The sequence below is a fragment of the Schistocerca gregaria genome, chromosome 11 (assembly GCF_023897955.1).
Source record: "Schistocerca gregaria isolate iqSchGreg1 chromosome 11, iqSchGreg1.2, whole genome shotgun sequence".
NCBI lineage: Eukaryota > Metazoa > Arthropoda > Insecta > Orthoptera > Acrididae > Schistocerca > Schistocerca gregaria.
This window is the reverse complement of record NC_064930.1, coordinates 29,218,374-29,290,462: the sequence shown is the minus strand read 5'-3', so window position 1 is coordinate 29,290,462 and position 72,089 is coordinate 29,218,374.

Sequence of the window (72,089 nt, the reverse complement as noted above, 5' to 3'; positions counted from 1 at the left end):
GGACCATACACTCCACGCGAGAGAAGCAGCAGGCGTTAGGGTAGTGTTTCAACATTTCCGCCCCTTCCCTCATCTCGCGTTTCACCATCCCCAGCTGCTTTTGTTCCCTTACCGAAGTCTATCTGATTCTGCGCCACTGCTGACTGTTAAGCTACCAAAGTCGGATGTGGGCTCCACTTCGCGTATGTGGATTGTTACTTGCCTGCCAGTTTTTTCTATGTAGTCTTCTCTACACTCACATTCCTCCTGATACAAGCCCGCAGCGTGCCTGGCCTAGGAAACTTTGGATCTTGAGTCTGCTGCAGAACGTGGTCAATATACAGAGGCACTTATAAAAGACTGATTGCGCAGCGTATCGGTCACAGTGCACGACTCACGTGCAAGAGCTCCTGCATTCATATCTTGACAGGTGCTCAGGTTGAATTTATTTTTTGTGTCTATTCCCTTGTCACATTATTTTAGTCAATACTTTTTTTCAGATTTCTCTCATTTTTTTATGTTTCTATATCTCGCGAAGAGACCATGAGGATAAAATCAGAGAGATTAGAGCCCACACAGAAGCATACCGACAATCCTTCTTTCCACGTACAATACGAGACTGGAATAGAAGGGAGAACCGATAGAGGTACTCAGGGTACCCTCCGCCACACACCGTCAGGTGGCTTGCGGAGTACGGATGTAGATGTAGATGTAGATATGCTTTCTCCACTTGAAATCTCTGTTCATGTCGTTTTAATTATTGATATGCAGTTCTAAACATTCATGGTTGTGTCTGTTTGTTCTATATCGTGTCTCCCTACCACTTTCGCGCAAAGACGCTCTGAACGTGTATTTTAGGGAATTTACTAGTTTGAACCTGGGACCTGTTGTTGGTAAGGAGACGCCAGACCACACATTACATGTAGAATTCAGAAGAGTTCAGTGAGACTAGCGATGATACAACCAAATACTAAATGATCTCAGCGTCAGATCCACTGCACTTCCTGTAAAAGAATCTTAATACTAACTAAATTTAGTGGAAGGGGTTCAAGGCTTTCCTATTTTTAGTTAGCTGGTAAAATAACGTCGAAAAAGCAGTTAAATTTACCACTGGAAATTTTATTCTACTCACAAAACATTGTTTATAAATTGCACTACTGATAAAGGGAAATGTTTCAATACAGGATGGTAAAAACCAACTGAGTTCAACAAAAATGTGAACGAATATTCCCTGAGTGGGTTTCCAAGTTCTACAATGGATCGAAGGATGACCTATGCGATATCACATCTATAATCTAGGTTTAAATTAAGTTTCACAAGAGAGAAAACTATCAAAATGGTCTACAGTGACCCTCAATTATCTTTAATTACTTATCTAACTTGTCGTAAATGACAGTGGCTGATGTGGCTTCTCAATAACTATATAAAAGAAAAATCATCGCGTTTCAGATCTGTTCTTCAAGTGGCAAATGTGAACACCATGAATTTTAATTAACGATCGACACTAGTATTACGCAAAAAAGGGGGTGTAACAGATGAGACTTCTGCAGTTCTGAGTGAAGCCTTATGCGCTCAAAAATGCGGCATCGCGTGCATTCATTACCTTGTCGGTGTTTAGGCAGCGTCAGGGCAGCGGCGGGCAGCACAGCTCCGCTCACCTCGTCATCTCGGAAGCAACTCTCCACTAACTTCTCCTTACTACAATTTACCGAAGTTGGTTTAAAAAAACTGTCTGACTGTGTTTTCATCTGATCAATCCGGGTCTCAATGTTAACCTTAAGCTCCGCCTACAAAAATTCTGTCTATCCAATGAGAAACGTTATAGTTTTCGTGGTGGGGCAATGTTTTTAAAGTTTGCAACGTTACAGAGACGCGAAAAAGCCTCACGCTAAAACCTGCAGCTGGTGTGGGCCTTTTAGCGTTATCGTAAGATCTATACTGTTATTCTGGAGGGCTCTGTATTTTAACATGGGCTGGGGGGTGGTCCTAATGTAACAGACGCGCAAAAAAGTCTCACGCTAAAACTTGCGGGTGGTAGTGGCCCTTTTTGTGTTATGGTAAGTTCTATATTGTTTTTCTGGAGGGCTGTAGCTTTTAACATGGGCTGGGGGGGTGGTCCTTGAGGTAACAGAGACGCGAAGAAGTCTCACGCTAAAACGTGCGGTTGGTAGTCTTAGAGGTAGGCTGGCGACGTGGGTGTCCAGTCCGTCCCTTATCGTAGGGCCTTCTAGCTTAAAACGGTTCTGCTCTCGGCTTCTGTTCTCGTTTCTTCCCTCGGAACTGCCTCGGTCTCATGGTGGGAAGGTACGACATGCATTTAGGCATTCTTGTATTAGTCCGTGGTATTCCATTTGCTCCCTCGTTACTCGTATTACTTTGGTTAATTTAATGTCACGATTTATTTGTAGCTATGTGACATATTGCTGGATTTGCTTATCATGGCCGGGTTTTCGTGGAAGGTGTTGGATTTGCCTGACACCTTACAAGTAACTTCGAATTAATTTCTTCCTTTTTACCATCCTATATTTTTGTCCATGCTATTGCATTCCTTATTTCTGTTCCTCATTTTACTAAAATTTCGTTTTATTTTTTGTTGAAATCTTCATGTGCTGTATTCTGTCCATCGTCCAATATTTACTGTATTGTATGTTTTATGACGTTAACCATCCAAAAAATATATAAGAAACTAAACTCCACCCAGACAGGCTAGGAATACTCAACGGTGCCGACCGCCCGCCATGTCATTCTCGGCCCACTGGCGTCACTGGATGCGGATATGGAGGAGCATGTGGTCAGCACACCGCTCTCCTGGCCGTATGTCAGTTTAGGGAACGGGAGCCGCTATTTCTCGATCAAGTAGCTGCTCAGTTTTGCTCACAAGGGATGAGTGCGCCTCACTTGCAAACAGCGCTAGGCAGACCGGATGGTCACCCATCCAAGTTGTAGCCTAACCCGACAGCGCTCAAGGTCGGCAAAGGGTGCTGCCTCGGCGGCAGGGTCATTGACAAAAAATGTACATCTTAAAACGAAAAATACGTTTCTAACGCTACTGCACAATCAAAGTAAACAGAGTATTTGGTCTTTGTGTTTTACCGAATACATCGTCAGTTTTCAAATGTTTAAATATTATGATATATAAATAAAAATAATTGAATTGACAGGCACAAAGATCTCATGTGGAAAAAGCATGAAACAATGAGACGATTTTAAAAAGTTAACGTGTTGATTTAAATGCTGTGATAAAGGAACAGAAATAAAGAAATATATGTAACCCAGTTAATTGAATAAAAATGATTTAATCATTTCGATAAAGAACGAAAAATGAAAATTTTTCGTTGTCCAACAACATTCGACCGCATAGCCTTTGGCACACAAGGCCTGTACCTTAACTGTTACGCTGCTAAACCAGTCTATTATGTGTACCTTTTTTCAAAAGCTAAAGAATTTCACGCGAAATTCCGAACCTTTATCTTCGATTACCGGCGAACGGGAGCCCATCAGGGTAAATGGCTGCAGAGATTGATATGTGGGATCTTAACCTACATCGCCGTATTGATCTACATCTACATCTACATAGATACTCTGCAAGTTACAGTACGGTGCGTGGTGGAGGGTACCCTGCACCAATACTTGTCATTTCTTTTCCTGTTCCACTCGCAAAGAGTGCGAGGGAAAAACGACTGTCTATATGCCCCTATGAGCCCTAATTTCTCGTATCTTATCTTAGTGGTCCTTATGCACAATGTATGTTGCCAGTAGTAGAATCGTTCGGTAGTCAGCCTCAAATGCCGGTTCACTAAACTTTCTAAACAGTGTTTCTCGAAAAGAAAGTCGCATTCCCTTCAGGAATTCCCATTTGAGTTGCCGAAGCGTCTCAGTGACACATATGTGTTGCTCGAACCTACCAGTAACTGATCTAGCAGCCCGCCTCTGAATTGCTTCGATGTCTTCCTTCAGAGTGACCTGGTACCGACCACAAACACTCAAGCAGCACTCAAGGATAGGTCGCACCAGGATCCTATATGCGGTTCCTTTATAGCTGAACCACTCTTTCCTAAAATTGTTCTAATCCAATAAACCGAAGTCGACCATTCGCCTTCCCTGTCACAGTTCTCACATGCTCCATCCCCCTCATTGCTTTACAACGTTACACGCAGATGTTTAAATGAATTGACTGTGACAAGCAGGGTACTGGTAATACTGTATCTGGACACTACAGGTTTGAGCTTCCTACCCACTATTCCATATTTAGGTCTAGCTGCCATTCATCCTACCTGCTGGAAATTTTGTCCAAGTCCTCTTGTACCTTCCTACCGTGACTCAACTTAGACACCTTATCGTATGCCACGGCATCTTCAGCAAACAACCACAGACTTCTGCCCCCTCTGTCATCCAAGTGATTTATGTATACAGAGAGCAACAGCGGTCCTATCACACTTCCCATGAACGCGCACCATCGAGAACATCATACTGGGCTCTATTACTTAAGAAGTCTCCGAGCCCCACCTTATTTGTAAACTTATTCCACATGCTCGCACCTTCATTAACAACCTGCAATGGGGCAGCATGACAAATGCTTTCCGAAAATCTAGAAATATCGAAAGCACCTGTTACCCTTCATCCATAGTTCTCAGTGTACCATGTAAGAAAGGGGCAAGCTGAGACTCGTAAGAGTGATGCTTCCTAAAACCATGCTGATTCATGAACATAAGCTGCTCGGTCTCAAGAATGTTTATTATATTCCTACTGTGAAAATACTCAAGGATTCTACAGCGAAGAGAAGATAGGGATATTAGTCTGTAGTTTTGCTGGTCCGTTCTTTTACCCTTACACACCAGAGTCACCTGCTGTTTTATCCACTCGCTTGCTACTTTGCGCTGGGCTAGACATTCACGATAAACGCAAGCTAGGTAAGGGACTCATCCGTAGAGTAGTCTTTGTAAAGCCGAAATGCGATTCCATCCGGACCTTGTGATTTATTTGCTTTCATGTCTTTCAGTTGCTTCTGTACGCCAGCTATGCTTATTACTATGTCGCCCATATGCGAGCCTGTTCGATGGTCAATCGATGGTACGTTTGTACGATTCTCCTGTGTCAACTATTTCTGGAAGATGAAATTTAAAACTTCGGCTTTCGTTTTGCTATCTGCAGTTGCGACACGAGTTTGGTCAACAACGGACTAAATGAAAGCCTTATACACGCTTAGTAATTTCATATACGCGCAGAATTTTGTCGGGTTCTCGGTCAGATCAGGTATGACGTTGGTAGTTGTTGTATGCTTCGCGCATAGATCTTTCCAGAAACCCACGAATCTCTACTGACCTTCGCTTGTCGTCATTGATGACTCCAAAAAATCGATTACAGCGTTGGGGATCTCTCTTCGTAAGTGAAAGTTTTTGACAGTATTGACCTGCAATACGCTGTAAAGTGCTGAGGACAGCAGGGGTGAAATAAGTAGGCGGAGAGGCCGTTTACAACTTGTACAAAGGTCAGGCGGCAGTTTCAGGGGTCGAGGGGCTGTGGTTGTGAAGCGAGAGAGACAGGGTTGCTGACTACACCTGCCTCCACATCAGTACCCTGCAAACCAGTGCAAAGTGCACGGCGGAGGGTCGGTCCTTTACTACCAGTTAATAGGGCTTTTTCCCGTCCATAGACTGCTGCAATATATTCCTAGGTTAAATACATAAAATTAGTTCCAGAAATTTACTAATACGTTTCCATGGTGTAGTATGCATCCTTCTTGAAGCGCCTCCCAGTGCAGTTCTTCCACCACCTTCGTGACTCTCTCGCATGCATCGAACAAACAGGTGATGATTCGTGCGCCCTTTCTTTTATCCGTTCACTGTCTCCTGCCCCACAGACTTTATTAATATTTTAGGATGTATCGAGCAGGTGCCTCCATTGTAGACTGTTCGCACTTATCTGTAATTTTACGCATGAAAAATGTCTGCCACCTACCTACTTTACGTACAACTGAAACTTTGCGGTCGTTTCATTTCATTTCCCTACAACTTATCAGACCCCACTATTTCGTAATTTACCTAGTTAAGAACCGGACTACTAACTTACGTAGTAAACTAGGACATGATTTGTTCATATTATGACTTAATATATAAATGTTGATGACCCAGTAATCAATTTTGTAACATAATCATATGTCTGAATTAAGAAAAAGAAGTAATCACAGTATAACGCAGTTACAACAGACCATACATCTGCTAAATGGCGAGCACAGGTGTTACGACTAAACGTCAAACAGTGTGAAAAATCAGTCACAAAAAACTTTTCAAATTTCAGAGTGCAGAAGTGGTCAACTTGTAGCCACAGACGGTGCAGAGGGATGAATCCCTCTGAATGTAATAACAGAACCTTAATCTGAAAATGTTTCGTTATAGGTAACACCTCACCAAGGCAAATGACTAGTGATGGAGGCTGATGGACAAGACCTGCGTGTGCTATTGCGGAAACTGGACGCTATTTTGAGGGTACTTGAAAACATACACTATAAAAATCTGTCACAGATGTTCTGCATTCTATATCCAACATCTAAAATTACTTTTCACAACATAAAAATTATGAATGCAGAATTAAATTACAAAGAAAAGTAGGGAAACTGCACACAACTGAGCTAATTCATTATCTATACTGTTTCAGTCTGCTGAATCGACAAAGAAGAGGTCATCAACGTGTGTGCTTGAGATGGTATCATATAAAGTGTGGGACACAATTAGGTATGAAAATTAAGTACATGAGTTAGCAGAGTAGAAATGAGTAACAGTGGTACTGATCCGTTACCATGCAGTACTTTCAAATTCATCAAAGAGTGAACATAAGCCTCGTGGGAATCTCCAATACACATCAAATCATTCACAGAAACACAAATCTTTTATACATGTCTTTCAATAAGGCAGTGGGTAAAGGAAACTGCTTCAATTATTCTGCCTTGACACCCAGAGCAGAGTACGATTTTAAACTTGCTCAGCTGCAAGACGCAACTTTACTTCCCACTGCTCTGATTGACCGAAAGCGTGTTAAACTCGCCAGAGGTGAAACATGCCACCAGAGCAGTGCTTCACAGAGAGGCGACTCAAAGACTTTAAACACCAGCTACCTATTCTAGTCACAGAATGTGTTCACGAGAAATTTGCAAAGACTTTTTCGTGGCTTAAGGAAAACAAAAGTTTGGCTAAACTGAAAGTGCCATTTAACATTCATATGTCATCATCTTCTCGTCTTCAGCTGAATGAAATTTGCAATGTGCTCTGGAGGGAAATAGCAGAGGGTATTGCAGTCTAGTGTGGAAAACATTCTGCTGTATTATATGAACGTGTGATGTATGTTGTTTCAAAAGAATGAACACCACGTGTTCACAAAACTGATTCGCCTCGATGGGTCATGAACCCACCACCTTCAGTGGACACGCACAATTTCATTCGACCTCCCACTGTAGCGAGTATGGACGATGACTGCCGATCGGTGGCGCTGGCTGGGAATGTGGGCTGGCCCGGAGGGGTTTCGGGATAATCCGAACAAGTTCGATGAACACTATGTCTGGAAGACGCAGTGGTTAACGCAAATGCCTCGTATGCAGGAGATTTCAGGTTCGAATCCCAGTCTGGCACCCATTTTCACTCATCTCCAATGATTGCACATATAGTCCCTTTCTTTTCTTCCACCTCCACTTTTACTATACACAGTCCTACTACTACTATACTTTTGAAGAGAAGTGTTGAACAATGAGAATTTCAGCGTAAGTATTATTCTTTGGAACTAAATACAAACACCGGTAATTTTATTGTAAAGTTCATATTATAACAATAGGAAGAGTACATATAAACAAATACATTTAGTTATGGTACAGATCATCCCCGATGGCAGTTTCTGATGCTAGGGATGATTTACACAGACGATAGTTTAGCAAGCTATTTAAAGCAGTGGCACTGACAGGAACTGCTCGAATGCTCAATCGTTGGCCTGTGAGGGCAAAGTACAACATCACATCACAGACTGTCGTCTCCATTTGAAGGTGCCTGGCACATCCACAACGGTATCCGTAGTGACAGCAGTCCTAGTGACGAGGTCTTTTTCTGTTTCCACAACGGTTTTCCAGCACCAGGTGCTTCCTGTGTCCACACAGGAAGGAATCGAGACACGTGAGCTCAGCTGACCTGGGAGGCCGGGCCACAGGACCTCCTGAGTCAATCGATGGATTCTCGAAAGTGGATCTCAGACAATTCCTCACAGGGATGCGGAAATGGGCTGACACGTCTTTAATCTAACATTCAGAGGTACATCCTCCAAGCAATTCTGGCCACATGTTTTTCACGAAAATGAGATATCTCCATCCGTTCAGGTGAAATGGGACAATGTATGGTTCGATCAACATATCACCAATAATGCAGGTCAACGTGACTGTACAAACTTTCAATGTCAGTAATGTGTGACTAGAGAGTGAAAGCAAAAAAAATCATCACCTAAACAACGGATCAATAAATGGAAAGTAGCAGTCCAAGCACACACGGCACGAAGGAAATCTCATCAAAATAAAAAGGGAGAAAAGTGTAGTGGATAACCTCGCCTAAGCGACATTGATTACATGAAAAACATGTAGAGTATTATTTACTGGCTTTCCTTGAACCGCTGCCGTCACAAAATAATGATCGAAATCCATTCTCGTCAATGGTGTCGCTGGAATCGCTAGCATAAAAATCAAAAACAACTTCTATTTCGTCTGTTAATTATTCATGCTCAGTACCGTTCTTTCCGACATCTTCCACATAATTCCAAACTGCTTGCCATTTTAGGTCACTCACAGAGGAAAATTTTTCCTCAGCCGTCTTCCATTGATCCTCGAGATTAAAACTAACGTTCTTGACAGCCATTCAGTTCTTTACTTGTGTCCATAAAATTTCTGTTGCACTTGCCCCTACAAAGATAGGTGCGGGGCTTATTTTATACCTACCTCTTGAACATATTATAATCTAGTCAGTTATTTTATATTTTACAGTACATAAAATTATTATTTATCGTTTTTAATGAATTCTTCTACCAAATTCCAATGCACCTTCAATTTGTCGGTTAAAATTAAACCAAAAATTTAAGTCTCTGTTTCAGATGTCACTTTTCCCACTGAATGTCATATTCAATATTTCCACATTCAGGATGTGACCTACACATCAACATTTCTTTAAAAAGTATGTTGAGAGCAAAAGTCAACACCAATGAGCTAAATTTGCCTTTTTAAACTATTTTTGTGGTCATGAAGCCGGTAGTACACATTATTGTAAGTGTGTTAATATTGCTATGAGTAGGCTAAAAGGCGTTTCCAGGCTCTAGAACATACTTGCTCATCAGTGATTCTTCAAAAAGTATGTTGTTAGCATAGTTCAACAACAATTAACAAATTTTGTTTTTTTACTTAATTTTTAATGAACCATGTACTTTGAGGTTGCTGGGGTGGATTATGTGCCTCATTGATACAGGTGGCAGTATCGTAGCTACAGCCACAATGGAGGGGTATCTGTTGAGAGACCAGATAAACTTGTGGTTCATGAAGAGGGGCAGTAGGCTTTTCAGTAGTTACAAGGAACGAGTCTGGACTATTGACTGATCTGGCCTTGTAACACCAACCAAACCTGCCTTGCTGTGCTGGATCTCAGAATGGCTGGCAGCAATGGGAAACTACAGTCATAAATTTTCCTGGGTGCATGGTTAATTAATGACGGAATCCTCTTGGGTAAAATATTACGGAGGTAAAATAGTACCCCATTCGGATCTCTGGGCGGTGACTACAGAGGTGCATGTCGTCATCAGGAGAAAAAACACTGGTATTCTATGGATCGGAGTGTCCAATGCTAGTGCCTTAGTAGGGCAGATAGGTTAGAAACTTTAAAAAGGTAAACGGATATGTTGAAGTTAGGTATAGTGGACTTTAGTGCCATTCAGTGGCAACAGAAACAGGACTGTTGGTCGGGCGAATACAAGGTTATAAATACAAACTCAGATGGAGATAATGCAAAAGTTGGTGCAATAATGAATAAGAAAATAGGAATGCGGGTAAGCTACTATGGCCAGCATAGTGAACGCAGTATCGTAGCCAAGATAGATACAGGGCCAAAGACTACCGCAGTAGGACAGGTTTATATATAGGCCCTCTCTTTTGAAGTAATTGAATAAATGAATGGTGAGGTAAAAGAAATTATTCAGATACTTACAGAAGACGAAATTTTAATTGTGATGGTGGACTGGAATTCGGTAGTAGGAAAAGGAAGAGAATGAAAAATAGTAGGTGAATAGAGACTGGGGGAAAGGAATGAAAGAGGAAGCCGCCTGGTAGAGTTTTGCACAGAGCATAATTTAATTGTAGCTAACACTTGGTTTAAGAATCATGAAAGAAGAATTTACGCATGGAAGAGACCTGGAGACACTGGAAGGTTTTGGATTGATTATATATTAGTAAGACAGAAATTTAAGAATCAGATTGTAAATTGTAAGACATTTCCAGGGGCAGATGTGGACTCTGACCACCATTTATAGGTTATGAACTGCCGATTGAAACTGAAGAAAGGTAGGAATTTAAGGGGATGGGACCTGGATAAGACGAAAAATCGGAGGCTGTTGAGAGCTTTTAGAGGGAACATCAGGCATCGATTGACTAGAACAGGGAAATTAATACAGTAGAAGATGAATGGGTAGCTTTAAGAGACGAAATAGTGAGGATAAAATAGAATAAAATACAAAGCCTAGTAGGATCTGTTGGATAATTCATAATATTAGTGCGTGAATTCGAGAAATGAAGTACCGATTTTTAGTATTAATTGTACAAGGGGCACAACGATCATCGTGTAATTCGAACTGTACTTTGCCATAGATGTCCACAAAGAAAAAATAGTGTGTGTCTTTAGCCTTGAAGAGTGTTCAACAGAAGCAGAAGCTTTCGCATTCATAACACTGATGTTACAATCTCTACCACGTGTTAAAATCTCCGCTACCTGAAAATCGAAAATTGGAGAACTACTAACCTCTGCCCTGCGCTCCGATCAGATGCAATTTAGGTTAGGTTAGGTTAGTGGTAGAAGTGACACAAGAAAGCAACGACATTTCGTGAAGTCGCGTTCTAGGGGCTTTCACGTTCAATTGCAGTACAACATGCACACTGTGCATCTAGCATGCGACAACTGCTAGGTCGATGAAGTAGGCAACAGTGAAAATCAACACATAATAGTAATGAAGTATGTAAATAACTGTCTGTCCAAGTCTGTAATATCAGCCTGTAACACTTATAACGATCAAGAGTAGGCTTATTTTATGTAACTGTGTATTTGTAGTTTGGTTCTTGTTGTGGTATTCAGTCCAGAGATTGGTCTGATGCAGCTCTCCTTGCAATTTATGAAGTGTGTATTCTGTGTTGTTTAAACTCCTACTTCTATGGCGAAAAAAAATAGGGTTTTGTAATGTATATACGAAAAATGCAAAAGAATGTGTTGAAATGATAAATTTTCATAATATGGATATGTTCATAAAAAGAAAATATTTGTTTGGCTGGCTCTGAGTACTATGGGCCTCAACTGCTGTGGTCATCAGTCCCCTAGAACTTAGAACTAATTGAACCTAGCTAACCTAAGGACATTACACACATCCATTCCCGAGGCAGGATTTGAACCTGCGACCGTAGCAGCAGCGCGGCTCCGGACTGGAGCGCCTAGAACCGCACGACCACTGCGGCCGGCAAAATATTTGTTTAAAGCAGGCCCATCCTTAGGACAATTGTATTTGCAACGTGTAAACGCTGTAGGGAAGTCCCTCCGCAAGGGTAGCGGCATGGCGCGATGTAAAAGGTTGGTTTGGCGGTCGAACTGAGCGGCTCCTTTGTGTGAACGACACGCACTGTGTGGCTAGCCTTAGTACGGTATACCTCCACGGTGGTAAGAGAGGCGCTTGGAAGCTGCATTATAGGGGATTTGCCTCAGATGTGGATCTGGCTATTATTTGGTATTCACAGCATAATGGAGTGCCTCTTATATGTTGAAAATCCGACGCCTAGAAGAGATTTTATAGAGCATTCGTACATCGAGAGCCATACAGTTCGTACAGTTAGCCGCCATGTCACCTGTCATCAATCTTCGCCACTGCTTCACAAACTTCATACATTCAGTTAAGTAATGTATATGGGAATGGACCAGTTAACCTGTGTGTCGTTTCAATAATAATCACATAAACCTAAATTCGTGTCTGGAACCATATTTTCAATGCTGATCACAAACCTTTGCAGGGTCCTCACCTAAGTGCTACTAAACCCGAGTATCTTGATTTATATGAACAATTCTTGCATTCAGGTGTTTAAAGTAAGTTTTTTTTAAAGTAAAAGGAGTAGTAAAAGTTAAAACTGAAACCACGAAAGTGAAGTTGGATAGGCTTTTGCTGAAGTATCCTTAATTTATTATAGAATATAGTTTTGTAGGATTACAGTGGAAGATTGCGTAAATATTATTCCAAAGAATATCTGCTTCACAGGTGATTACAGTTCAAGTACATATAAATCTTTAATGAACAGATTTACGATAGTATTTTTAGAAGAAAAATTATGCACAATTTTAGAGAAGGTGTAATTTTGGTACCCATCATGAAATGTTCCTAATTTGAAGTTAATTGAGCTCAGGATTATACTTTATTGTCTAGCAAAGTAATTTATGAATTACTCCAAGTGAAGTGAATGATTAGCCTTTAGAGTTAGTCTTTAATATTGTAATAATCAATTGAAATGACTAGTGAAACTACACTAGTTTCTGTGTCCCCACCATATTCTCCACCTATTAGGAACTTAAACTGTGTATTTATTATACTATTCATCTTTATTTGGCGGCCGCTGTATCCACGCAGTTTTAGGCGCTTCAATCTCGAACTGCGTGACCGCAACGGTCGCATGTTCGAATGCTGCCTCGGCATGGATGTGTGTTATGTCCTTAGGTTAGTTAGGTTTAAGTAGTTTTGAGTTCTAGGGGACTGATGACCTCATATGTTAAGTCCCATAGTGCTCAGAGCCATTTGAACCATTTCATCTTTATTTGTGTTTTTCATTTCAGTCAAGATAGAAGCCCCTCATGTCCAAATTTAGTTCTGCACCATGCAGTGACATATCAGTATTTGGTTAAGTGATGCTTTTGAGAGTGGTTGTCGTTAATATGAGCTTGGTGCACCTTTGCTCCTTATAATTTACTGGTGTGTGTGTTATTGGTAACTGCTGCTACACACAGTACAGAGTTCCCCATGTCAGTTCGCATCCTGGTTGCTATTCAAAGGGAAACCTCAACAAAAGCAACTTCAATAACCAATATTCAGTTTTCTCAAATATACACTGTGTGAGCAAAAGTATCCGGAAACTGGGCTGAAAATGGCTTACAAGTTCGTAGCGCCCTCCATTGTTAATGTTGGAATTCAGTACGGTGTTGGCCCACTCTTTGTCTTGACGACAGCTTCCACTCTCGCACACATACGTTCAATCAAGTGCTGGAACGTTTCTTGGGGAATGGCAGCCCATTCCTCACGGAGTACTGTAATGAGGAGAGGTATCGATGTCGGTCGGTGAGGCTCTTCGCTCCCTGTATTTTCCCCAGCCACATTCAGAATTTGAAAGAGAGTATTCCAGTCAACATTGTCAAAAGCTTTCTCTAAGTCCACAAATGCTAGAAAAGTAGGTTTGCCTTTCCTTAATCTATCTTCTAAGATAAGTCGTAGGGTCAGGATTGCCTCACGTGTTCCAACACTTATACGGAATCCAAACTGATCTTCCCCGAGGTCGGCTTCTACCAGTTCATGGTATGGATATATGCCTAAATTATACATTACGTCCCTCTTCAACTGTCGGCGGTCTCTATCAGTCAACAGACGAGGTCGGTCTGTATCCTTTTGTGCTGTTCGTATCCCTTCACGTTACCACTTTCCTATCACATCGGAAACAGTGGACCTAGGGATGTTTAGGAGAGTGGAAATCTCTCGTACAGACGTATGACACATGTGAAACTCAACCACCTGACTACGAATTCCGTGAGTTCCGCGGAGCGCCCCATTCCGCTCTCTCACTATGCCTGACTACTGACGTCGCTGATATGGAGTACCTGGCAAGTAGGTGGCAGCACAATCCACCTAATACGAAAAACGTATGTTTTTGAGGGTGTCGGCATACTTTTGATCACATCGTGTATATTTCCAAGTTAATATGCCTAATTGGGCTGCCGACAGTTAATTTTTTTCATTCATTTATGATTTTACCACATTCGTTGTCTCCAAAGATTAAAGCCCGTTCGGTTTTTCTGTTATTGACAAAAATCGAAATTGTAATGCGATACCCTTGTCCATCAGACACAATCGCGGTAAAACTTTTAAATCCTCTCAGAAGGTAACATTACCGTGTTTCATGGCAAGTTAGAGTGTTATACGTGGCTTTTCCCGTGACAGAACTAAAGCTTCGGTTGTTAGGGATATCGATAGTGTTATAAGCAGTGTGGTTTTGCTGCCAGTACCAGAAAATTTGAAGTAAATTAATTTTCAATAACTACGACTTTCGACTTCCCTTATTAAGTGGGAACTATATTTGTTTAAATGCATGCCTATAAGGAGAATGCGTAGAGAGAGTAATAACAATGTGTGCATTCATAATGACAATGCATCCGTTTGTTTTAACGACCACAATATTAATACGTGAGCATCAAAAAGTGAAGTGCCAATTTTTAAAATCAATTATACAAGGAGGCCAATGAAATTCATATAATTCCAAAGAAACTTCACAGTAGATGTGCACAAAGCAAAAAAGTAGAGTGTATACATAGGCATTAGGAAAAGTAAAAGGAAGTAGACATACACATGTGAAAAGTTTTGCTTCGTCTCTGACATTGCTAACAACTTCTGCTACGCATGACGATCAGATGCTATGGAAGAAACGACACACAATAGTAACAACGCTACTTGAAGTTGCATTCTTGGGACGTTCATGCACAAATGTTACAGGTAGTTCAGTTGCAGTAATACACACATACCAGACTCATACTGGTTGATTTCAACAGCGGAAAACGAAACGTAGTGGTCTAAGAATAAACAAAACTAACTCTGTGCTCTGTTGCCGCCGTCACCACAACATTTAGTGTTTCTGATTTTCAATATATTCATTTTCATTAGCTACAACGTCTCGTATTGTAAGGAAACTATATTTGTGTTACTCTGTGCCTCGAAGGAGAAAATTAATGGGTCGGACTGAGAAACGAAGAGCTAGAGAGACATAATTTTTGCATAGAGAAAGTATAAGAAGTAATAGGTATAATGCAAATACTGATAAAGATAATTCTACCGTCGTAATGAAAGATACATTTAAATGTGCACTGAAGATGATTAAAAATAATTTTGAGAACTGTAATTGGGGTTTGATGAATTTACAGCGCAGATTTTGTAATGTATCTCACGTCGCGTCTCATGTGACTAGTGATACAACGGCATTCACATTATTTTGTGTCAAAGACTACCTTGAAATTATTGAACAATTAGAGAGAAATCAAAGAAGTATTTAAATGCAGCATTGATCACACACCAGTTCTGCAGATAAAATTTCGGACTCTATAACATACACGACATTCGCCACCACAAATCAGGTCCACCGACGAAATTGGTCGAATTTTGACCGCAGGTGATACTAGTTGAATTTATGTGATGAAAACGGAACATTTAAAAATGCTAGAAATTAAGCAGGCGAAATTGAGTACAAATGTCTAAAAAATGAGACTGACAGAGTGTGCAAAATAGCTAAACAGGAATGGCTAGAGGACAAGTGTAAGGATTTAGAAGCATATTTCACTATGGGGAAACATAGATACCGCCTGTAGGAAAAATAAAGAGGCCTTTGAGAAAAATAAAAGCAGCTGTATAAATATCAAGAGCTCAAATTTTAAACCAATCTTAAGCAAAGAAGGGAAAGTTGAAAGGTTAAGGGAGTATACAGAGGGACTATACGAGGGAGATGAACTTGAAAGCAATATTATAGCAAGGGAAGTGGACGTAGATGAAGATTAGACAGGAGATATGATACTCTGATAATAATTTCAAAAAGCTCTGAACGATCTAAGTCGAAAAAAGGCTCGGGAGCCGACGACATTCCGTCAGAACTGCTGATAGCCTTGGAAGAGCCAGCCATGAGAAAAGTCTTCCATTGGTGTGCAGTATGTGTATGATAAAGTAAATATCCTCAGAATGCAAGAAGAATGTGGTAATTCCAATTCCTACGAAAGTAGTTGCTGAGGGTGTGGAAATTAGCTAACTATAAGGTTCATTAAGTCATGGCTGCAAGATAATAACATGAATTCAGTGCAGAAGAATGGAAAATCTGGTAGAACCAGACCTCTGGGACAATGAATATGAATGGGGTGTAAATGTAGGAACACATGAGGCAGTACTGACTCTACGAATTATCTTATAAGATAGATCAAGGAAAGGCAAATCTACATTTAGAGCATTTGAAAATTTAGAGAAAGATTTTGACAATGTTGGTTGGAATTAACTCTCTGAAATTCTGAAAGCAGCAAGGGTAAAATACAGGGAGCGAAAGACTATTTACAACCTGTACAGAAACCTGGCGGCGGTTTCAGGGTCGAAGGTTACGAAAGGGAAGCAGTGGTTGAGAAGGGAGTGAGACAAGAATTTGGTCTATCCCCAGTGTTGTTCAATATATACACTGAGGAAGCAGTAAAGGGTACAAAAGAAACATTTGGAGTAGGAATTGAAATTCAGGGAGAAGAAATGAAAACTTTGTGGTTTTCCGATGACAGAGACAGCAAAGTACTTGGAGGAACAGTTGACTGGAATGGACAATGTTTTGAAAAGAGATAATGGAAGTGGAGTTTAGTCGAATTAAATCAGTTGATGATTGGGGAATCAGATTAGGAAACGGGACACCTAAAGCAGTAGATGAGTTTTGGTATTCGGGCAGTGAAATAACTGATGATAGGTGAAGCAGAGAGGATATAAAATGTAGACCGGCAATGGCAAGAAAAGCACTTCTGGAGAAGAGAAATCTGTTACAATCGAATATATATTTAAATGTTAGGAAATCTTTTCTGATGGTATTTGTCTAGAGTGTAGCCTTGTATGGAAGTGAAGCATGGACTATAAACAGTTTAGATAAAAAGAGAATAGAAGCTTTCGAAATGTGGTGTTACAGAAGAATCCTGAAGATTAGATGGGTCCATCACGTACCTAATGAGAGAGACTGAACAGAATTGGGGAGACAAGAGATTTGTGGCACAAACTACTTAGGCATCGGTTGATAGAACATATTCTGAGACTCCAAGGGATCACCAATTTAGTATTTGAGTATAGTGAGGACGGTACAAATCTTAGATGGAGGCCAAGAGATGAGTACAGTAAGTGGATTCAGAAAGATATAGGTTGCAGTTGCCGTTGCAGTTAAAGATGCTCGCACATCATAAAATAGTATGGAGAGGTGCATCAAACCAGTCTTCAGACGGAAGACCAAAACAACAACAATCTTTTTGAGTGGGCATTAAGTAAAGCTCCCTCCTCCCACTTGGTAATGACTGTTACAGAAAGAGTTTGGTATTTGTAGGAACAATGTGTCAGAAGCTTGTATACAGTAACATATGTTCAAGCTTGTTGTTTTCATGATAGTGAGTATATAAATTTTTGTGCTTCCTTGCTTATACTGAATATTACGTGAATTTAACCAATTCTTATCTTGGCTAGCATGTTCTTTATTTTTGGTGGTTTCTCTTCTCACATTGTCAAGCACAATAAATGGCTTGCTAGGCAACCTCTCTTCCAGCAGCGAGATACAAAAATACAGTAATTCGGTGAAGTTGTAATATAGTTTTAGAAAGTGAATGGTAATGCCTCAGATATGACCTTGCGAAATTTACGGTAATGATCTCTTAATGGTAATGCCCCATTTTCCTGACTTGAATATCAAAGGCACATTTGGAGCGAACCAGATTTTCCGCCTGTAGGAGGAACAATGTACTTAACTTCAAGATATGAATAAATATACTGCTTTCTATAAGACTGTTCGTTCGCACCCTACACAACATACATTTGTTACCTATGTGTACTGCAGCGAGCCGTTATAATTTTCAAGTCGAAAGTTCAGTATTCTGGCCCTAGATGGGCCAAACAGGCATCACTGATTGCCGTGACATCCTGCATCCAGTGCAGTCACTGGATGTGGTGTGGAAGGCCACGCCGTCGCAACACCACTCCCCCACTCGTCGTCTGGGCCCTTGAACTTGGAACCGCCTCCAATAGGTCGAGTGGCTCTCGGCGTGGCACCACGAGGCTGAACGCAGTCCCCCACCGAGGGGAAAGCCCTGGCAGTGCCGCGGGACGAACGTGCTGGGCGCTCAGTCGCAGGGGCGGACTGTCCTCCTCAAAGGCGCTCTTTTATTTATTGGCTTGATCCATCTGGCCCTATTTACCTTCATTTCTCACGTTATTAAAAAACTGAGTAAGTTAAGGTTCAACCAGCAGTTTCCTTATATCCGATGCTAAATGCTATACAATGAGAGTTATACGAACATTTGAACATATAAAAAAGATAGCAACAAAAAAAAAAGAATAAAAACTTTACTCTCTTCATTGTTCATTTCTGTGCAGGGGCCATGTTATCTTGCGTGGCCTCGTAGTCACTGCACGATGACATAACAATTCTATTCACATTTCAAGATTTGAACTGTTAGCTAAAATTAAAGTACCGTTACCACTAGATTTAATGTGTCCAGTGAGATTGGCGAATTCATCCTGAGACATGGAATACGTGAGCTATTCCAGCTGCTAACATTCTTCTCCTGCTGATTAACTGCTTTTTTCCATTTATATTTAAACTGTCTGTGACGAAAGACTCTCTGTGTATGTTACACAGACACAAAAATGCCAAAATACCGTACATACAATATTTCTCATCATTTCATTACTCAAGAATTAGCATTCAGTCTGCTGATTACAGCTAGATATTTACTTTTGGTGGAAACGACGTTAATGTAAAGTAACAGGTAATTGGAACTATTAGTACAGTGTGTGATGCTTAAAGCAGTACCAGCTAATCAGTAGATTTCAGAGAATTGACAACTTTCATCAGAAATACTTCTTTCATTCTTTCTGGTTTCAAAAACTAAGTAACTTGAAATACAATTGCCATTAAAGATTAGTCAGATCAAAATTTACTTTTTCCAGTTCAGCCACTGCACTTGTTAAACTCCAGGATTTAATGCTAGAATCCTTTACACTAATTTTCTCCGCTGAATGTCACCATTCATTAGCCAGTTAAGTTGCTAGTCAAGAAATTTTGTAAGTTAACGTAATTTCAAATATTGCAACATTAAGTGTCAATCAGTAATTCATACGAGAGATATACAAAACAGTTCTGTAATCTTTTGAATTCATTAACTAACTATATTTTAATTAAAGCAAGTCCTCTAGTAAATTTTCACCTTTAAATTTTATAAACAAACGTGTAGTTTTCAAAATTCTAAGCTATTCAAACGACAGTCTTTATTTATTTCATCAGCCGGCCGTTGTGGCCGAGCGGTTCTAGAGGCGTCAGTTTATCTCAACACTGCAAGTCTTTTGCGAACTACGGTGAGAGTGCGGAGGTGTCTACATAGGAGAAACAGCGAGACCCGTCAGCTTACGAGTAGCAGAACACGAACGCTATGTACGACTACAACAACATAGTAAATCGGCGATAGCGGAACACCACTGTGACTGTGGACAACCTGTCAGGCTCCAGGAAGCCCGAGTACTGGCGGAAGAATCGTGGATGCGAGAACGCAAAATACGGGAGGCGATCGGTATTATTAAGCAGCCTGACAACATCAACAGAGAAGATGGCTACAAACTCACGGCGTCCTGGCTGCCGGCCATCCCAGTCCAACGGGCCGCAGAGCAGAAGCTACACGGGACACGGGCGAGTCTGCACAAACAGCTGTAGAGCAACTGCCAATCCACTTCCGCGCACACCAGGAGGAAAACTTGCCGACCAGAAGCCGAACGCTGATTGGCGGACAGCTAGCAATCGTTGACCACATGGACATCCACGAATAGCCTCTTTCTTTCCATCTTACATCATGACTATCCAATCATATTAAAGGGCCAATTAAAAGTCTTACAGCAGTGACGTCAGACATCGATATCTGTAATAAATAGAAGCACCTATCCCCCTGCAAAACCAGTCGTGCCCTGAGGAAGGCCGTTGCAATTCGGCCGAAACGTCTGTTTTAGTTTATTATTGTTGTTAGTTTTTAGCAACAACGCGGCATCATACCCAGAAGAGTTTTAATCACTATATAACAAAGTTGTCAAGGTCGAAGGCTAGCGTTCAGTGCGTTAACAGTGCACAGTCACTTTCGTTGTACCTTTGTCAAGCTTGTTGCTCAAAGTACACTTCGTGCCTATTTAGTAGCCGCGCAAAACCTGAAGGCTACTGTCCAGTTACTTCATGGCGTCAATTTCTCCATGTCAACTACACACATTTCTGCAGAGGAATATCACTTATTGTTAAATCTACCGCGTGCACTAACTGTGTAAGGAGGATACCAACTTTGTGATGTTCATCTGTCAGAATTCATATGTGAAAGCACCTCGTAAACATTTAGCGGCTGTCAGACTGATTTGGAGGCTATTTTATGTGTCTGCCCGTGGTTATCATCCTATGTCAGAACTGTGGATGGGGAGGAAATTAAGGTGCCATCACGCCCCAAGAGCGAGAAATTATTATTACCTCAATTTTGCAAAACAGCCGCCCACTTCACAGTTATCTTTTCGAGAGTTTGTACATGCCCCAAAGAAAAGGCAGTGCAGACTGCGATCACAAAAATCATGGGATAGCGACATGCACATACACAATTGATGCAAGTATGCGAGGTATAAAAGGGCAGCACATTGAGGGAATACGAGGTATAAAAGGGCAGCACATTTGTACTTAGGTGATCCGTATGACGAAGTTTCCGACGTGATTATGGCGTCACGATGGGAAGTACTTTGAACGAGAAATGGTGATTGGCGCTAAAAGCAAGGCACATTACATTTCGGAAGTCGTCAGGGAATTCAGTATTCCGAGATCCACAGTGCCAAGAGTGTGCCGACAATACCTCATTTCAGGCATTGCCTCTCACCAAGGCCAGTGCAGTGGCCGACGGCCTTCACTTGACGACTGAGGGCAGCGGCGTTTGCGTAGACTTGTCAGTGCTAACAGACAAGCAACGCCGCACGAAATAACTGCCGATATCAATGTGGGACATACGACGAACGTATCCATTAGGACAGAGCAGCGAAATGTGGCGATAATGTACTATAGCAGCAGACGACCAACACTAGTGCCTTTGCTAGCAGCACAACATCCCTTGCAGTGCCTCTCCTGGGCTCGTGACCATGTTGGTTGGACTCCAGACGACTACGAAATTGTGGCCTCGTCAGACGAGTCCCGATTTCAGTTGGTAATGGCTGCTGGTAGGATGCAAGTGTGGCGCAGGCCCCTCGAAGCCGTGGACCCAAGTTGTCAACGAGGAACTGTGCTTCGTGATGGAGTGAGCTGTGTTTATGTGGAACAGACTGTGTCCTCTGGTCCAACTGAACCGATCACTGATGGGAAACAGTTACGTCTGACTACTTGGAGACCATGTGCAGCCATTCATGGCCTTCATGCTCCCACACAGTGATAAAAGCTTCGTGGATGACAACAGGCAGTGTCATCAGGCCACAGTTGTTCGAAATCAGTTTGAAGAACATTCTGGACAGTTTGAACTAATGATTGGGCCACCCAGATCACTGGACGCGAACTCCATCAAACAATTATGGAGAATAACTGAAAGGACGTTTGTGCACAAAATTCGGTACCAGCAACACTTTCGAAATTATGGACGCCTATAGAGGCAGCATGGTTCAATATCCGCAGAGTATTTGCAACGACTGGTTGAGTCCATACCAGGTGGAGTTCCTGCAATATGCTGGCAAAAAGAAGGTCCGTCACGATATTACTAGGTATCCCATGACTTTCATTACCTCGGGACAGATGTGTATAGAAACGTATGATGCGCTTAATATTAGGAAAGTAACCATCCACGAGAAGCTATTAAGTTACAAATCTCTCCAATAAGGATTAATTATCTTCGAAAACGCCAATGAAATACAGCAGATATAGCCGGGGAGGAGATAAACTGCCGGCACTTCCATCCCCCTGCCCCTTCCTTGGCCGCTACGTCGATTGCCCCATTTGACGGCCCGCTCACGGCACAACGCCATTGGCCGTAGCCTCCCGTTACGAACACTGCTGGTCTGCGCCTTCCCATCTCAGTGCCCGGCTGTCGCTGTCGGAAGCAACAGGTGGCTGCAGTGATTGGCATCATCTTTGCTGCCATGTCGCGCAGGCACGTCTCTGACACACATATCAAAGAGCTTTGACGGCGATAGTACAAATCGTTCGTTGTTGCTTCGCGCGTTCTATTAACTGACGTTCCGACCTTCTGACTCGAAAACCCGGTTCCGTCATGCGTCGAAAATAAATGCTACGCCGACAAACTGTGACAAAACGTGGAAAGTTGCACATGTTGCGAAATTGTTAAGAGCTCGGAGTAGAACATTTCTCCACCCACAATGTCCACAAACACGACGCAGACCGTTGTAAAGTGAGTACCGTCTCTTTTTGCAGCGATTTACCTCCCGTCCTGTCATTTTACCTACTATTTTATTATATTTCTTAGTGTGCAACATAAGTACCATGAATCCGCTGTAGGGTTTCTATATACTGCCGGCCGTACATTATATTGAAGAGCCTCCAACCGTGCAATAATGCCGTGACGTTTTCATCGAGGAAAAATGTTTTTGTGGAAGTCAAGAGACAGTAAAATTTAATCGAAACAATAACAACCACTTGGTGTGAAAGGGTTAAAATACAGGTGCGACTCGCAATTTAGCAACTGCCATGATAGCTTAAACAGATTTGCAAAACTTTATTTGTAATTTTTTCCCTATAGCGCATGCACCTTGGCTATAACGGAGTACAGTACAACACGGTGACATGTACCTGACACTTGTGTGGGCTAAGGAGGCTGGAGAATGCCAGACAGCGCTAAACTTCGCTGATCTGACTGGAGCCGGTGCTACCACTGCGGCAACGTCACTGCATCTACAGACTACAAGACGCACATTAATTTTCAAGAAATTATTTTTTAATAAATAACATTTTTACCATTTTTATCATTAGATTGGAAAGTCAGTCAAAAAAAGTTCTTAGTTTACAAAATAGAACTGACCTTCTGAACTTACTTCTTCTTCTTTTTCTTGTTCTTCCTCTTCATTGTCATTGTTGTCCTCTTCATATGTAAGACGGCACTCACTGCCATGGAGAGTCGCACTTCTTGAAAGAATTAACAATAATGTCTTCTCTCACTCTAGACCACGACTGTTTTATCCACTGACGCACTTGTTTGATTGTAGTTTTAAAGCTCACTTCGGCGTGAATTCATGTAGGAGTTCATCCATCACCCATCTGTTCCATTCCTCTCTCATATACACTTTAAATTATTTATCGAGACATCACGAGGTTGCGACTGCGAAGCACGCTCTCGCGGAACAACAGGAAGCTCTGTATTTCCCTGTTTCAATTTCTCTTGCACATATTGTTTCAAATGAGTACTAAACCAATGTAACACAAGAAGAGGACTCTTCTTCAATAAAGCACCTTTACTTCTCTCCTACTCTCTCTTAATCCATAATTTCAACAAAAATACCTGTCGGTATTTCAGAAGGTTTTGGCATGGTTTTGCGCCAAAAAATCATCATCGGATTAAGTTTAGTAGCGTCAGCACAGCATGACAGGACAACAGTACAATGTATTTTTGAAATGTCCACTTGTTTTTATGTTTACAGTTTTAGCACCTTTCACAGCAAGAGCTCTGTTACTCGGCACATCAAAATTCAGAGGCGTTTCATCCATATTTGCTAATTGACTTAGTTCGACACTGGTTTTCTTTCGATGTGGAATAACACAGCAATAGAAAGGTAATATTTTCTCTTCGTACTCCTGCGGCATTGTCCGAGATATTTTGGTTCTCGCGCCAAGTTCACGGGGCTTCATAAACCTGTGCTTCTCCTCCCTCGAAGTTCCACAGTAGCGGTAGCTTTCGAGCGTGTATTTGAATCATTTTCGTATTAATTCCAGTGCCATTTTCACGGTTTCCTTGAATCCATTTACGTACGTCGTCTTCTAGTTTTGACCATTTTGCGTTCAGTCCTCCATTTGAACATTTAGGCTTCTTCGTCTTTTTTCTGTTCTTTCTTACTAGGCCGCCAATCGCGAACGGCTTTTTTCTCTGGGTGGAAGGCCGAAATGCCGCTCAGCTGTCGTGTTTCCATGTTCTTCTGCATACGCTGTTACTTTCAATCTATAGCTCACATCGTAAGAATACCGTTTATTTCTTTCCATGAGCGAAATTAGCTACTAATAAAAATATTGTACTGTCACCGAGAAGCCGGATGGTGTGGCAGTGCGGTTCTATGCACTTCAGTCTGGAACAGCGTGGCCTCTACGGTCGCAGGTTCGAATCCTGCCTCGGGCATGGATGTGTGTGATGTCCTTAGGTTAGTTAGGTTTAAGTAGTTCTAAGTTCTAGGGGACTGATGACCATAGATGTTAAGTCCCATAGTGCTCAGAGCCATTTGAAACAATTTTTGTTACCGAGAACACAAATCACTTTCACTTCAAGTTCACTGTCAGCGTAGACTGCAGTGGCGCACCATAGGCTAGACAGTGTGATCTCGTTTGTGATGGCGGGGCGGGATACAGACAGAGTTACAAGTTGGTGAATCCCGGCAACTCGTGTTTGTTGCGTGGGTGTACTACTGCAGCAGGTAGAGGTAAGTTTCCCAAGGCGTCGAATATATGGCTATTTTTACGACTGGCGGTAATTTTAAATCAAACGCTGGACATTTTTATGGAATTTCTAGTACAAGACGCACCTGGAGGCAATTTTTCGAAGAAAAAAAAATGCGTCTTATAGTCGTAAAATACGGTATCAGGTGTAGCGGCGACTTGAAGACCAGCTGACGACGGTGCAGGGATACGGTGGAGCTGCTTGGTCCCACCTGGCATCGACGCACGTGGGGCTGTGTTGCCCTAAAAGCTGGCGAGAAGTCCACTTTTCAAATGCGAGTAATTCCCAGACTGCGTGATTTCCTGCTGTAGTCTGATAGAAGGGACCCTGTTGAGGCGGTGTGTTGCTCGCTCATTCTGTACTGATACGCGGTACAGCCAATCTGCATTTAAGCCTCGCTTGCAGTGCGTCTGAAGCTTCTCTAATCTCCTGAAATCAGTCTACGTCTGTTGGCTACAAGGTGTCCTATCCTGCTGGAACTTACTGGCAAGGTCGGTGCTGCTGTAACTGCCCACACAGCAAGTCCCCATTCCAGAGTACTGTCCATCCCTTGGTCAACAGTACAGAAACTTTCATGGTCTATTTTACACTGGTACCTGTAGAAGATCTTCATGGTGCAGCAACTCAAACCTCGTGATCCGCAGCAAGGTTCTGTATTTGGTCTTCAGTTTCTGGGGTGGACTGAAGTTGACGACATGTAACGAGACAATTCCTGTGGAGCGACGAGGCACATTTTACACCACAGTGCGCCGCGAATACACAGAACGGCCGAATTTGGGGTACTATTAAAACGTGTGCTGTGCACGAAGAGCAACTGCACTTGCCATATGTGACTGTGTGGCGTGGATTCACAGCACCTTCATTCCTAGTCTGCTTTTCCTGGGAAAGACTACACCTACACGGCCCGTCAGGTACAGCAAGAGGTCTGCACGTCATCGAGACCTCTGAGGATAGCTAAATGAACGCGTTTAACAGGGACACGTCCGGTCTCTACCTGACCTGAAGACCAGTATACGGGAACACTTTGCTCAGATTCCACCAGACCTGCTGCTGAGCACACAGATTCAGCATCCCGTCGACGTCTCCGGCGCTCCAATTGCACAAGCTATGTGAGCAGTGTTTCATAATAATATTAGGCCTTTACAATAATAACATTATCCTTTTTTGACTTTTCTGACCTTTTCTCCCGATGTCCCGTTCTTAATCCATAAGATATGAAGGCAATTCTATACGTTTTTCTGCATTCACAGTGCAAGGTTCGTACCTGGTGGCCACAACTGCAATTAATTTTGAGTTTTGCTCTGAACAGTCTCCCTTAGTAGGTCAAGAAGCTAGGCCAGCAATCTAGATGTGACTTTGACAGCATTCATTAGACATCTAAGAATGCATTCTTTTGTTGCTATAGGAATTGTTATTGCACAGGCAGTTGCAAAAGGAGGCGTGATCGGGAACTTCGAATAACATAGTTTCTGTTTTCATCACTTCCCATACAAGTCCCAATGGTAGTTTATAAATTTTACTGCTGATCGAAAAGAAAAGTGAAAACTGAAACTTTTGGTCAGATTTGCACACTCCTCCGCTTAATAATCTGCGACACTGACTCCGGGACCTCGCAGAGAGACTAAACAGAATGCGAAATGTCGCAGAATCGGCTAGCGCAGATTGTGAAAGGATAATAACGTTGCAATTTTCCCCCTGCTTGGCGAATAGAATAATTGGCGGTCGTGCGAGTAGAATAACATGTACACGCATTGAGCAGAATACGTGTCATGGAACCCTGCCAAGGATTTCCTTCACATCAACGATTCGGAGGGCTGCTTATGAGGCTTGGAGCTGTGAACGGCAGACATGTCTCTCAGCCACCTGGCGGCCGTACAATGGAGCGCCTCTCCACGACCGTGGTCCTGCTCGGTGCAGCTTCGTAGACGTCACGTGGTTTCTGTCATTCGCACGCTGCTGCGACTCGTGTGTTAGCCCGCGCACTTGTATCGCTTGAAGATTGTCACGTCTGGACACTGGGATAAGGACGATTATCACATCTGGACGCTGCGATGAGGACGCAACGGCAGCAGCTGATCTTAACCACATCGTATTGGCACGTTACAGACTTTTACAGGATGCGGCGAGGAAACTTCCTTATTACAAAAAAATCATAAAGTATTAGAGACACCTATTTAATTCTTTCTTCTTTCGAAAAGACCAATGTCTTGAAAGTGGCTAACGGTCTGCTCAATGCATTTGGGCAGTCGAAATCGGAAGTTTCTGTCCTCTTTTTGGAACATGTCTGTCGATGTTGGCAATAGTAACACGAATGTTGTTCCGTAGCGCAGCCAGGGCCTGCACACGACTGGTATACACCAAGTATTTGAGACAGCGCCATAAGAAAAAGTCGCATGGCGCTAAATCTGAAGAGCGTCCTGGCCACTGGAGATCGCCCCTCAAAGAGGTGAGGCGACCAGGGAAGTGTTCGCGCAACACGGTCTTGGATGTTCGTGCCGTGCGAGCTGTGGCGCCATCTTGTTGGAAGCAGACATCACCCACATCCATTTCTTCAAGTTCTGGAATAAAAAACTTTTAAATCATCTGAACATAACTCTCAGAAGAGACCGTCACTGCCTTATCGTTCTCTTCGGAAAGCTGTAGGCCAATAGCGCCAACTTTACATAGTGCACGCCAAATAGTCACACGTTCTGTATGCAGGGGTTGCTCGTGAAGTTCTCGAGGGTTCGTACCACTCCAATACCGTATGTTTTGTTTATTCACGCAGCCAGATAAATGAAAATGTGCCTCGTCGCTGAAAGACGCTGAAGCGTCATCAGGCAGCTCGTCGAACAAAACAAAATCACGCGAATGAAGCGTGTGCACCACTAACACTTGGTACAGATGAAATTTCAACTCTTCATGAACAATTCGTCTCACTGTGCGTTCAGAAACTGCAAAGGCAGCTGCACGTTTGCGTGCAGATCGCTCGGGGGAATTCAAAATCGATATCCCCACCTTCTGGTGGTTCTTGGAGGTCATGGTTCCTTTGTCTGCACACTTTCAGTATCCGTGAAGGTGTTTACCAACATAACATTTGATTTCCCATCAGGCACACGACCTTCAGACGCGATGCTGAACCGTTTCCTGAATGCACACTGAGTTTTGGTGACCCAACGTCCATTCGAAAAGTAGACCCTCAACGGCAAACGCGCATTCTTCTCTTGCTCACAGCATGATCGCTACTAAACGAACAACGTTAAGTCTCGCTCTTTTGATAGCACTGAGACCCACGCAACAAAGAGTAACAGCCGCTGTGTGCCGCGTGTTTCAAATAAGGAAGTTCCCGGGCCGCACCCTGCATAAGAAACCGTTTGCAGCAGGTTGCCTCCTCCCTACCAGTGCTCCTGTTCTACTCCGCAGTTTCGATAAACAGAAGTATAGCTTGCCAACAGACTGTCTGAAAACTACCAGCATCCAGATTTAATTTATGAGGTGCAGAGGTCTTCATTTTCAAATGGCGTCGACGAGATTCGTAATCGGGTGCGAAATTTCGTGTTTCAGTTTGCGTGCAAACCTCTATTTCTACAGTACATTTTCATTGTCGCTCTCTTGTGCATTTTATGTCACTGTTATACTGCCACTACTCTATATTCTGTTGGTTGTATTGTGTTTGTCTTTCTGGATTTTTCTTTTATTTTAAGTATGTCTATCTGTATGTTGTAATTCTCGTGTTGTTATATGATGTTATTTGCAATTCTGTTCTTCAGATATTGTAGTACTTATTAAGTCATGTACGGTGTTTGCCCTTTAATGTTTTTTTTTTTTTTTCTATAAGATCATATGTACAGGGTGAAACAGAATAACGGGAATGTTTGAAATGAGTAGTGGCAGCCATGGACAGGTGGCAGCACTGCAGGTTCGTGACAGTTAGCGAGTAAACAGTCCGCCATTTCAGTAATCGTGGAACGGACAACCGCGTACGTTAACCATAAAAATGTTTTATAAAACCAATGATAGTTCGGTTGCGGTGCAGAGGGAGTTTTGACGTTTTTATAATTTAGGACGTCATGATGCACTTCTGTCGAAACACACGATAAAATGTTGGATTAATTAGTTTGAAGAGACAGAACCCGCCCTCAAGAAGAATCCAACAGGACGACCAAGAAGTTTTTGTTCTTCAGCGAACGCTGATGTTGTACGCGAGTCCGTATTACGGAGCCCGTGGCGCTCAGTTGGTAAGGAAGGAGCAGTGGTTGGAATTTCCCACAGAGTGTTCGCAGAATTCTTCATCTCGATTTAAAATTACATCCGTGCAAAACTTCAGATGGTGCAACAATTGAAAGACAACGATTAACCGTTACTATTAGGATACAGTGAACAAATGATAACAAAAATAAACAATGATGATGAATTGCTAAACAAGTTTTGGATGTCAGATGAGACACATTTTCATCTCTCAGGTTATGTGAATAAACAAAACTACCGTACTGGGCAAACACAAATCCTAATGACGTTCATGAGCGACCCTTAGACGCTAATAAAGCTACAGTATGGTGTGGTGTTTCATCACATGGGATTATGGGTCCGTATTTTTTCGCAGATGAACGGGGAAACACAATACCTGTCAATGCCGATCGTTACGTGGAGATGTTACGAACTTTCGTTTCACCTGCATTGAGCAACTTTCCAAACATTCGAGAAGCCTGGTTTAAGTAGGACGGAGCGACATCACACACTGCACGGCAATCAATGGCATATGTGCGAGAATTGTGATCTCACGATTCAGTAACATTCCCTGGCTCCCTAGATCACCTGACTTATCCGTTTGTAATTTTTTTTCTTGTGGAGCTACCTCAACAGCAAAGTCTACAGGGCTCGATCAAGAACCCTGAATGAGTTAAAACAGTGTCCCAGCTGAGATGTTGCAGCGGTCAATGAGGAATCTCAACAGCAGTTTTCACGAATGTATTCGTACAGGAGGACGCCATCTAAAGGACGCAATATTTAAAAAGTGATGAATGCCATAAATATTTCGTAAATGGCAAAGTTGTAAGGTTTCAATTTCTATTAATGTAATTTCTTTCCTTCATCACTTCTAGTTTTATTCGATTGTGGAAATATTCCCGTTTCTCTGTGTCGCCCTGTATGTTTGTCATAACGTTGTTGTGAAACGCTTTAATAATTCTATTCCAATGTCATTGTCATCACTGCCGCTGGCTGTGTGGTTTTTGTGTAATTGCGCTTTTATTTTACTTTAACATTGTCTTTATATGCTAAGTTTGTCATTTTGCGCTATTCTGCTTTTTTGCAGTTGTGCTTCTTCGGCACTTTACGAACGTCGTTGGCTGCATGGTCCTTGTTACCCAAAGGCAAAATAATGAAAAGGTCGTATTTCAGCAACAAAGCCGCGGTACGTGTGATCTCTGTAAGGTCGTGTGGTCGCTGGCCTTCCAAAGCGCCTGCCAAGGCAACACGGAACTTCGACCATTCGTAATTATCCTCGTCTTACACGAAAAATTACCTCAGTCCCTAACTTTTCTTAGTTCTTTTCTCTTCTTCAGTGCTATGACAAATGGCTTACACATTTACGAAAACGAGCGAGACCATCTGTAATAACAGCTCAGGTTCTATCATTTTCGTTTCTTCTAGCATCCCCACAATCACAGCAGAGCATCAATACGCCGATTGCAGGTCTACGACCATTCTCGGGTTACCTGTCTCAGTACTTCGCATACCCTTGTTGCGTGGTTGGAAAATATATCAGTAAAAAAAAATAAACACTTTAGACCAAACCACGTCCCACAAGGTGTCTTTACATAACGCATGCTGCTACGGTCGGCAAAAAGAAATTTGCTTGTAGCTTCTTTACTTTTTCTTTAACTTCTTTTTTTTTTTACATGATACAGACTCAACTCATCTTGTGATCTTGTTGCAACGCTTTCGCCTCTCCCTAATAATATGACTGTTCGCTAAAAAGGCAACAGACATGAAATTGGCATAAAAGAAAATGGAAATTAGAGTATGGCATCGTTGGCCGGGACGCTTCACTCGGGGAAGTTCGGCCGCCAAGAGCAAGTCTTATCTCATTTGACGTCAGATTGGGTAACACAGCACCCAGTCCCCGAGTGGAGAAAATCTTCAACCGGGCTGGGAATCGAACCCGGGCCCGCTTGTAGGAAAGGGGAGCACGTTACCATCCAGCTAAGCAGACGGACAAATTGGCATAATGTGTACTACATATCGGTTGGTTGTAATTAAAGTGTAGTTACTAACACGGGTACTACTTGGTAGATATGCTGATGTTAATGTGGAACCAATCTATGTTGTTCAATGTTCCCCGGTCATACCCCCAAAAAATGGTTGAAATGGCTCTGAGCACTATGGGACTCAACTGCTGTGGTCATTAGTCCCCTAGAACTTAGAACTACTTAAACCTAACTAACCTAAGGACATCACACACATCCATGCCCGAGGCAGGATTCGAACCTGCGACCGTAGCAGTCGCACGGTTCCGGACTGCGCGCCTAGAACCGCGAGACCACCGCGGCCGGCTCATACCCCCATTCGCAACTGCCTGTGGCATAACAACTCCTATAGCGACAAAGAAATTCAATTTTGAATGTGTAATTAATGCTGTCAGATTCACATCTGATATCCTACCAAATCCTGATCCAATAAAGAAATCTGTTCAGAGCAAAACTGAAAATCAAAATGGCTCTAAGAATGCCCTTACCTTCAAACATTATGCCAAGACAACCTTTCCATCGTCTATAGTTGCAAACTGGCAACATATGATGCTATAGTTGTTTCTGATTGCGGAAACATAGCGAGAGCTGGTCTATGGCTTCCATTCAGTCCGTTGTTGACCAGTTTGGTGCGGCAGTTGAAGATATGGAAACGACAGCCGAAGGTTTAAATTTTACGTCTAAGAATCATTGAAACAGGAGAATCGTGCAAACATATAGTCATTTGAGCATCGAACAGACTTCCGCATGGCAACATAGTAATGTGCATCCCTGCCTCAGAGAAACAACTTAAATATATGAAAGCAAATGAATCACCAGGTCCGGATGGAATCGCAGTTCATTTTCACGAAGAGTACGGCATTGGCTCCTTACCTAGCTTGCATTTATTTTGAATCTCTCGCCCAGCAGAAACTCCCCAGTGACTGGAAGAAAGCGCAGGTGACTCCAGTATATAAGAAGAGTAAAAGAACAGTCCTCCAAAATTACAGACCAGTATTCTTAACTTCTGTCTGCTACAGGATCCTCGAACATATTCTCGGTACGACACTATCACACTTTCTCGAGACAGAGATGTGGTGGGGAAGACGAATGGTCGACTTCGCGTTAATTTGGTTTTCGGTCTCAGGACAATTAAAAACCTATTTTTTCCATCCGAAGTCGTGCGACCTTCCCGTGGCGGATGGACTTAACGTAAGTAACAGTGCCTCAGCTGTTGACTGCATAACTTGTTCAGTCATGCTCATTGAACAATAGGGTGGTGTAATGTTCCATTCAAACTATAGCCATCGTATTGTGATTCATCCGTCAGTTGTAGCCGACACCATCTACGATAAGACGCTAGGACTTTAATAGCTTCATAAAACCAAGTTTTACGTAAAATAGAGACGGACTTTTCTTTGAGTCCACCAAACAATGGAATACTACAGTTTTGCCTCGAGCGATTGCATTGGAGTTGGTAAGACTTGCTGAGACCAGTGTCTGTGTTTTGCACTGCTGTCCCTTTTTCATAGGAAGTAGGGGTACGGAGTATGGCCACTCTCTTCACCAAGGGTCAAGGAGAATACTTTCAGATTCCCCCAAATTATGGACTAATATTCTTTGTTATTAAGCTTCTCCAGCTTCAAGTCTACAATATAATGTTTCTGTTTCAAATATATTGAATATCCAAATGGTATGGAAGTTCGTAGTGCAAAGCAACAGCCTTGAGAATTCTTTCTGAAGATTTAATGAAGAGTCTCCAGCCTCGGGCTGACTTCCAATTTCCAAACATTTGCGTCAAACCAGGAACATTGGAAATGTACTGGTGGTCATCGTAATCAGAAAAGTTAGGAAGGAAATTCTTTATTAAAAAAATTCTGAGCGAAGAAGAAGAAAAGTTCAAAAGGCCAACAATCTCTTTTCCTGTAGCGGAGAGGTTTTTAGAAATGACAGATCTCTGACCAAATCATACCGTTCATGTTGTGAAAGCAACTGGGCACGCAGCAGTAATTGAATTTATAGTTTTCATCAGACCCGTCATGCGCCTCATTCCCTGAAAGTGGAGGCGCGATATCAAGTATAACAGATGGCAGAGGTACAGAGTAAAAGATTCTGTTTTTCGTTTAAATTTGTGTCCTCGTATGTCCCAAGAGCAGAATTAATAGTAATCACTGTAATTTCGGGATTCTCTCTATGCCACTGGAATCCCAAAATGGTGAAATTTCACTTTGTTGTTGCAGCTTTGGTTAAAAAAATAAATAAATAAAAAAAAGAATTCGCAGATGATGACGGGCCAAAGTTAAGAGGAATTCTTGCGTCTGTAAGAATAGCGATGCTCGTAGCATACAACAGCTTCCACAGTCATACTTCAACGAAAGATCTCACCTAGAGCCCGAGCAAATTCTGGGCTGCATAATACTGCTTAGGGGGCCAAATGATTCCCTCCAGTCACTTGTCGACATGTCTGGTGCGGCAACACTGAAAGAAAAATGGAAGTTTTAGATTTTGCGTTAATCAAATCATTCACATAGGAATAGCACAAACATCTCGTCGTTTGACCATCACACACGCCTTCGCAAAAAGGACATAGTAATAGGCATTCCTGGTGGAGAGAAGTAACTGAAAGAGTTGAAAGCAAATAAGTCGCCAGCCCAGGGATGAACCCCGGAACTCTACAGCATTGGCCCCTAACTGACCTCGCATGTATCGCGAATCTCTCGGTCATTGCAAAGACCCAAGCAACTGGAAAAATACGCTGCTGACTGTTGTCTATAGGAAAGCTAAAATGATGGACCAGCAAAATTACAATATCCTTAGTATCGGTTTGCTGCAGAATCCTCGAAGATATTCTCAGTAGAAAAACAATGAATCTTCTTGAGACGGAACAGCTTACGTCCACGCATCAGCATGGTTTTAGAAAGCATCGCTGATGCAAACTCAGCTTGTCCTTTTCTCACGTGATATACTGCAGACTACGGATGAACTGCAACAGGCATATTCTCTATTTATAATTTCCAAAAAGCATTTGCCACTGTGCCCTACTGCAGGCTGTTAATGACGGTACGAACGTATGGAATAAGTTCACAGATATGTGAGTGGCTCGAAGACTTTTTAAATAAAAAACTCAGTATTAGTGGGACAAGGGTGACGCTACGCCACATTCCATTGTTGCCAGATGTATCCAAGATGGTGGCGAAGACGTCATCCAAGATGGCGTCTTCTACATTTGGCAACATGGCATGATGTCATCCAAGATGGCGGATTTTGGTGGGAAGACAGGTCATTTGGGCTACCTCCACTAACCAAAGCCTCCAAAACAAAGGCTGCAAGTGCAAATTCCAACAGGATAATGCACCACACCCCGTTTATCCTTACTAAGCAAAGAAAATCGCTGGAAGATAGCTCACTTGGCCTACCTCTACTAACCTAAGTCACCCGATTGCCACCTCCTCCTAAGCATTCGTGGGAAAAGGACTTGGGCATAATTCTTCATTTAAACAATTTCATGCAGGTGTGTTCGCCATGAGGTCCAGACTCCAACTGACTTAATAAACAGCACCATTGCCAGAGGGCGCTACCGTTATGTCAGATGATGACGCAAGTACCGTTATCCAAGATGGCGGCAAATAGTGTGTTCTCCACAAGGTCTAGTACACAGTGCCACCAACAGAGGACGCCATTGTGACATCAGCTTATGACCCAAGTACATTTATTCAAGATGGCTGCATCGTCTCTGTCCGCCACCACCATTATTGTAGGTCCACCCAATAGCGGCAAGACTAACATCCTCATGACTCTGCTAACGCATGTTGATGGTGTCTGATTCAAACATGTCTGTGTATTCTCATGAACACTCTTTCAACCAAAGTACCAGCTATTGAAAGAGATATTGCGAGGTTTAGATGGTGTTACATACACAATATTCAGTGAAAGCAGTGGTATCCCACAACCTGATAAAGCAAAACCAAACACAGTCTTCATATTTGATGATGTTGTCTTGAAAAACCAAGACCAAATTCGAAGATATCTCTGTTTCAGTCTTCTTATGGGTGCTCACGTATTTAATCTAAGTCAAACGTATTCAAGAATACTCAAACAGCCTGTTAGGGATAACGCAAACCTCACTACAGCCTTCAAGCAAGACAATTTGAATTTGAAGCACATTTACCAAGCACATGTGGGAACGGACATGCCATTTAATGATTTTGTAAAGATACGTGCAAATGCTGGAATCATTCACAGCATGGATTTCTCGTTGTTGATAAAGTAAGAAAACTTAATGATGGTAGATACAGGCGAAACGTTCAAGAGTTTTTGCATATATAGCATGGTAAGAGACGTTAGTACATCAGTCAACTCCACACCATGGACAAATTCGCGCGTATATCCACCTCTCAACCCGTTAACATCCGTGTACACAGACAGAACATTCGCTTGTACTTGGATGCGAAACTTCAGGCTATAGCACATAAAGTTGCAGGTATGCGCAGGGAACTAGAGACGTATTACCAGACTCTTCTGAGAATATTGAATGCGTTAAAACAGCTAGTTAGTCAAGTCAGTGAGAAAGTAACTGACTTAACTGAAAACGTTGATGCTGTTCAAGGAAAATAGATGCAGACTTCCTGGTTGTTGAGAAGGGCGATCAGGTTCATGTGTCGCCACTGACGAATTCACTACTAATCACGCTCCAGGTCAGATAGGTAGAACACTTGGCGTTATCAGGGGAAGAGCATACGTGTTTGCTGCGCATCCCATAACTGTAACTTATGACAAAATGCATTTTGGTGATAGGCAGTTTGACAGAACACCCAGCTCAATGAATCTTATTTTCCTAAGACCTACCAAGAAACCTATAAATTATTCAGTTAATAATAAGGACATGTACCATGAAATACTGCACATGACTGGTGTACACAAGATCACGAAAAGCCTCAGCAACAGTAAATATAAAAGCATTGTGAAACCAATACTTGAACACGAAAACATCAACAACAGCATCAGCAGCGGTGATGGTATTGTCATTGGGCTTAAAGCAGTGAACAATCGACTCCTGCGGTATATTCATTATGACGACCCCAACGAACTAGTAGATAGACTACGGTTGCTCATGGCGTCAGCTGCTGCAGGTAATACAGCTCATTCGAATGTGCTTGTTTCGATAATTTCTGAACTTCGAGAGACAGGTATCATCTAATAAGTATGGAGACGGTAGTTCGAGAACGGCACAAGCCAGCACGAATAACATATCCTCGCAGGCACGTCATGAATAAAGGGCTGGATGACTTGTGGCAAGCCGATCTTGTAGACATGCGGCAATATTCACATGAGAATAGTGGATTCAAATATATTATAATTCAAATATATATTATATTCAAATATATTATAATCGTTATTACTCGAAATCTGTGTAGGCATTACGGGTCAAGACAAAAACGGGTCGAAATGTCGCTGATGCTTTTGAACGTTTTCTACAGACAGGAGCGAATCGATGCCCAGACAATCTCCAAACCGATCATGGCGGGGAGTTCTACAATATGTATTCGCTAATACGAAAGTTCCTGCCAGATTTAAACTATGTGTAGGATTGAGATTCCAACGCGAGACCTTTGCCATTTGTCGACAAGTGCTTTACCGACTAAGCTACCAACACGCCCATTCTCATAGGTTTATTTTTGCCATCACCTCCTCTCCTACCTTCCAAACTCCACAGAAGCTCTCTTGCGAAACTTGCAGCACTAGCACTCCCAGAAGAAAGGACTCTACGGAGATGTGGCTTAGCCACAGCCCAGGGGATGTTTCCAGAATTAAATTTTCAGACTGCAGCTGACTGATGAAGGCGCTGAAGGAGCTAAGGCTGCACGAGACCGATATTATAGGCAACGTTGGCGTCATTTCACTTATGACTCAAGTCCCATCGGAAGACTTCAGGAACTTAGCTGACAAAGGTTTATATACTTGTTCCAATATAGACCTATTTTCTTTCAACAGACAACATTGTGAGAAGCAATGGGTAGCAATGGGCAGCTCCTTCTCGCCAGTTGTAATGAATTTCTTCATGTTTTAATTTCCGGAACACTGAAAATCTCTAAATGAAGCCTGTTTGTTTCTTTTGGTATGTCAACAACACACACATCAGCCATGTGGCCCTAAAAACCTCATAAATTCTTAAGACATCTGAGTTCCATCCAAGAAAATATTGAAATTATCACTGAAATAGAAGACGAGGGCAAACTTCCTTTTCTCGATGTCCTGCTTCCATGTAGGCCTGACGCATCGCGTGCCCACAGGTTTACCGTAATTCAGTGCATACGAATTTCTATCTCATGCCTCCAGCTGCTATCATCTCTCACAGAAGAATCGTGTGCTCAGCCCTCAGGCACACATGACGTGCTTTATTTCAGACAAATAAAGTCTGACAGCAGAGCAGGGAATCGTTGAACTTGTCTTCCATGACAATGGATACAGCAGCTGACAGATTCGGATGGCCCTGTGACACAGGAGCCCCAAGAATAACACAGAGGCCAAAAACAAAGAAAAATAAGATTTGTTGACATTGTATCATCAAAAATTGACAAACCACTATAAAAATAGCACATAACGCCATTTTTCTGCCCACCAGCCAAAATACAAGCTTCATTAAGGACAATGAAAGATGACCTGGGTTTCAAAAAAGTGGTGTACCAAGTTCCATGTTAATGCAGAAAAAATTATACCGCGCGGACGATCTGCACAATCCAAAACTGATGTAGAGAAGATGAGCACCCCACCTGCTGTAGCAGAACATGGCATTGAAAATGGACATAAAATGAATTAGCAACAAATTGAAGTCCTGGTTACTATTGATAAATTTTGGGGCTCCACTTTCAAAGAAACGACTCAAATATGTGTGACATATAATACAGATCTAACAATGAACAACGCAAGCCAATACTAAACTCCATCAAAACAGAAGGCGATATCTGGATGTGAAATTCGACAGGTAAATGTGTGGAAGGCAACTGAAACTCCCTCCTCCCACCACCGCAGCCACCCCCCTCCCCACCCACCGAGCACAGGGCAGTGATGTGACAGCACGAGGCCTGAATTCTGGACTGGCAGGTATAAATATCGCCAACAAGCTGTAGACACATCATTCCACCAGCACCACCTGATGATCGCCGAACAGTTGTTCGCCGAAATATTGTGGCCCTCTGATGACCGGTTCTGGCAGTACCCCAGACCTCCTTGGAAGCAGAGTATATACTGGCAAAGTCTCAGATCACAAGAAAATTTGTATAATATTTCTTTTTGTGGGGGCCCACAGGAATTTTTCCCACAAGGGGAGAAAGTGCCAGTTTTCATAAAATTTATCAGCAAGTTTGAGAATTGAGAAGAAATGCACAAAATTTATTATGTCTCAAGATACTGATTGTTATCTACTTAGTATTTTCAGAGCAGATTGCTTTGGTACCAAAACTGTGTAAGCGTATTTCAATAGTACATGCAAAGTAATGTATATAGGTAAACAGCTTCGACACTCAGTGCTAAAAAAGTTTTTATTGTCTGACAGTTGGAACAACACAAGCACACCTAGTGGCAAGAAAGGCAGTATCAGTTGCATTCCTACTTAATTAAAGAAATAGCTACTACAGTTTTGCTTTTGAAGCATCAGTAAATTATCAAGGGAAATGAATTGTTGTCAAATAAATGTAAAATGAGCTGATCTAGAGACATAAGGTACAACTTGTTCATGAAAAAATACTTTTGAATATGAGTTTAATTCCTGTTTATCTTGCTGAAAGCAAGAGCATATGGATACAGTATTAAAGCATAAGAAGCAAATATTTCTGTTGCTCTCTCTTCTTATTATGAGAGGCACTTTTCTTGACACACAAGAATTCTGTATGGAGTCTAGTGATTTAAAGATTCTTACATTTCACTCACTTTTGTAAAACAGTTTTTTTTTTGTACATGTAATTACTTTTACTTCAAAAGACAATAGTGTTGAAAATTATTGCCATTAATAGCTCAGAGGTAGCAACAATTGGTTAACTGTTTCTCCTCTGTTGGGAAATATTTTTACTGCCTTATTATAACACCTGTGAAAATTTCTTTCCAGTTACAGTTGTTGGGGCTCATTTGGTATGTTCAATAATAGAGATATAGTATTCCATATAAGTTTCTTACATTCCAATTCACTCACTAATTTGGCTGGAAGTGTAACAAACAGAAGTTCACATTGTTAGGTACCTATACTTTGACTTTTTGCAAAAGTAATGAATCTCTTACAGAAAAATAACATGCTTCAGCGAAGATTTGCACATAACAAGAGAATCAGTAGCAAACTGTCCTGTAATTACATCACAGTTTTCTTTTCTTGGTTTGTTGTGGACCCATTCCATTCCTTGTAGGAATTAAATGGGTCCATAACAAACTGAGAAAAAAAATTGTGGTGTAATTTTTTAGTGACTGCTGATTTCTATTGCACTAAATACACTCTCTCTTTTTAAAACTATGTTACAATCAATATGAACAATATTATTCACATTCATGCTGTATCACAATCTAAAGAGTCGCTTGGTGTCCACTTGGAACACTGCTATAATAGTGCATAAGAAAAATGAGCAGAGTGTCGTGACTGTATGTATTACACTGCGTTGGTAATATGAAACCAGATGCCAAATTTCTTATTCAACGACCTCAAATTGCATCTTCATGTGATTAAATTGAAGATATCTGATGAGCTATGGAACAAAGAAAGAAAATATTCACATTCTCTTAATATGGGCAAATTGAAAATTAACAATTTCAAACAGGAAAATTCCACATTAATATTACTCAATGTGGAGAAACACAGAAAGTGCCTTTTTGAACTCTGATGCCATGTACAAAACTGACTACTTTTAAAATTCCACATTTAATCATAGTAATATATTTAACGCATTACTTTTACGCTTTATAATTTTTATTGTGACTTGTATAACTGAAGTTTAACAAAATGTATTTTGCAAGCTAAGTTATATTGGTTGGATTAAGTCAAGAGACCAGTGCCTGATCAAGACTTGATGAACATGAGAAATCTCCCCAAAAAAAACCTCAAATTGGCCAGCAGAATGAACTTTTAGCAGCCTAGGACTGAACTGACCCGACCCTAGTCAATCCAGTTTGTCATCACTGTGCAGCCACACAAACTAGAACACAAAATTCTTAACACTGCATGTGATGCGGTGATCACTCGTGGACTTTGAGGTGGTCCCACTCATGGAGATGACATCAACTCGAGCTCGAAATTACATTCCTTTTTCCCCTCTCTTCCAGTGCATTAAATGGATTAAGTATAGATATACACACTTACAGTACTGAATGGCAATATTCTTGCAAGTGGACTACAAAAACCCATCAAGTAAAACTGAATTAAGAATTGCAAGACTCGTGGATTTTCCTTCTCCACAGACACATAGAATTTTACTGTTGGAATTCCTCGGTGAAGCAAGGAAGGAGGGGGAACCCTTAAGAGAAATAGGGAGAAATAATTGGATGTATACTGGTTCCATGTTTATGACATGTTGGTAACTGTCAAACGGAAGTCATGCACAAAAGTGTTGGACCAGTTCCTTTACGTGGTTGAATCACTTTCTGTTTCATCGTCGACACCTCGGCGTGTACTAATCAGATATCTCCATGCCGTGATGCTTTATATATCCAGCCATTTTCTTCCTCCTCCTACTTACCTTCTCAACAACAAGGGAGTCTACATCTATTTTCCGTTGAATAGCATCAACCTTCTCAGTTAAGTCGGTTACTTTCTTACTGACTTGATTAACTAGCTAATTTGACGCATTCACCATTCTTTGAAGAGTCTAGTAATATGTCTCTAGTTCCCTGCACATACGTGCAACTTTATGCGTCATAGCCTGAAGGATCGCAACCAAGTACAAGCAAATGTTCTGTCTGTGTACACCCATCCTATCAGGTTCAGAGGTGGACATACGCACAAATTTGTCCATGGTGTGGCGTATACTGATGTACTAACATCTCTTACCACGCTATGTATGCAAAAGCTCTTGAAAGTTTCGCTTGAACGGTAAGTAGGCTGTTTAGGTTTTTATATTGGTAACGCCACGTAGCGCTCTGTATGGAAATCACTGGCTGTGCTGTGTGCAGTATATATATATATATATATATATATATATATATATATATATATATATATATATATATATATATGACTTTTGAACAATATTAAGGTAAATACATTGTTTTGTCTCTATCAAGATCTTTCATTTGCTAACTATGCCTATCAGTAGTTAGTGCCTTCAGTAGTTTGAATCTTTTATGTAGCTGCCAGTAGAGGCGCTCGCTGTATTGCAGTAGTTCGAGTAACGAAGATTTTTGTGAGGTACGTGATTTGTGAAACGTATAGGTTATTTAGTCAGGGCCATTCTTTTGTAGGGATTATTGACAGTCAGATTGCGTTGCCCTCAAAGTATTGTGTGTCAGTTTAAGCACAGTCTTGTACATTTTTTCTAAGGGGACGTTTCATATGTCGACCCTTAGCCGAGGATACCTCACTGGAATCTTCTGATTTTTTCTTGTAGTTTGTGTAATTAGTGTACCTTTTGTTTATTGCTAGAGAGAGAGAGAGAGAGAGAGAATTTCCTTTGTAGTTGTAATTTTTCATTGTTGTACAGTAAAACAGTTGTGGCATGCATGTAGATTTGCACCAAGTATTTCGCAGCTGCGCTTGCAATTAACTAGATATTATTTTCAATGCTATGTTAATGTGTTTTCTTATTTTGCTCTTCAAATTGTGTTTTTCTGTGTTGTCGTGTGAAATATAGTGACAATAATGGCGTGTATAAAACGTAATACTAGGCTACAAAGTAAACTGAGAAATGACAGTGAAGACGAAAGCAGTGTGTTAGCGCCGCCGAGTAATGAATTAGCTAATGTTCAAAGTAGTAATTTGGTAATTGTGCATAGGGAAATGAAGCGGGCTGCAAATAATAGTGTAGGCAGTGAAACAATCAGTGAACAGGGAAGCATTATCAATCGATCGGTCGGCAACAGCTTGCCTCAGGAATCCGAAATGACAGGACACAATCTTGCAAAAATACTGTAGATTCAGGTTTTGCGTCCTCGCCGTTTTCTCAAATAAGTCATAAGACATTTTCAGCTTTTCAAAATGTGAATGTTGCCGGTGCAAATTCACTGCCGAAAAGCACTGAGGAACATGTTTCAGACACCAGTGCATTGTTATTACAATTAATACAACAAATGGGGCAAAAGCTTCAAAAGTTAGACACAATGGAACAAAATCAGAGACAAACACAGCAAAAGATTCAAAAGTTAGACACAATGAAACAAAATCTTCAAAAGCTAGACACCACACTTGAACAAACACGTGAAGATTTAACTACTGAGTTACATAACATTGAATCGAAATGTCAAAAAGTCTGTAATGACGTAAAAACACAAATTTGTGAGCATTTCCAACCTATTTTCTCGTGTCATGAAAATGCATTACAGAATCACGAAGCAGGCCAGAAAAGAACTGCAAACTATTGTTCATGAAAATCATGAGACATTGCAAGCTAAAACTGACTCAATTGCATTTACCGATTCGATTACGCAACTTGCAAAAACTCAGGAAAACTTAAAGGACACAGTAGATACTCTGAAAATTGGTTCAGGAAGACACATGGAAGAAATCAGTTCATTATCAGAGAAAGTAGTTGAACTTTCGGATCAGCTAAATAATTTTTCTACCATGGTAGATGATAATCTGAATGACACAAAACCGGTAGTCTTTAATGACACAGAAGAGTGCGAACAAATTAGGAAATTCAGACAAAATCAGAATCAAATTAATACGCAACACCAAAGAGAAATCCGGGAAGTACAAGATCAGCTGACACAGGTAATACAAGAATTACGTATTTCACTCGCGCTCCATTACGGGAAGAGGGAGATAGAAATACGGAACAGCCACAAAATAATGACACAGGGCACTTCGGAAATTATGAAAGAAATTGGCAAGGTACACCGAATTTTGAGATGGAACCGCCTAAACGACGTAACAGTGACCGACATGCGACTCGCCGACTTGATGATTTTGACTATAGGCTGTTCATCACTAAACGTAAATTCAAAACATTTAAGAATTCTGGAAATGACATTCATCCACAAGCATGGGTCCATCAATTCTCTCATTGTTTTACTCCCAATTGGTCGTTAGAGCACAGATTAGAATTTATGTGTGGCTACTGAGAGAATGAACCAGCTGTAAGAATGCGATCGGTCATTCACGATTCCCACAGTGAAGGAGAATTTTACCATGCCTTCCTCTCAGCATATTGGTCTCAAGCCACACAAGACCGAGTAAAACACAGCATCATAATGATGAAACATTTTGAACAATCTGAATTTTCCAGTCTTGTCAAATATTTTGAAGAGATGTTACATAAGAATCAGTACCTGTCAAACCCATACAGCCCCTCAGAACTCATCTGCATTTGCTTAATGAAATTACCTGAACATTTACGGCATATTATTTTGGCAGGACGTTGCAAAGACGACATTGAAGCTTTTCAGGGACTCTAACAAGAATTAGAAATTGATACTGACAACCGCGGAACGCGAAAACAGGATCACAACAATTACAGGTCACATCCGTCGCAATTCCGCGATGAACGAAATAATAACTGGACACGACAAGGCTATTCTCACAACACAAATCGTGACCAAGACAGACACCACCCGTATCACAACCGTTGGCAGAGTAGTAATAATTACAGGGAAAGATCACCTCTCCATGGTAGTGACTATCACAGAGACAATCAGAGAAACAGACAATATGGGAACCAAAATAAATATTATCAAGGGAGACAGAAAAACTTTAGACGCAACGGACCAGCGCGCAGTTACGATTCAGGGAGAAATTCTCCACCACGTGACCGACAAGAAAGTAACTGTGGAATCTACCGACATGACGACAGACGATATGACCGTAACGACAGACCTGAATTGCCTCAGAACTGGCGGGATTCAAACAGAGCAGGGCCCTCTCGGCAAGGTGAATTTGCAGAAGTTAGGTCTCCAAATCCCTATAACGACGCGCGCTAACAAAGAAACAATAGGCAATGACTCATACCGCTGGCAGCCACAAAACGTATGTATAAAACTGACGAAGCAGCTGCCGTAGCTAGTAATTACGTAAAAATGGAAGACATTAGGGACAACATTGCATATCCTGTGATTCACATTACAGTAAATGACGTAAAATTTACGGCAGTACTTGACTCTGGCAGTCCCATTTCAGTAATTAGTGAAACAGCTTTTAGCAAATCGAATGATTGCCCCACACTTCCGTTACGCAAGATTAAATTACAAGGTGCAGTCATTGGAAAAAGTGTAGATGTACGCCAACAAACCAACTTAGAATTCTTTTGTCAAAGCCACATCTTCTCTATGAACTTTCTTATTGTTCCATTATTGTCGACGGAAATTATATTGGGAGTAGACGTTTTGAATGAATACAAAGCAATCTTAAACTTTCACGATACTGAAATAAGTTTAGAGAAAGAAGGTAAGTCAATAGCTTTGAAATTTGAAGATTGGCTCTCAAACCATGACGAGGAAATTAATCGGCTTTACATTCTGTTGGACAACAGTTCGGAATTTTCTACGGAACTAGACACTAACAGTCGCTCTGCAAGTACTGACAGGCATGATATCGATGGCACATTTGAAACTAATGAGTTAATTCCGAATAAAATTCAAACAATTGAGAATTGTAGTGACACTGATAGGCAGGACCTTTTTGAGATTTTACAAGCACATTCCACAGTTTTTACTCACAAAACAGTATTTACAAGCACATTCCACATTTGTTACTCACAAAACAGTAACAATTAAGGGATTTCAATACCAATTTCGTGTTCGTGACCATACTAAATTTTGTGTTAGACCATTCGTAATTCCATCACATTATAGGGACCGTGTTAGAACAGAAATACAATCTATGCTTGATGAGGGCATTATTGAGCCTGCAGTAAGCTCATGCAACAATCAATTACATGTTGTTGAGAAGAAAAATGGATCGATCAGGCTTGTCTTAGATTCAACACAAATCAATACTATCACAGGCCGCAAACGACTGAAGAACTTCTTCAAAATTTTAATGGTGTAAAAGTGTTGTCTTCTATTGATCTCCGATCCAGCTTTTATCAGATCTAACTTCATCCAGGATGTAAAAAATAGACAGCATTCCTTTGTTTCGGCATTTGTTATCACTTTCGGAAACTGGTTTGAACATTTCTTCGGCAGCATTCATTCGCGGGATAAATTCCATATTACCTGATTTCTTAAAACGTCACATCACCTTATATGTGGATGATATTCTAATAGCAGAAGCCTCATGGGAACAACATAATCGCATCTTCAACAGTTTGTTACGTATTTTTACAGAATCTGGAATTACAGTTAACTTGGAAAAGTCTCAATTCGGTAGGTAGAAGGTGAGGTTTTTGGGACATATTATTTCTTCTGAAGGCTTTCAGCCGGATCCTGAAGAGTTAGAAGCAATCAGCAATTCCAGTTCCATCCACAAAAAGACAAGTCCACAGTTTTCTAGGTCTCGTCAATTTTTACCGTCGTTTTCTGAATATGCAAATTCTAGTTACACCACAACTTTGTTCTCTCACTGGAAAAATACTATTTGGAACTGAGACTAACAAGCACAGTTGGAATTCAAATCTTTGAAAGAATCGCTACTTAACGCGCCAATACTAGCTCATCCAGATCTCTCACAAGATTTTTGCCTTAGCACGGATTCTTCTTAAGTCGGTCTTGGTGCCCATTTATTTCAAGAAGCCATAGAAAATAACACTACTGTTCAAAAAACCATTGCTTTTGATAGCCGAGTGCTAACAAAATATGAAAAACATTATTCCGTTACTGAATTAGAAGCTTTAGCTATCGTTTGGGCATTTAACAAATTCCGTTTCTTTCTTTCTTGTAACCACGTAATAGTATATAGTGATCATCGTGCATTACAATTTCTTATGTCTTCAAAATTAAATCATGACAGGTTAAAACGTTGGGCATTGTTTCTGCAAGAATTCCACTTCACAATAGTCTACATTCCCGGCAAGGAGAACATTGTTGCGGACGCACTGTCACGCGCACCGGCTAGGTTTGAGAAAAGTAACACAGAAGGCAACCTCGAGAAAAATTTCAGTTTTTTACATTTAGAACGTCGCGTTTGAAAACGTCATCACCACATCTTTAAAGGACATTGCTCATGAACAGGATAAAGATCCGATTTGGAAAGACATCAAAAGTAAATGGCATGAAAAGCTGCACACTCATATTCGGCATAATTATCTGGTTAGAAACAACATACTCTTCAAACGCTGCACTGTTGATGACAAGCTATGGGTACTTTGCATTCCAGATGATTTTGTTAATAAGCTCATTTGGTACATTCATTTCAGCAACACACATTTTGGTCCACGAAAATGTTATCATATTCTTCGAATGACTTGTTATTGTAACAATATGGAAAAGAGAATTCGAAGAGTCTTGTCTATTTGTAAACTTTGTCAAAAGGCGAAACCATCTACTATCTCACATCGTGCTCCGTTGTTTCCTATCATTCCTTCTAAATTAAAAGAATTTGCTGCTGTTGATCTCTTGGGACCCCTAGTCAGAATATCGAATGGATTTTCGTACGTTCTAGTCGCTGTTGAACTTACTTCAAAATTTGTTTCTTTCACTCCGTTACGTAAAGCCACTGGACGGTGTGTATCCAACGCCTTTGTTAAAAATTTCTTACGTCAAGTTGGACACGTTAGTAAAGTAATAAAATCAAACATGTTTTTATTTCATTGTACTCACCACATTGTAACCCGTCTGAACGGATTATGAAAGAAATCAATAAGCTTTGCAGACTTTATTGTCACAGGACGCATCAGCATTGGGACAGATATTTACACTTATTTCAAAACGTGCTAAACGAAATGCCTCATGTCTCAACTGCTTTACTACCTATTCTTGTACTGAAGAATGAAGAACCACCGAACAGAATTAGAGAGCTTGTACCTTTTCCGAATACACGTAAACTTCGACACAAAGCCATAATTGATTTGGCTATTAAAAATATAAATTCTGCAGCAGACAAAAGGAGAAGACTACACGGTAAAGCAAATGCAAAGAAATTATACATTGGTCAGAAAGTTCTCATTAAAGCTCATTCATTGTCACATAAGAAGAAACACTTGAGTCACAAATTCTTTCTGATTTACAATGGACCTTACAGAATCCGACGTATACCACATGATAATTGCGTTGAAGTTGAAACTCTGCGTACTAGGAAGAGTAAAGGTTTACACCACATTTCACATGTAAAACCGTTTATTGAAAGATAATCTGCTTTTTAACTTTGTCTTTGCCATAAAACTTTTCACTTCACGTTACTAGTATGCGTTGTCACACTTTGAAATTGTTATCATGCAACAATGTTTTGAAGATAACTATCCAGTCTAGAACCTATGGAACATATTTAGACAGTAATTACCACTGCATTGTGATAGTGAACAGAGGACACAGTGTTACTGTGTATGTACATTCTTGCTTGATAGTTGCACGATTATTAACGACTATAAGGCTTACATACTTAGAACATATACTGCTAATGAGATTTTAATGCAACATTTTGGTTTACTTGAAAAGTCAGTCCTTATTTCAAGTAGTTTTTGTGACATTAAAGATGACTTAGTATTTGGTTTCTTTGACAGTTACACGATTTTATCACGACGCTACTAATGAGTGACAATTTACGATGCTGTTTTTGTGGTGTTTCTGTTTTATATCTGCACAGTTTTTCTGAATTCTTCTGGAAAGGAAAACATGTTTTAGTAGTAATTTTTGTGGTATAGCTACAATGAGACAGCCTTTTCCGTAGCACAACAACACGTTACAGCACGGTACTTTCTTCATCACGGCAATAAGCGTAATAACTAAGATATTTATACGCAAAGCATTTCACTTTTATTTATCATGAGGTAAGTACATTGACTTCTGCAGAACTTAGCTTTCGGAGGACGATACCTACGACACTTCCACAGAATTATCTTACAGCAAGTCGCACATTTAGCGCTACAGGACATGCATTTGAGTGATTAATTTTGTACTTGAACCATTTATTTTTCAAGATTTCTGAATTACAAAGAAAGTTTTCCGTGATACATTTCATTCCATTGCTGTAATCTGTAACACCTGAGGGTATAATTACATTAATCCTCAGAGGGGTGCACGCTTACTTTGTGTACCATGTGTTTGGCAAGCACAAGGAGCCCTAGCTAATATGGTATTTGTTTATACAACTTTACACATCAGTACCATATTTCTCTGACACATAAATTACACAGCTATCTGATCATCTAACTGGGAGAGAGAAACATTTATTTTACTACATCGGTAACAGATGTTTACGTAATTACACAGTTGGATAACTTCACACTTATAAAATTGCATTTTGTCTGTAAGTGAAATGTTCATATATTTTCAGAACCGTTGTGATACTATGAGAGCTCTGAATGATGTATTTGGTGTGAGATCATAGTTTTTAAAGTATGTTTAAGGTGGATGACACTATTGAAATGAGCAGCGAATTTTTTAGGTTTTGAAATTATTGGAGGAAGCTACAACGATTTTGAGATTTGGCTGAGGTTTTATGATGTTATAATGAAGATGTGTATTACGCTGTTGCGGTATGTTTATGATCAATAAGCTGATGCTATATGAGGAATTTGATTATGCTACGTATTTATTATGATGAAATATTGAAGAAGTGTCTATGAAAATGTATATGTGTAATAAAGCAAGGAATAATGAGTAGTGGTTAGGGACTCTGGTTTGTGAAAAAGGATGTTGGAAACCTAGAATCATACTTTAAGAGTTATGAAATGTGTGTATATGTGTAAATGTATGACTATGCTGGCGAAAATTTTTTGGACACTGTTATATTTACAGGATTTTGTTTCTACAGATTTGATATGCAAATTCTCGACATGTAAATTTTTTTATATGAGACTCTCACTGTAGCACAAACTGCTGTCGTATATATTTCGGTAAGAAGTTTAAGTGACCACCTGCACGTAATGCTTCGTGGGCACCCAGCTGCATGACAGCCGCCTGGAGAAAAGCCATAACTGTGTGCCTTTCAGAGGCACAGGTGGAAAAAAAAGGAGGCCATTATCCTCGCTATTGACATTTCTTTGTAGAAAGCATCGCAAAACGACATGCTCAAACTTGAAAACATATGATTATATTGTGGAGCTCTTAATTTATGATATTTACTAAAATGCCTAATGAATTGATGAGAAACATTTTACATCTATTGTCTTTCTAGTTGAAAGATTGCGCATTTTGTTTAATATCTAGTTTCTAGCTCCACTGCAGCATTGGTTAAAATAAAACTTAATAGATGTACTAATATATAGATATTTGGTGCCTACAGATCCAGTAAACAGTAATTTTATTATATACTTCCAAAATAAACAAGAGAGCACAAAAAGACATTTTCCTTCACAGGAATTGCATACATAATTTTAGTCAATGACTGGTAACTTTTTAGTGATGCATCACTCTAGTGTTAAGATGTAACATAGGTATTAAACATGGCCATTTTTACTGTAATCCTTTTTCTGCTTAACCTTTGTCATATTTAGATATAAGTTATAGCATTTGCTGCTGTTGTATGCCAGTCATAGTGCTACTAAATTTCACTTTGTATTACTCTGTTAAGCCAGCTTTACTACTGCTTTATTTTTCTTTTTGCTGCACATTGGCTCATATTACTGATAATGATGCGTTTGATTTGCTAACTTATATATAACTTATATATATTGCTGCTTGCTTTGCCAATTTGTATTTTTTTTGTCATTACTGTTTGTGTTAATTGTTTTGTGTCGTCCCTTAGTTTAGCATCTGACCTCAGTGTATTTTAAGTTAGCTTAAGAGGGGGCAGACTATATATGAAACTAACTATGATGAATTGGAAGAAATGCAGTGAGAAGCTATAAGAAAATGGTTTGACAAAAAAGTAGTGTACAGTGGAGAGAAACTATTTTTGAAAGAGGATGTGAACAAAATACAGAAAGCATGCTTGGCTAGGATTTCCTTTTCTTTTTTTTTTTTTTTTTTTTTTTTTTTTTTTTTTTTTTTTTTTTTTTTTTTTTTTTTTTTGCTGGAGCAAATGTTGAAATAAGAGGGATGATCTATGGAATGAAGTTTTGGGTTGGACTGCAGTACCAAATGTTACACTGAAAGCAAACTGTGACCTTTCCTTTTGTGTTATCCCACTGTGTGTTTGTGTACCCTTGTGTATTTGTTTTCTTCCTGTTTCTGTGTACTGTTTCATAGAATTTTTTTCTTTTCTAATACTAAACTACATTCACTATGATGAGGAATACTGTTATCCTCAAATATAATTTGCATTAATAATATGTTATTTACTTCATAAAGATGTTTAGACATTATTTATTGTTTTGTTTTAATGCTCAGGTGTGAAGTTGATGTTTCTAAAGTTATTCTGATCTTTTATGCATGTACTTGTGTCATAATTCCTGTAACACTGATGTATATGTTATTTCGATTCTTTTGTAAAGCCTGTATTACTACAAATGTTATCTGTACTGTTATGTTCTTTAATGGTGTATTTTGTACCTTTGTAATTGTATTCTTGTGTTGTAAATTTATAATTGTATAGACACCAGTTCTTCAAATCAAGTTACATTTCACTGCACACGTTTCTGTTGGTCATAGTATATGGACAATATGTGAGAAGTAGGGACTGATAGTGTTTGTACGTTTGTTAATAAATCAGCAAGGGACTGGATAACAGCATTGCTGATTCTAAGGACATTTTAAAAAAATTGGGAGTGCACAAGTGCTGGTTCATGGACTTGCTATATTGTCCACAAGACTCTTTGATGGTGATTGTGCACCTGCACAGTCGCAACAGATGGCTGCTGGCCATCTCTAGAAGGACTACGGTGGATCTGCAACTTTGATGACCCACCAATACCATTATTTCTACAAGGACTACAGTGGGTCTGCACCTTTGATGGACCACTAAAACCATTATTTCAACAAGGACTACAGTGGGTCTGCTTCTTTGATGGCCCACCAATACCATTATTTCTACAAGGACTGCAGTGGGTCTGCATCTCTGGTGGCCCACCAATACCGTTATCTCTACTGGGACTACAGTGGATCTGCTCTGTGATGATCTAGCTACCAATATTCTTCAAAACTTTCACTGACTGTACTGTGGGCTTGCTCTGTTGTGGCCAATTACCTGCCTGCATGTCAAGAGTCAGCACTGTCTTTACGTTGGAAGGACACCACCACTTCTTCAAGACAGCATGGAAATCCACTAATTCCGTGTGCATTTTGTTTTACTGCTGAGACATTGAGAAAAACACTGCTATTTTATTATGATGAACGGTCAGGACTGTCTTTATGGACTGCGAGAAAATTTTAGCTTTTGACCAACATTGGATCAATAAGTGTGTGCATTTGATATCTTTGTTATTGTAATTATGAAAAAAATTTTCAAATCTGTGTAGGCCACTGCCCAAAACAATTTGTAAAATTTTTTGTGGGGAGCATGGGGGCTATGTAAGAAGGCTCGTAACACTACCGTCTCCTGCAATTTGCTACTGCTGTTGTACCATAACCTTAAAGCAGGTTGTGAAATAAAACAATCTTATTAAAGCAATTATGGTATAACGCAACAGAGCAGTGTTACCCTCTGAGAGGAATTTTGTTGTGCTGTGTTGACCGTGTTGTACCTAACGGAGCTGGCTTATTGGAAGTGAAAGTCAGAATTACGGAAATATTTGAACAGTAACAAACAAAATTTTGCCTATCTGCACTGTTTAACGGGTAAAGAAAATGGTCGCCAGCCTAACTAGGCAAGAGATTGATTAACATTATCGTTCAAGAAAATAGTTATTAGTAACTTTAATGGATAAACACAACCTATACTTTGTCACATGCGAGTGGAGTGAACTCTTGACTCATACGTATGTTTTAAGATTGAAGCTAACAACTGGAGCAGCACAAACTATTTGGAAATTTATAACAGATACCGAAACACACTATTACTTTAAGGGCTTACACAAACTGGATGGTCTTTATAACGTTATTATTACTATTCACTGCAGAATCGTTAATTGGATATAGGTTAAGTCTCTCTCAGTTAAATACTTTACTATTTAAAATGAAAGTTACTTGGAATCCAATAACAGGTTGCTTCTCACTATCATTTCAATAAAGAAATTATGGTTTTCATAATTAATGGTCTTTCCGTTACTTGTTACCGAGCGTTAACACAATAGACAGACTGTGGATCCTGGTATGCTATTCATATGCACTTCTAATACACAAGAGAGACAAACACTTCGCAAACATGAGTATATAACCTTTCATACTGCAGTTTTCCACTCTTACTAAATTGAGAGACAAAATTATCATATATGTAAGATACTGACTCACCTTCTGTGATTTACAACAGGCAGTAATGAGATCATTTATGAAGCAAAACTTTATAAGCCTCAGTCTTACGAACTCTTAATTTGAAGTTGGCAACAGTACATTAATAAGCAGTTGTATTAGGACAATTACTTTCATTAACTTTCTTTTTTTTATTATGTTCAAGAGGCATTAATTAGCAAAAACACTGGTCTTTAATGTTCTTTCAGTAGGGACACTCGGAAACCACTTTAGTTCAAACGGAGAGAAACCTGAGAGGTGTTATGATAAGGAGAAAAATCAAGGTAGGTACAGAAACTCAGTTATAAATTACCTCGTATTTGATCACACTAACACATCCATTAAGCTGATCCTTCACTGTACATTGCTATAGTGCTCCATTACAGTGATTGCACAATGTGGCGGCGATTGCATGTCGCTAGGTGGAATTGCAAGCAGAATTGCTGGACTCTGTCATTTCTTGGTGGCGATGATAGATACACATTCCAGAATAGTTCCAGCTATTTATCCATCCATCCGAGGCATTGGAAAGTAGCAGAAAAAACCTCTCTTCGGACCAGCACAGTATGCAACATTTACATGGCAGTGCACAATTTGGTAGCTCGTCCCCAACTCGTAGCTCGTCCACGACTCATAACTCGTTCCTGACTGGCTCTTGTTCCACCTTTTCTACATGGGCCAATCATAATTTGCGCGTGCTACACAGTTCTGTTCCCGAGGGGAATCACAACAACTTTTACATACAGAATAACTAAGAACCCTAAGTGAGGATCAGCAGTTTACATAACAGTAACCAAATACATCCAATAAAACAGAATATTTGCACATATTAACATTGCAACAAAAATTATTCACACAGAATTACAATTATATACAGTAAGTTTTGTTCCCTCCAAAGGGGACAAAGAATATAAATGACAGATACACTACATTGCATAGAATCATATCATGACATCGAAGTTCTTACAAAGAAAGGAGTATACAATTTTATGTTATCAATTCAAACAAACAAATTTACAGAAGCTCAATGATGTAACATTAAATAAAACACAAGCAAACTAAATCAGTAAAGCACTAGAGTTATGGTGTTACAAGGTTTATGGATACTAAATTAGAGCGTTACTGGACACTAGCTCTCAATTTAGTGCTTCATCTCAGTCGTTTTTTGAGTACATAAAAGACAAACCAGTCGTAATGTTTTTGTAAAGAATGAAATTTAGGGGCGGGATTGGAAGAAAAAGTAAGCCAATAAAGATGAAGGGTTTAATAGAATTTGTAATACAAGGTCGTGTTTTTACACACGTTTTCCCTGTGATCTCAGAACTTAGGATTGAAGTAATAATGAGCATACATTGGCTGCAGAAGCAACAGGTAGTAATTACCTATGCAAATGAAATATTTAACATTGCGAATGGAGAAAGTGCCTTAAATATAGACTTTGAAGAAGGAAACGAAAGCATCCAACCAGAATTTCATTCTATGATGATAGTTATAGATTAGACAATGAAGTATTATCAGAATTATCTGAAGGTTACCACATACGAAGCATCAAGAGTTTGGACCAGATGTTCGAAGAATTTCGGAAAGTTGTCACTGACGTACCATATTTAGATCCATTGCAGAAAAATGAGTTGCTACGTATACGAGAACAAAATTATGTCATGTTTTCAGATACTCCTGATGGAGTGAAGAATTTCGAATATCATGTGAAAATACTACCACATAAACAGTTTTTTGTTTACTCATATCCGGTAACGGCAGCGAAAAAACAGGTCGTTCAAGCCGAAATTGACAGGATGCTTGGATGGAAAGCCAGAGCGTAGCAACAAACAATATAATAATCCACTGGTTACTGTAGGTAAAAAAGATGATGGACTAAGAGTGGTAATTGATACCAGTACTTTGAATAAGACAATTAAGAGAGAAACAGATCGTGTTGAATCATTGGACGAAATGTTACAAAGATATTACGATATTAAATATTTATAATGCCTGAACACGACGGCCCTTTACTGGCAGTCAGTTTTGATGCTGAGTCGAGAAAGCATACAGCTTTCCTTTTCAGTGGAAAATGTTATCACCACAAGGTAGTACCGTTTTACTTAAATACATCAGTTTCTGTGCTCATACGAGCGTTAAACTGGATGTTAGGAAAAGAACTAAGCTGCAGGTTATTTATTAATAGCTACACAACAATGCAAAGGATATATTGTGTTCAACTCGAACAGGTATTTATTGCATTGCAGAATGGAGGAATGACGTTGAAATTTAAGAAATGTGAACTGATGAGAAAACAAATTAAATTTTTAGAACATGTTATTACAACAGAGTGAATAGCGAAGGCCCATGAGACAATAAAAGCTATTGAATGGCGTCCTCCTCAAAGAACAGGAAACAGTTAAAAGCTTTTTTAGGTTTGTGGAGATTCTATAGAAAATTCGTAAAGAGGCAAGGTTTTAACATTCAAGCTTTAAACAACTTGTTGCGAATGAGCAGTGCCTTAGTTTGGACCTCTGAATGCCAAAGAGATTTCGAAGAAATGAAAAGCGAATTGCTTACAAACAATATTTTGCAGTCCCTGATCATTACAATAGTAGCAACTATGGGGCAGCAGTAGAAACCTTTCAGGAAGTCGAATATGAATGGTAAATGCATTGTTTTATCAAGCAACATTTTTGAAGGATTGAAGACTACTGAACCAGAGGTTATCTCGTTGGGCTTTATATCTACAGCAATATGACTATGATATACTTTAAATGAAAGGTTGCAGATTTACTTTCGAGACTATCTGAAGGCAAAGGCAAAACTAATCTGGGAAACAATGACGAAAGAATATTTCAGCTATTATATTTGAAACACCTAGCTTGTTGCGAATCTCAATCAGCGATGAGTACAAATTGAATGTATTAGGACTTATTCAGCGGGAGAGGCAGCTAGGCGTTCACTCCAGTACGGAAGAACTGCGACAGTGTTTGTCGATGATACGGGCCAGCGCCGGATAAGTGGCGCCAGGAGACAAATAACGTTACGTGACTAGCTGGACGCTGCAGCCGAATGCGTAACAGGGATCAAAGTAGCTTTCTCACATCACATGATGATGGAAATATACCAAGTACATGGTCAGCCTCCGGGGAGGAGGTATAGAACAGTCTAGAAGCTTTTCGTGACGCACGAAGGTAGTATAAATAGGGGGTCAGGAGGACCCTATAGGCAGTCGAGATCTGCTGAGTATAACAACGCAAGCTCCGTGTCGTTCTACGCCAGAAATGGGAACTTAGTTCGATTCGCTAGCCTCGGCTCCGCAACAACCAGGGAGATAGATTCCAGAGTAAGAGCTTCTACTGACAGAAAGTACTGCAAGATAGTGCCAGTACTGATTCTCAGTTATCAAACTCTTATGAATTCTACCCTGCAGCAGTAACCATTCCTCACCGAATTCCATATCCTGCACCTTAGCATTAGCTTGCTCCTTCTAACTGCTGGAATTGCAGATGGTGCCCGCGCCTAATTCTACTCTTCGAGGAGATCGATTGAGGTAAGTCCCCTGAATCCAATTCGTGTCAATGTCATTCCCTCTCGCGACACATCAAGCTGGTTGTAAAAGAACAGCTACTGTGATCTGGTACTCAGGGAGAGGCAGGATAAGGTTACAGTAGTGGACGGATCCGTAATCGGCTACCGATGGTTGCACAGCAAAACATACACTTTATTTAAGGAAATAATTTTCAACAATCTTTTTAGAGCAATTGACTGTAACACAAACTACATTGACGGCTGAAGGCCTTATCAAGAAAAAAAAAACAAGATTTTTTGTCTGCTGAAGGCCACAATCAATACCACAAACAATTGATGGCTGAAGGTCTGAATTACACGTCAGGAAGGGAAGTACACGTTGAAAATATTATAATAAATTTTCAAGCAATCATTCAGTTATTGACTGCTGACGGCTGAAGGCCTTATTATGAAATAATTCAACATTATTTGTCAGTAGAAGGCCACAAGCAATACCACAAACAATGAACTGCTGAAGACCTGAATTACAAGTGAGGCAGAAATTACAAGTTGAAGATATTAAAACATGTTTTTAAAACAATCATTTAAAAAAAATTGACTGGGCCGAAGGTCTTATTAAGAAAATATTCAAAATTATTTGTCGGCTGAAGGCCACAATCAATACCACAAACAATTAATGGCTAATGGCCTGAATTACAAGTCAGGAAGAGAACTACACGCTGAAAATATTAAAATAATTTTTTAAACAATTAACACAATCTGACCAAATGAGAATGGAGTGATCCACAGACATTGCTCCAAGGATCGACCTGAGAAAAGTCCCAACAGCTGTGTAAGTGGTGAGACAGGCAGCCAGGAGTAATGCTCACCTAACAGGATGGTAACTCTAACTAGATGTTAACTGTAACTAGAGACGGTTTAACCGCCGATCAACCCTCTTACCAAATCCACCTAAAGTCAGATAACCAGTACAACGATGGAGTAATTCAGGCCAGGGCGAAGTGGTCGATAGCACTGCTTCTTCAGAATCCGGTATTTAAAACACCGAACGGCAGAAGGAACCTCTACAACCAAGGTAGACAAGAGAAACAATTATCCACACCAGAATCAAGGAAGCTGTCAAATTACACGCAATGCCGGACAGTGTCGGCAAGACGAGGAAAAGTACACTGCCGCAAAATACGCTAACCTCCAGGGCAGGTAACTGGGGCGTTAGGGCCACTACGCAGTAAAATAGCGCTGGTAGCACTTGACCAATAATAACCCAAATTCAAAACTAATAACAAGCAGTACAAGACGACTAATAGCTTCAGCCAACTTGATACACTACACTTGCTGCTGTTGGTCTCACCGACCCTGGGAGCAGCAACACGCAAACAACAGCGAGATCTCAAACAGTGGAGGTTTCACATAAAAACCAGTCACTGCGGAGCCACAAAGACGAATCACAGAGAAGCCAGAATCGGTCGGCAGCCCAAATACACGTCGTCCACTAAGACGACCGACCGAACGACCAACCAACGGTCGTCGCCGCTGAAGTCAGGCAAAGGAAAGGTCCCAGTATGAATCGTTGACCGACAGCTTATTCCATGAGGTCACTTCGGCAGACGGACACACAAACACACACGCAAGTGAAGGTTGCACTACTCGAATATAACGATCCATTCAACTTGCTGAATCCGGACCTCGAAGTGATCGTGCACTCTCGCGACCACACCATTCGGACGGGCAGGCCACGTATGTCGCCAGTGCTCGGGCGAGTACTGGCTGTGCGGACCAAACTGCTGCTCTGTCCCAACTAAACTCCGACACACAACGACCAGGAAATACCACAGGTCGCTCCAAAGATAGTACCAGAGTATTCGCTATCTATAAACGCTGCTGCTGCCACTTATGGAAAGACAAAACGAGCAAACGTAGTGGCACCAGTGAACACATTAAGAAAACGAGAGGTCACAATCCCAGTACACGACGCCAACCTGTCAATGGCACAAATGAGAGCTGAAGCACGGCTCAGCTACCATATGTAAAAACATCAGACGGTTTCAAAACGAAGACTAAGTGTGGAAGTCAGTGAAGGTCAAAGTTGACAGTGTTGACTGTTAACATATACAAAAATTTTACAAAATCTTTAAAGATGTAATGTATATCAGCAAAGGAAATAGTAGTGAAGAATGACAAATTTGTAGCAATCACAATTCGAATGGAGGTAATTGACTATATCCATTTTGTTGAGTGGTACTTAAGATAGGTAAATAAATTAGTGAAATCAATGTGAAGTGAAGTAGAAATTAGAAAATAAATGAAAAACTTAGTTTAGTTTAGAAGAATTACACTGGCAAACAGCGGACAGAGCAGCAGTGGTAACGTCCGCCGCTTGCAAAGTCAGCACGTTCTCCCCACATAAGCGGACTCTGTCGATTCAGCGGTCTGGGCACCGCCCGACCGGCTCACGTGTTTCTCAGTTGTCACATGTGATCAAAGGCCCTCGCCTACATTCCAAGAGCCAATGACCGACGTTAAGAAGATTCTTCGAGAAGCTTTTCAACGTGACAGAAGAGGCAATGACCGTGAAGTGGTTGACCTCCAGTGAACTGAAGTGAATAAATACACGAGACTTAGTGGGCCCAAGAAGAAGAGTAGTTTTCAGTTCAGTTTCGTAACTGAAGACCGTCATGCAGAAAGAGACTCCATCGTACTCAGAAGCACCAAGTCCGCCACTGTAATGGAATAGCAAGCAGCAGCCTCGGCGCAAGAAGACAGAAGTTAAAAGGTATTTGAAGTCTGATTTTTACATACCCGGGTGACTCGTGAGGACGGGAAGGAGACGGCCTCACATCAGCCGTCACCTGTGAGCTGGGATGAAGATCTGACAGCAGAAGACTGGCGAGCGGGAGTCCGTTGTTCGAGTCCGGGACACTGGCCTTCCCCCGCCGCGTCGCTCTGGTGGCCGACGCACAACTCTGACACACGCGGCCGCTTAGAGAAGAGAAACACTGGGACGTCACATCCGAGGCATCACCGTCCGATACACGACTTCGCTCTCAATAATTAAACGGGCCACCGCACGAGGAGCGTCTCCAGTCAACTGGGCGAGACGGCGACACGAGATGCACACCGCCACGCGTAATCAGACGCCGCCGCTGCCGCAGCAGAAGGCTTCGCAAACGACACAGCTACCGCTCTCCTAGCCAGAACATCCAGTAAGGCAACAGTTGTACAAAACTTTCAATAAAAGTTATCTTATGTAAAAATGCTGTTTCATTCTACCTAATACCCGAGCCAAGGAAGAACCCACCCTGTCCACATGTTTTGAAGAGAGAAAAATTAATTTATTTATTATTTTCACCCTCACATAATGCTTTAAAATCAAATGCCCTTTGCGGTAATGCTCATCCTGACAATTGACTAGCATCAAAAGAGAAAACCCAGTTACACTTTGTGACACAAGTGTTACAATTTAGCGTATGGACATTGTGAAGTGAAAAAGAGCCATGAGAAATACATTAGTCTCATTTTTTACTACACTTCTTACGCAGTCTAAGATCATCCTTAACGGAACTCAAAAGTACCCTAATTTTAGATGGAGGTCGGAAAACACATTTCACATCGTATTTCCGTAAAATACGACCGATCTTGTTGGACGTGTTTCCTACGTAAGGCAAAAAGGTAGCAGACTTAGGTGCTGACTCAGAATTATCATCAATCACTCGATGTACAGTTGGTCGATAGCGCAACGCACGTTCAATCTGTCTATTACTATAGCAATTTTGACGAAATGTAACTACTGCCTTTTCGCCTTACGTAAGAAACACGTCCAACAAGATCGGTCGTGTTCCTTGTAGCTGCGGCATGGCATATATTGGTCAAACTATCAGGGCCGTGGAGGGCCGAAGTACTGAGCATAAACGGCACACACGATTACAGCAGCAAATAGATCTGCTATTGCCGAACATTGCTTGGGTACTGGTCACCCCATGTTATATAATAACACTGAGATTTTTACATGCACGTCCAGCTATTGGGACAGCGTTATTAGGGAGGCAGTTGAGATTAAATTAGCGAGCAACCTCGTTAACAGGGATGGAGGTTTCTGTTTAAACTCTGTTTGGAATCCGGCTCTCTCCCTTGTCAAGAAACAGAGGGACAGGGTCAGTGCTACCTCACCTGCGAATTCATAGTCTCACTATGGATAGCTCTGACTTTGGTCATCTTTGGTGGCACTAGTGTTCAGTGTGTGTGTTATCTTTAATGCTTCAGTCCGAGAACCGAGGTTTTAAATTTGTGTGTACGCCGCGTGTCCGTTGCAGTTTGCCTTGGAAAATGGCGGGGTGTTCTCCCGCCCAAATATCGGCAGTCGCTGAAAGTGTTAGCTGGCTGCATTCCCGGAAGTTATTTGAAAGTTGTACCGAAGCTGTGATAACACAGGAGTCGTCATCCGAGACAACTACGCAACAACTTCCAGCAAGGCATCGTCTTCTCCGTCCGAGGGTTGCCTCTTCCACTGCTCCGTGCAGACTGCGCCCTCTCGTTCCCGCTCCCCCTACAGGTGGTGCGCCAAAACCGAAGCCACCGTACGCAATAAAAGCACTTCATCTTTTACATAACACCCAACCTACACATTGTCTCTAAACGTGTGTTAGTGTATACAAATGACAACTTGCACAAACATATAAAATTTCACACACATTTTCATTTCATTAATCCATGACAAAATAGTATTTAATAAATTAAACACTTGACATTTTTCTTCACACAAGTTTCAAATATATATTTGACAAGCACTCTAATAACAAATCATATATCATACTTACCAAATAGTCTTTACATATCACAGTTATATTACGAAATGCAAAAAAGAAATTATAAATTCGGATGAATGAATGGATAATGTTATATCAAGCCTGCAGGAGTGCCACGTGGTTCCGTCATGGGCCCTGTGCTGTACTCCGTACACGCGTCAAAGCCGCCGGTAACTCCTCGTGCCTCTGCAGCTGTACACACCGACGACACTGTCTCCTACACCACGAACAGACGGCCGCACGTGGTCCACCAGTGGTTTGCAGGAGCTTGTACAATCCGTGAAGCATGGACGGCTCGATTTAACGGTGCCAAAATTCAAAGATTGATACTCACAAAACGCCGGCAACCAGAGGTACAACCAGTCCAGTTTTTCGGTACCCCAGTATGACGTACATCCACTGCAAGATACTTGGGAGTCTTATTGCGCAGTAAACTAAGCTGACAGAGGCCCATCAGTGACGTCAACACCAGGACACTGTAGTGGTTAGGAGCCTTCTACTCACTACTCAACCAGAACTCTGTGTAGTCCACTGACCACGGTCTCCACATTTGCAGGCTCCTCATACGTCCAGTGATGGACTGTGCATCAGCCACGTGGGGAAATGAGGCTCCGACTCAGATAAAGATGCTTCATATTACGCAAAACAAAGCACTCATACACATTCTCCACTCTCCCGCTTGCTTCGCGGCCAAATATCTGAACCAAGCCATGGGAGAGCAGGACGTTATGGACCTGACTAAGATGCCTGCTACGAACCTGTACGAGAAGACTCGCAGGTGTGCTTTTTTTGGAATTATGGTTTTAGGGCACAAACAGCTAGGGTCATAAGCGCCCATTCTGTTGCTTAGTGAGGAGTAAAAATGGGTGCTTAAATCATCAGTAATGCGAGCGAAACTCAAGAAGGAGGGAAACTAAAAACGGAAGGAAATCTTAGAAAAGTGCTATTGAAGAAGTGTGGTTTTCCCCGAAAAGAGCTTCAAATAACCGATGTCATCTCACGAACATCTATAAACTCACGGACGCGATCGGCTGAGCGCGCGTCATCCACTAAAAGGCAATATATATTACGCGATAGCTGTAAGCGGGCGCGTATCGAATTAAAATAGTGGCACTGACGACAAAGGTGTCTCGTCGTCCACGACTGAGAGCAGTGGGGACAAAACCGCGGGAGGATCGGTACTTAAAAGATGTCGATGGCTAAAACGATGGTGCCCAGTCCGGAGTCTAGTTAAAACCACCTCCTCCCGACGACGAGGCCGGGAGTAAGAGGTCCAAGCGCCGAGAAGAGCTTTTATATCCCGTAATTTATTATACTGAAGTGCAGGCCAATATGTGTGCCATAAAAGAACAACACGGCGACACAAAACGCTCTGTAGATCGGCGAAGGGAACCATGCGAACAGTGGCCCGAGTAAGACAGACAGCAGCCTTTGCCGCTATATTGGCTGCCTCGTTTCTGTGTATACCAACGTGCCCTGGGATCCAGAGGAATGACACAGAAATGCCTCCCTGGTGGAGCACGTGGAGGCAGTCCTGAATCCGGTATATAAGGGGTGGATGCGATAAAGAGCTTGGAGGTTGAGAAAAGAGCAGAGCGAATCTCAACATATAATATACTGCATCCACTGATGGAGACGGATTTATTGGACAGCCTAGAGAACGCCGTACAATTCCACAATAAAAAAACGGAACACTGGTCGAGAAGGCGAAACATAATAGGGGTGTCAATAATACACTCCTGGAAATTGAAATAAGAACACCGTGAATTCATTGTCCCAGGAAGGGGAAACTTTATTGACACATTCCTGGGGTCAGATACATCACATGATCACACTGACAGAACCACAGGCACATACACACAGGCAACAGAGCATGCACAATGTCGGCACTAGTACAGTGTATATCCACCTTTCGCAGCAATTCAGGCTGCTATTCTCCCATGGAGACGATCGTAGAGATGCTGGATGTAGACCTGTGGAACGGCTTGCCATGCCATTTCCACCTGGCGCCTCAGTTGGACCAGCGTTCGTGCTGGACGTGCAGACCGCGTGAGACGACGCTTCATCCAGTCCCAAACATGCTCAATGGGGGACAGATCCGGAGATGTTGCTGGCCAGGGTGGTTGACTTACACCTTCTAGAGCACGTTGGGTGGCACGGGATACATGCGGACGTGCATTGTCCTGTTGGAACAGCAAGTTCCCTTGCCGGTCTAGGAATGGTAGAACGATGGGTTCGATGACGGTTTGGATGTACCGTGCACTATTCAGTGTCCCCTCGACGATCACCAGAGGTGTACGGCCAGTGTAGGAGATCGCTCCCCACACCATGATGCCGGGTGTTGGCCCTGTGTGCCTCGGTCGTATGCAGTCCTGATTCTGGCGCTCACCTGCACGGCGCCAAACACGTATACGACCATCATTGGCACCAAGGCAGAAGCGACTCTCATCGCTGAAGACGACACGTCTCCATTCGTCCCTCCATTCACGCCTGTCGCGACACCACTGGAGGCGGGCTGCACGATGTTGGGGCGTGAGCGGAAGACGGCCTAACGGTGAGCGGGACCGTAGCCCAGCTTCATGGAGACGGTTGCGAATGGTCCTCGACGATACCCCAGGAGCAACAGTGTCCCTAATTTGCTGGGAAGTGGCGGTGCGGTCCCCTACGGCACTGCGTAGGATCCTACGGTCTTGGCGTGCATCCGTGCGTCGACGGGCACGTGCACCTTCCGCCGACCACTGGCGACAACATCGATGTACTGTGGAGACCTCACGCCCCACGTGTTGAGCAATTCGGCGGTACGTCCACCCGGCCTCCCGCATACCCACTATACGCCCTCGCTCAAAGTCCGTCAACTGCACATACGGTTCACGTCCAAGCTGTCGCGGCATGCTACCAGTGTTAAAGACTGCGATGGAGCTCCGTATGCCACGGCAAACTGGCTGACACTGACGGCGGCGGTGCACAAATGCTGCGCAGCTAGCGCCATTCGACGGCCAACACCGCGGTTTCTGGTGTGCCCGCTGTGCCGTGCGTGTGATCATTGCTTGTACAGCCCTCTCGCAGTGTCCGGAGCAAGTATGGTGGGTCTGACACACCGGTGTCAATGTGTTCTTTTTTCCATTTCCAGGAGTGTAATATTGGGACTCCCATCACCAAAGGTTGTCTTGGAGCCGTCAGTGTAAATAAATGTGGCATCCTCAATTTGTGTGCACAGAGCAGCAAATGTCCAACGACAAAATATGTATGAGCATATTATTACCTATAGCTGAGAAAATTCTTTTTGTAAACTTATGACATTATGTTGATACTCAGAGCTTCCACTTGATCTTGTAGACTGAACGTTAAGCAGTTGCCTTTTGGATATCTGATGTGCTATCACACTGACTTTAAACCTAAAATTTTGGTCACTTGCAACTGTTTGCAGATTGCAGTCTCTCTCTACCTGAAAAAGGGGATATCTGAGAACTACATGATCACCATAATCTTCCTCTCCACATTCACAGATTCATATGTTACTACATCCCACATTGTGCAGATGTCTGGGATATGGACCGTGCCCTCGACCTCGACTTGGAGCACCATACCTCGTCGTGCAGTTTGGATCTGTTCCTGATGCTTGACAACATGCGTTAAACCTTGCAGTGCTCCTAGCGTTCCAGTAAGACTGCTATTCATCTAACTTACAGGCTCATAAATGTCTTTTATCAGTAATTTGCATTCCTGTGATATACACATGATCATATTGCTCACACTCTACCCAAAACAGCACTGTCCTGTAACATACCGCGATATCCATCAGACATATCCAGATTATCACCAACAAACCCTCCACAGGTGTAGTGCGAAAGGCACAGTGAGTTGCAGAAGTATGCTGCACTAAATTCGTCGCAGTATGGTTTTGTTGCTCCCTAGTCTAAGACGATATGTCAAGATGATGAAGTTCATAATGGTTTCGAAGTTAGCTTCGTGATATAACCACACCACATGAAATGGTAATTTGTAGTCAGCAGTACCAGCACATGCAATATTATGCATAATTTTGGCCGCTTTCTGAGTAACAGATTTTTAGTGTTCTAGACAGTTTCTTTCCTCGACTTGAAGAAACCGTAAATATCTACTAGCTGTGCTGTATTTTGCAGGTATTCCGTCAAGCCTCAGGGAAGGATTCCTACTAAGAGAAAGCCTTCCCTTCAGGAGTATGTATGTGGTTTTATGTACAGCTGTTGTCAGTTTGTTCTCTCACCGACGCTACATCTGAGCAAGCACATCGCTCGCCACTGAACTAACTCTCGCATTGGAGTCTGCAGACACCCCTACTAGGATGTCACCAGCGTATGCGACAACGCCTTCAATAGCATCTGCCTCAGGTGTAACAGTGTTCAATACTAAGATCCCAAACCAGCGGACCACTTACGGAACTTTGAGGACAGTCCTTGGTAATCTTCTTAATTACTTTTCTCTGAAGCCCTGGCTTACGATTTAGCAGAGCACTATCCCGACAAATGAGAAGTCAGCTACTACAGATCATTTATCCACTTTAAGCTACAAGATGAATGAATATTTTGAAGATTTTGCTGATCAAATACGAGCTGTGTCAGGGGGCACATTTGCGTTAGGGTGGTATACCACACGTAATGACGTGTTAATTGAGGTAGCTACAGCCAGAACAATTGACGTCTTCATATGTGGAATAAATCTACAGATATGTAGTGAAGTAAAGGTGGCCTCACCTACTTCACTACATGAGGCAGTAAAACTGACACTTTTTGCAAGGTGGTTGCAAGGTTCGTCTCTACTCTGTCGAAAAGCAAACAGCAGTTCATCGTTTTTGTAAATGACACGAATTCCAAACGCTGAAATGCAAGTACTGCCTGCCCAAAAGATCAAAGACAGAATCTTCAATAGCGGAATTCTCCACATGATAATAGACAAAATGTGAGTACATATTGGGCAAATGGTCAGGGATCAGGCCCCACCGCCCATCTTCCAAGTAACGAGGGTAATGTATTCAGCCCAAGACAGAAGTGTAAATGACGTGACTAACATAATTTTAGAGGCCAATATCAGAGGAAGAGCTGCCAAAGAGTCAGTTGTCAGTAGATACAGGGACTCAAATTAAAGCATTATTTGTTTCTCTTAATGATAAGATGGCACTTAAATCGTTGCGCTGTAGCATTAGAGGATTAAGAGAAGTAATACTGCCTGCAGGAATATGTTTCGTAAACCTGCGGACGCATGGTAAGAATTATGGTTTTGTAAGGCAAGTTTGGAGAAGATGCAGAAGGGATTTCAGTGTCATTCTAGAAAAGGATTTCCTACGCTGGCACTGGGTCGTGGTAGATTATGATACGCATATTGTTCGATTCAGTGAGGCAACTATTACGGTGGAACTCGCTACCCTCAATCGCTAGGAATTTATGGGATGAGTTCTCTTCCACAACCTCCAACAGAACCACATACATGTGCATTTGAAACTTACAAAACTGGTAACTATCTGCAGTGGCACAGGCCAGTGTTCACAGTCCAAATTCTGTCTAGATAGCACTTTCTCGTTAATACAATCGGTCTAAACAACGTTCTTCACAGGTCGTTGATTCATGTGAGAAGAGGTGTAAATAAAATAGAGACACTGGTAAATAAGTTTTGTGCTCCAGTATTTATTGATGACTTTCGGTAAGGAGATATAGAGATTACACGTGAAACAATACTTATTAGTGGTCAGGAAGTTGTAGTGCAAGATTTTCAGTGTGAAAGTAAGTTAAAGTGTAAGAGGAAGAAGCAGCTGACAGATGGACAATTTGCACAGTAGCGACCTTACTTGAAAATCAGGCATATAAGAAATTAGCACATTTGCCAGTGTCAGTGTAATCTTTTGTACTCGGTATTAAAGGAATATCCTTGGTTGTTCGAGGAACAGCAGTATATGTCAGTCACTGACGTTTCTCAACAAGAGATTCGAACTTAAGACATTAGGCCAATTGCTTAGAAACTGGACAGGCTCGAAACTGAACGCATTCCTATTTCATCTACAACCTGTTGTTCAGGATGTTACACAACAGCAGCTGGCTGCAGGGATAGATCAATCCTCTGCGAACCCCTTCTAGGTTCCTATCGTTATGGTACCCAAAAAGGCAATCAGTAGAGATAAAGCCTATCGCCTATGCATTAACGTAGAAGCAGTAAACAAGGTAACTACCACTGATACCTGCCCTCTACCCCGTATAGACGAAACATTGGACAAGTTGAGAAACTATAGGTATTTTACTGCCTTGTACATGTATTCTAATTACCACCAAATTCCAAATGCACCAGAATACCTAAAAATCGCATTTGTGGTTCCATGAGGGTTGTATGAGTTTTTACACATGCCTTTCAGCCTTAGAAATGCGCCTGTCAGTTTCCAAAGATTCGCTGACTTGTTACTAAGACGACTGAAGCCTACAACGTCTTTAGTGTATTTAGATAATATCATATTTTCAAGGTGTACTGAGGAACATTTGGTGAGATTAAGGTACGTTTTATCAAGGTTACAGCGTACACATTTGAATTTAATTTTTTTTCTGCACCGTCAAAGGCTAAGTACCTGGGACATATTATCTCAGTTAAGATGAGGTTAAGACAGATCCACAGCTAACCAAAGCAGTGGAGGCTCTTCCAGGCCCACTAACGTTAAGGAGATTTGGCGGTATTTTGGCCTCACTAATTATTATCGTCTTTCCTAAAGGTTTACACGACAGCCAAACGATTAAATAAGTTGTTAAAGTAAGGTGCAGTATTTGAGTGGACTGAAGGATTTGAATTGGCTATGAGGAAACTTGAATATGATTTGACAGGTTCACATTATTAATATACTGATTCTGAGAAGCCTTATATTCTTTGAACAGACACCTCAAATATGCTATTAGTGCTGTTCGTTGTCATGTATAATTGCTAGAGCTTAAAGTCAACTATTTCGGATGTTGTCTGTACAGAAGAAAATTCACTGTAGCACCTGATAATACTGCTCTTTTGTAGAGGTTCAGTTTAAAGGACCCCAGTAGTCATTTGACTCGTTGGGCATTAAAACTGTCAAAATAGGATTATGACGTATGCCACAAACCAAGCTGTTCACACCTGAATGCTGATGCACTGAGCCATATGGTCAAAATGATTCAGACTGCCAATGTTTTAATAGAAGAATTGAGATATGTACAGTGTCACTGGTACAATTCTCTTCCACATTTTGTCACAGTTGATTATATTCTATGCCACATAAATCCCCTGAGCAACAGAGTCATAATTGCACAAAAAGCTGCAAGCATGTATAACAGCTCAGTATCATGACAGTTTCCAGGCATGTCATAATGGACAAAGAGCCATGAATGCCAGAATAGACACACGGTATTGATGGGAATATAGACAGACTGATGTTCAGAAGCGCATACAAAACTACTTGCCTTGTGGTCAGAGGTCAGTCCCACCATGAACTTAAATTGCCTTGCAAACGCTTCTAGACGCTGTGGACGTTACAAACCCGTTCCATATGTTACCTCAGACATTGTCAGAACGTTGTCACAGACGACATAAAATAATAAATATATCCTATCTATCACTGATCTTTTCCTAGATATCTAATTCTAGTACAAGTGTGCAGATATGACTACAGGATCAATAACAAGTGCCTTTGTCAATAGTGAAGTTTTATCATTCGGAGGTCCTGATGATATTTTGAGTGAACAAAGGACTAGTTTCTTGTACATCCTGTTTTTACAAGCGGACAAATTTCTAATAACCAAAAAATAGAGGAACACAACTTTTCACCCAAAAGCTAACAGCCACCTCCAATGTGTTCATCAAACAACAGTTCGGATTTTGTCTTATTACAGAAACTACACAGTGACTGGGACAGGTAGGTCGCCTATGTAACTTCTGCCAAAAATAGTAATATACATGAATCAACTAGATATACATCCTATGAGGAAGTATATGGATGGCCTATGATTTCCCCATTTGAACATGATAAACTCCCATCTGTCGTGGATCTGGCAAATATATATAAGCTACACAGAAAATGATGAACAAAGGAGCTGTGCTTTCTCAGTATAAACCTGGAGAATTACTTTTGATTCGTAACCCCATGATTAAGAAAGGGAAGGTGGTTACAGTGGTAGTACGTTCTGACCGGTTACAGCTGTACCATGGTCAAGCTCTGCCACCCTCTACAGTGTCACTTAGTCCAGCTCAAAATAATTTATGAGAAGGGACATGTACTATCATGCACAAATGCAGGAAGAAAAGGACAAGTTGCTGTCGGCTTATCCTCAGTATGCCTTGAGGTCATGGGATTGAGATCTTGTTAGTTTGAACAAGTTTCATGTACTATTTTATTCTGTGTAGGAGTGATTTCACTATGGGAAGAAATGTATTTTATTGATGTGGTTGTGAGTCATAATTCTTTCGTTCAGCCAGTCATTTTGACTGACTGGTGCAAACGAATTGTGCTAGACTGTAGAACCAGTCTCCAGTTGAGGCTAGTTTGCCATCTTTCATTTGTAGTTTTTTATGCAAGAAGTTGCAATAATTGCTTTCTATAACTGGAGTGTGCCTTGCTGTTTTATAAGTTACTACATATTAACAGCAAAGTAACGAGAGCAGTGATAATGTAAATGACTAAAGTGTGACCAGAAGTAATTGCTCATACAGTGGACAAGAGTTTAAGAGATCAATTATTTAGTAATAATAATGTGCCAGTAAAAGAGAATGTGAGCGGTTACTATTCAACATCATCAGGAGGTTACTATGTTACTCTGTAAAGCGTTAGATGTTCCTTTAAGTGAGAAATGCACAATGGTGATACATGAAATAACTGTTAGTTTTGCGTTATATGCACTAAAGATTTTACGTCATGTGAAGTGAACTTTTTACGAACGAATTTACACCATTGCAAACGAGGTTTAATCAGTACTACATTCTTATAAGATGAGAATTATAGTTTTGAGGTAGAAGAATGTTTTACTGAACCAGCTCATAAGCAGCGTTGAAGTGAAATACATAATTGGAGACATTATGTAACGAAGTGTCTTTCCAGTAGCTGCTATTAATCGAATGGTTTCTTTATAGCAATACATATTTTTCTTTTGCCGAGTTTCGAACGAAAAACACATACACGAAATTTCACTTATTATCAGACATCATGCTATTTCCACTTTAGTACCAAAATTTACTTTAGAATTCACAGTTCTCTTGTCCACAAAAGGCAAGTTATCTTCATAATTAAATACATGAAGAGACAAGAGATAAGTGCATCCACTTATAAAACAGTTTAGAACCAAATTTGCAACAATCAGAGGACCTCTACATGAAGTGTTTGGAATTAACACTAAAGATCAATTCATGCAATGAGTAACATACAGAGATCATGTACTTGACACACTCGCCTAAAATCGGCAAACCACAGTTATTTGAAATTACCCAAAACTCTCGTAGTATGCACTAGTGGGAAGTTATAATGTATAAAACAATATTATCTGGAAGTTGTGTTAGCCTTTTGTAAACAAATAATAACTCACACTGAAACATTTTACTAGCAGTCAGGCTAACGCATGAATGTAGTGTAGCATATATTACTGTTTGGCAGCACCTTTGAGCGTCAGATGATCTATATTCCTTGTATGTAAAGGATAACACAACGAAAATAAGCCCTGGTCTTCGTAATTTGTGGTGGAATGTATTGTACCTCATGTGGATTGACCTGGTGAAACAAGCGATTTATGGTTATGAATTTTGCCATATCCTATTATAGGAAAGATATTACCTTTTAAAAAGTAGACTTTCCTCGATTCTCCACCTAATATACAATAGGTAAGTCCATTGTCAGAAGACACTCCTACATGTCAATACCATAGATCCAGCATGACAAAAATATAGGGTATCAATGGTACCTCAGGAGAACGAAAGCATAGATAAGTTGAATTATATACTACTGCTGTATCACCAAGTATTTAACTCCATTACCAAACAATGATACTTGAACGGAACTACAGACACAGAAGGTGCCAAATGTAGTTTCCCAGCAATGCTTTGTGAAAGGTAATGTTTAATTATGCCCACTTCTATATGAAGTTAAGAGACAAACAATTTTCTAACAACAGTAGCACCTTCACTGTCATATGGATGAATAAGATTTACTTACGGTTCTGCAAACAAAGTAGATGCATTGATTGTTGTAATTACAGGGTGATGGGCTAACAGCTCTTGTCACTGCGACAATTACTCTGAAAGCACACCATTCATAGATGGTCATTTACATTTCACTTTAAATTTTTTCATGAGTACCTCTTTTTATGCTTTGTGTTACTTTTTCAGTATTTTGTTTACTGTATTTCATGTGTGATAGAAATGATGACATGACAGTCACTCTCCCTTAAACTAGCCAAAACCAGTAAGCTGGTTTGTTACACTAGTATGTGATAGGTTACCTTCTTTTAAGCTTCAATACAGTATTTCACATGAAATACTCTGATCAGTCAGTGTGCATATTCTTATACAATAATTATTTTGTTTCTTTCTTTTATGGGTTACCCAGTGATGGTGATTTAATATCTTCCTGGGAAAACTTACTTACTACATTTACTACAGTGACGCATGTTATCTCTCCATCCACTTTTGGTATCATTAACTACATTGTGTGTACTCTGTCCAAGTAATAAAGTACAATTTCTTAACTGTAGTTGCGCTTCTACTGCATCTGCCACTATTTAAATGTGTAGGCATCATTAAAACGAGTTGTTCCCACAAGACCTGTTGGTAGTTACCTGTATTACATATGGTTAATGTCCAAGTGGACATAATTGTGATACAACCCTACTGATATGAATAAATGTATGCATGGATCCATAATTGTACCATTTTGTCGTTAGACAATCGTATGGTGCTGGTATGTCATAATGAAGATTATGCTAGCCTCTTTTAATCTGGCAATGTGCTAAAAAATGCATTTAGTGTCATTGGTTCTCATATTCAGTAAACAAAGAGGAACAGGGACAACTTCTCAATGAGATGGTTTCTTACACTACTGCTAATGCATGACGAACAGTCATCCTGTACTGCTGGAGAAATCCTGTAATCACATATCATTGCAGTTA